At 45.1% G+C, this 72,089-nt stretch overlaps 1 protein-coding gene and 1 pseudogene across 1 annotated transcript; both read right to left on the reverse strand.

The window, feature by feature from the left end:
• Positions 1–15,681: 15,681 nt before the first annotated feature.
• LOC135913417 (BEN domain-containing protein 5-like) lies at positions 15,682–43,592 on the reverse strand. The gene is made up of 11 exons (XM_070528902.1): positions 43,400–43,592; positions 42,900–42,991; positions 40,748–41,108; positions 34,627–34,707; positions 32,519–32,566; positions 32,277–32,333; positions 29,507–29,614; positions 23,339–23,380; positions 21,164–21,252; positions 20,454–20,676; positions 15,682–16,505 (listed from the first exon to the last, which is right to left on the reverse strand). The coding sequence occupies exons 1-11, from the start codon at positions 43,581–43,583 to the stop codon at positions 16,396–16,398; spliced, it is 1,395 nt and encodes a 464-aa protein (XP_070385003.1). The 5' UTR covers positions 43,584–43,592; the 3' UTR covers positions 15,682–16,395.
• A 10,650-nt stretch (positions 43,593–54,242) lies between these two features.
• Positions 54,243–58,470, reverse strand: LOC135913427 (uncharacterized; annotated as a pseudogene).
• Between the last annotated feature and the right edge of the window lie 13,619 nt (positions 58,471–72,089).

Consider the following 72,089-nt stretch of genomic DNA (forward strand, 5'->3'; position numbering starts at 1 on the left):
CAATGCAAACACAACATTCTTACTCACCGCTTCTACACTCACTGTAATGATGCCTTCCACCGCATTCTGTACATTTAGCTGTCTTCGCTTCACACCATTGTTGAGTGTGGCCGTAGTTGGCACAATAGGTGCCTCTTGGGACGAAAGTATTATCGAAAAGTGGACATATCTTCCATCCAATGTTGATGTGACTTCTGCCTTTCAATTGCTCCCATGGTTGCAACTGCATTGATATTGTGGCTGTCTTGCCCTCTTTGCCTTTCCAAGTCCTAGTCACCTTTAATTTTTCCTCGGTACACTGAAGACCATTTTGCTCAATAATTTTCTTTACTATTTCTTCATTTGCCTGTTCCTCATCAATTCCAACAACTTTCATTTCCAATTTCTTTTCTTTGGGTTGTTCTGTGCTAAGTTCAGTACCCAACTCTGGATCGTTTGTGATGCAGTTTTTCAATATGTCAAGTCCTGTTTTTGAGGAAGACCTGATCACCACTTCTTCTTTTCCCGGTCGCATTTCGGGTTCCTGCACTGCCAACTCATGTGGGTCGACCTTCTTTTCGATGAGTTTTCCTATCTCATCTTTGTTCAACTTGTCTGTGCCAACATGGGTTTGTCTTTTTTGTCTTTGGTGGTTTCGTCAAAGAACTCGGGCGTTTCCATGCTCTGTCCCCCTGCTTTGTTTTGGCCTGTCACCACTGTTGAGTAGGTTGGCCTTTCAGTCTTTTGATTCTGTTGAGTTTCAATGGCTCCTTGGAGTCTTGCCACTTCGTGTGTGGCGTCCAGTGTCAGACTTTTTAGCTTTGTAAAGTCTGTCAGAAGCTTGTCAAGTAGTATTTCTTTTTCTTGTACGTCTGTTGCAAGCACTAGCAGAGTGTTCATAAACAACCGGTCTATTTTGGACAGTTTTTTCAATGTGTGGCTCAAACTTGTAGGTTCGGTTGTTGTCTCTTGATCATGCCTTTCATCTTGCCTGGACTCTGGCAGGTTCTGTGATCGCTGTTGTGACGGTTGTTTCACTGACAATCTTTGTCCCTGTTTCTTGCAGTTGTATTTCCACTGTCGGCTTCTTTCCTGATAATTTACTTGTTTCCTTCCTCATTGGCCGTTCCATGAATTCTGTTTCTTACCACGAGTAGGGGATGTCCTCCTCGGAAGTCCAGTCATCCTCAATATTGGAGTTGTGCTTCCATGGTGTCTGGAGCTTTCTTCAAGTTCTGCAGTGTCATTGGTTTCGAAGTGTTTTCATTCACTTTTATTTTCGTGCCTCCTACTCCTGGTCGTGCTTTCAATCCAAAGTTGGCTTGCTTGTCTTTGTCTCCCGGCTTTCGGAGTGTCCACCTGAACCGGGTGTTCTCATTTGGTTTTTTTCGTCACTCTTCTTTTTCCCCATTTTTTTGGCAGTGAGTCTGCTATTTATCTTTTCGAGATGCTCATGCTGTGAGTTGCATTCAGGTCACTTTCTACGATTTATTTGAGTTCTTTGTTGCTCAATTCTGATTTCTTTTTCTGAATTGTCCCTTTGAAAATGGGGATGCTTCACTGCCACGTTTTCTTGTTTATTGTTTCATCATTTACACTGACTTTGGTTGTATATGAACTCATAAAATATTCACAATTGCCCCTTTGCAAAATTGGAATGCTTCACTGCAATACCCAAAGTTGTCTTTAAAATGCACAGTCTTCTAGATTTAAGTTGTCCCTACTCTAGTGTCTTCTGCTGCTTTACAAACCATGGATACCTCACCACATGGTCCCGAAGTTGTCCGTGCTCTGAAGCTCTTGACGTTTGGCTCCTTTGGCCGCGCTCTTAGCAGACTGTGGCCCCCCAACATGGCAGCGCACACAAAGAGACAGCAAAAAACACTTTTTGCATGGAAATTCTAGCAATTAGGGAATTGATCTCGGCAAACTCATGCTTGGGAGTTGTTCCTGGGGGTTTACTAGATGTGTTGAAATAAATATTTTTCGTCCACTGCACTTATTAAGGACGGATGAAAAAGGATTAAACTGCTATATAATCCTTTGTTCGAAACAGCCTCGGTTTGTTTACCTAAATTTAAATGAAGAAATATGCAAAGCCCTTGAATTTTTACTCAAACTATTGTTGTAATTATGCGGCCTATCGTGCAACTAAGCTGTGATTGTAATTCTAGGTTTGTATGTTGAGTATTTAGTCAGATGTCATCGGATTTATCTCGGTTGTTTTCTGCAACCGGCAATTGCCTCTATGGGCTCCTACACGTGGGATTTAAAAACTTCTCGTTATTCACAAAATATGGATCCTATCTTTATAATTTTGCCATGTCTATGCTCCTGAGATGTTAGCGAAGCTTTGTCAATAGTTTAAAGTTATTGCAAAATGTTTTACTCACGTTTTTTGCCGAAAATCAGGAGCCTTGTGACCGCAGGTCCGTTCGCCTGGCCCCCTGGTGGCAGAACTACTAGATAGGGACAGTGGGAATCTCGTTAATCCATTCATGCGCGTCACTAATTAGATGACGAGGCATTTGGCTGGATACACTTTTATTCAGTTTCCCCAACTGGTAGTCGGGGGGTGTAGAGGAAGGCCTGGGCTGCCAAGATGACCAGCGGGGCAGCGTGGTCCGTGAAGGCGGCGGGGTTTCCCTTGGCTCCTTGATTGGTGATGAATTGGATTCGGTGTGGCGTAAATCCAGGCTTCCATGCTTGTCAGCCACTTGGTTAAAAAGAAGGAAAAACAAAAAAAGAGACGACAGAGAGGGAACACGAACAGGAGAAACACGATAGAAATACAAGATACAAGAATTAATTGCATGCAAAATGATGGTTACGGAATGATTCACCGTAGTGCTATTGAGGCTGGGTTTGGCTCCCACGCTAGTTTCGCTGGGAGCCTTAGAGTTGGGTTGCCCTGTTTCCCAAGCTGAGGCCATGTATGGACCGGAAGAATCGGTAGCATTGTGCTACAAAAAAAAGAAACAGGAGTGACGCGCAGAAAAGTAAGAACGATTAGAAAAGAGACACAAAGAAGAAAAAAACACAAATACAAGAGTAATAATAATAAAATAACATGATAAAGGAAAAAAGCAAGGTACAAGAGAAAAAAAATATCTGTGGCTTAGCTAAGGTTAGGCCCAGGATGCGAAGCATACTAGCCTTTATTTTAGTTGTTGAACCATTGTTTAGCCTGGTGAACTGCTGTTGCTTGGCTATATTTGGTTCGGCTAGACGAAGAAACAGCTCATGCAGGCGAGCGCACGAGCTGAGACCCGGCTATGTAGCTACGCGGCCACAAGCGAGCGCACGAGTTGAGCCTCCGCTTTTGCAGCTGTTATGACGTCATATGGTAGCTACGCGGCCGCGCGCGGCGCAGCAAGGAAGAGCGTGGTTGTGCGGCTAGTATGCTTCGCATAAAAAGAGAAAAAGAAAGCTGCTAGAGATGAGAGCTGGTGCAGGCATCAACCAGGTTGCCAATTTCCAGAGGTCAAGAGACCACTTGTTTCGAGAACCGGTTGAGGCAGATCAGACTGCCCACCATTGTTCTGGCCACAAGCCCGGCCAATTCCCCTTCCCGTAATCCAATTTCCTTGGCAGCATGTTTGGTGCTTGGACAGAGGAGACCGCGTGCACCGAACGCCAAGCCTAGGACCTTAACCTTGTGAGGATGGCGCTCGCTCAGAACGGACACAAGAGGTTCGTATTTGTCCCTCTAGTGCGTGCATATTTTCTCCATTTTATCTGTCGTGGCATCCCAAGCGATCGCCACATCCGGAATGAATGTTTTGTCCTTTAGGTCAAGTACGATATCAGGCCGAAGCCTGGTACCGCACTTGGCCACAAGGAGGCGCTCGCCTGAAATGTCAGCATCTGGATGACGCTTGTTAAGCTTGTTAATAATGGCATTGCTGATGAAGTTATGCCGTGAGCAACGCGGCTCGTGGACGGATTCGCACATCTGGAGGATGTGGTAGGTTGTTTCGTGTGCCTTGTGGCATCTTCTGCAAAGCTTGGCCGAATCGTCATTACTATGTCGATTGGAGAGTGTCCGAGTTGGGAACAGGTGGGAGCGCAGCCGCAAGGTTTTGATGCGGTCTCCATCACTCATGAACCTGGAGTCATGTCTGAGCTACCTATTCCCAAGTGGATCATTCTCAAAAGCGAATAGGATTTTGTTGTTGTACTTTGATCTTACATCCTCCACGTTTGGTGTGTTGCGCCACCACGTACCCGAGCACACGAGGGTTGGACCCTCCCGCATGTAGCCGTGCGCGGCTTAGCCGTGTCTGGGGAAAAGGTGATCCTGGGGGTTGAGCCAATGCTGGGTGTTTGGACCTTTAAGGCCCCCGGCAGAGGCAACACACCTCTTCGGCCTCTGCTTCACGTAGACGGCACCTCCTGGCTGACCCACCTGGGGGAAATCGGCAGTCGCCTTTTCCTGTCCTCCTCTCCAATCTTCGTCTTTCTCTCCCACTTTTACATCTTTCCTGTCTTCTCTTCACTTCTTATTACTTCTGTATTTCCTGGCGGCAAAGGTTAACCGTGTGTAATATATCCTGCCTTGGGTATATATATATTAGGTTATAGCGGCGATGCATGGCTGGCGTTGCAGGTATTCTTCCACCCATTTAGCGTCCCCTTGTTGGGCTCGGTGGTGGGATGCAGACGCCGTTGCCGAACGCACTTTTTTCCATGGGATCCTCCAACCCGTTTTCACCCGATCGTGCCTCGAAAAGGGTACGCACCGACGCAACCTCGCTGTTCTTACCCAGAAACAAAGAAATATTCCCGAAATTCCACGTTCTTCACTGTGAACAAACATCCACAAAAGCTAGAAAAATTTCCCCATTCCTTGTGGCCAAGTGCTTAAAAGAGACCATTGGAGCTGGCTATAAAGTAACAAAGATGGTAAGTGGGGATTTGCTCCTCGAACTAAAAGACAAAGAACAGTACAACAGACTCGCACATGTCGTAGCTTTTGGTAACATCTTTGTTTCTTTCAGCGCGCATCGAACTATGAACACAGTCAAAGGCATAGTATGAGATGAAGACTTAATGGCATTGAATGAAGAACTCCTGGATGGATGGAAGGACCAAGGCGTAATCCATGTTCAGCGCATCAAAATCAGACGAAATGACAATGAAATCGCAACAAAGCATTTAATACTCACTTTCAGTTCAACTACTTTACCCGAGACCCTTGAAACCGGCTATGTAAAACTTAATGTTCGACCCTACATTCCGAACCCGCGACGTTGCTTCAAATGTCGGAGATTCAGTCACGCATCCCAGAGCTGCCAAGGACAGCTTATGCGCGCAAAGTGTGGCACAACCGCTCACTCTGCTGATGACCGCACAACGTACCTCATCATTATTGCAAACTGCGACAGCAGTCACCCTGCATACTCCAGAGCTTGTCCAGCCTGGAATAAGGAAAACGAAATAATTACTGTGAAATTTAAAGAGAACATAACATTCCGTGAAGCACGACAAAGGGTATCCTCATTATTTACATTGAAAACATTTTTCGCTGAAGTGGTGCAACGGGGGGCGGCACCACAACGGCTTCTGGCGGCAGCCCGGACCACGCCTAGCGTGCCGAGGCTTGCGCCACCCACCCCTACGGTGGGAGCAGCCAACGCTGCCCTGCCATCTCTCAAAGTGTCCACACCAGTGGCCTCTTCAAACTCCGGCATTAGCCAGGGCACCGCAGAGGCCACAGGGGACCTGTCGACCTCCGGCCTGGTGGGGACGAAGACTTCGTCGCTTGAGAGGAAGTCTACGCGACGCACACATCGCTCTCTGGAGCGGGTGTCCAGTGCCTCGCAAGAGGCTATGGACACCAGTCCAAGCCAAACGGCGCAGGTAGCGTCGAAGGAGCGGCGAGGTTCTCTTGACCGCTCCAGAAAAGACAAACCACCAATTACAGGGCCTAACAAAAGCTCTCTAAGGTAACGTCATTCTGATCTCTCTGCATGCTCACTGCTCTCTCTGCATGCATAACATCATACAGTGGAATGTTTAGGACTATTAGGAAACCTAGATGATGTCCAAGAAATTCTCTCTAAGTTTAATCCTAAAGTGCTGTGTGTGCAAGAAACCCATCTAACTTCCAAGCACACCAACTTCCTCCGACATTACATGACTTTCCGAAGAGACTGCGAGGATTCTGTCGCATCATCTGGCGGTGTAGCCATCATTGCTGACAGAAGTATAGCATGTCAGCATTTCAAGCTCCAAACGGCCCTTGAGGCAGTGGCCATTCGAGCCGTACTTTCAAATAAACTCATAACCATCTGCTCTTTGTATATACCACCACATTATCACCTTCACAGACAAGACATAGAATCATTATTAGATGTGCTCCCGGAGCCCTATTTGATTCTTGGTGATTTTAATGCACACAGTAGTTTGTGGGGCGATTCACGCTGTGATGCGCGAGGTCGCGTCATTGAACAGCTGCTTTTTTCTTCTGGAGCATGTCTCTTGAATACAAAGGAGCCTGCGTATTTTAATCTGGCTAAGAAGTCATATTCTGCCATAGATCTTACCATTTCATCGCCGACACGTTTACCTTATTTTATATGGAGTGTGCTTAATAACCCGTATGGCAGTGACCACTTTCCAATAATCTTAAGTAAGACGGAACAAGATCAACTTCTCCCGCAGGTCCCCGGGTGGAAGGTTGAATCAGCCGATTGGGAACGGTACCAAGCCCTTACTCACATGACGCGGACTGAGATGTCCGGTATAGCCATAGATGATGCTGTCACATATTTTACAGCTTTTATACCAGATGCCGCCTCTAAGTTTATTACCCAAGCGAGCGGCACTGGTTCTAAGCGGCGTGTTCCCTGGTGGAACGATGCATGTAGGGAAGCTCGAAGGAACCAGAACAAAGCATGGGCGCTGCTTCGCGATTCGCTAACAGCAGAAAACCTGGAAAACATTAAGTATGTCAAATCACAGGCGAGGGGAACGCGCCGACAAGCAGGACGAGAGAGTTGGGCAAAGTTTACGTCAAGCATTAGCTCTTACACAGGTGAGAGAAAAGTCTGGAATAGAGTGAAGAAAGTTAATTGGCAACAAACGTATTCCTTACCTTTAGTAAAGAGCCACGGAGAAAGCCTGGAAGATCAAGCCAACTCTCTTGGTGCACATATTGAATACCTATCGAGCACCTCGCACTACTCCGACACCTTCCTAAAGTACAAAACGCGAATAGAACAGTAAAAGTTACAAAGAAAATGTGCTAAAAGTGTGGCGTACAACGAACCATTCTCCGTAGCAGAGCTGCAGGCAGCACTGAACTGTTGTAATACATCCGCCCCAGGTTGAGACCGCATAATATATGAGATGTTGAAACAACTACCCTCCGAAACACAAAAAAACCCTCCTTTACCTTTACTACATGATATGGTTTTCCGGTGAGATCCCCTCTGTTTGGAAGGAGGCTATTGTAATTCCAATTCTAAAGCACGGTAAAAAATTATGGGGTTTTACGTGCCAAAGCCACTTTCTGATTATGAGGCACGCCGTAGTGGAGGACTCCGGAAATTTCGACCAACTGGGTTTTTTTAACGTGCACCTAAATCTAAGTACACGGGTGATTTCGCATTTCGCCCCCATCGAAATGCGGCCGCCGTGGCCGGGATTCGATCCCGCGACCTCGTGCTCAGCAGCCCAACACCATAGCCACCCAGTCAAAAATTCCATCAAGCTACTGGCTTACATGTCTGATGGCTATACGTAATTTCGGACCTTGAAGGTCTACCAGTCTAACGGTCTACCGGTCTGATGGTCTACCGGTCTGATGGTCTACCGGTCTGATGGTCTACCGGTCTGATGGTCTACCAGTCTGATGGTCTACCGGTCTGATGGTCTACCAGTCTGATGGGCTACCAGTCTATTGGTCTCTGCCAGTCTACTGGTCTACCAGTCTATCGGTCCCTATTAGTTTGTCCGTTAATGGCACAAATGCATGACTGCATCAATTTCAAGACATTGGCACAGCTAGTCCTACGCAGGCTGAAGGAATAACATTCTTGTTGTGCGTCTCAACCAGCTTGTATGCCAGTCAGTAGGCAGGCATGGGCGCATTCCACACTCCATTTTTAACAGGACAAACAAAATTGAGGAAAATGAAGCTTTATTTGCACTCGACATGACCAGTTCGGTTTTGTCATTACATTGATGAAATCAGTGGTGCAAAAGAGCAACTGTCTTGAAGTCTGGAACAGCTGCCTCCCGTTTTGAAGCAGATGGGAAGAGAGAAAACATGAAATGCAGAATACTGTCTTAATGAAAAACATGCACCATTCATATTTTTCAGAAAGGGTACTTTTACAGAACTGTAAGGAAGAAAACATATTAGATGTGGGCAAGAATACAGGCTTACGGTATTAGAGATAATTAAAATGACAAAATTGTACTAAATGCTTCATCATAAAGTCGCAATCATTTAATAATAACAAAGTGACCTGAAAAACTGCCGCATTAACTGCATTTAAAGATGCTTCCTGTATTAACCGAAGATGGCATGAATGGAATGAAGCTTTCATTCATCAGTTGTGACCAGTTAGAAGAGATACAACAGTATCCTTTGGTAATAAATAAATAAACAAATAAATAAATAAAAATTAATAAATCCTTCCCACACTTGCATTGACCACACCTCTGGTTGGTGCAGCTTTAGCAGTCCGTTTTTTTTTTTGTAGAACGGATGTAACAGTTGGAACAAAACAGCACAGACAGAAGAGTAAAAGGGCAAGAACAAAACAAGTACATAATGGGTAACACACTTGTGCTTGAGTGTGTCCCATCCCATGTCATCTTGTTGGTGCTCTATTACTCTTTCTGGGCAACAAGCAACAGGAGGGTCAAAGGCAACAAAATTGCACATCACAGCCTTCGTGTTCAGCACTGTAGCGTCTGTCACACTCCCGAGACAATAGCTCAAGTATTTGTGTGTGCCCTCACTAAGCGGGCGAACGAAGAACACTTAAGTCTAGTGTTGACTGCTTGGACTATCGCCCCTTTTAGGAAGAAAAGATTCTGGGCATGTGGTGAAGAGTTGACTGTGCCCAATGTGCCATGAAGTCTCTTGAACTTTCTACATGAGACTGGTTTAGACGATTGCCTCTAGAACCTGCGAGACATGCAGACAGTGCAAAATGGGTTTGCATGATAACTTATTCTGTGGACAAGATTACTCTTGCGTGTATTGCGTCTACAGTGCGCCTCCGCATATTGGACGTGTATATATTAGCTCATTGTACCATAACATAATCACATATGCCACCTACCCTTCGCTGTATTTACTGTTTCCCCTTTCCCCAGGGAAGAGTAGCAGGCTAGAGGCAGGCTCTCCAGGCCGACCTCTCCTCCTTTCTCTTCATTAAATTGTACTCTTCCTCCATGACATGAGAGTATGCATTGCTGTGACATCTGGGAACCTGAAGGCTCTAATACATTTATTCAAGATGCTTTCATTCAACGCCGCTGCACATCGCCAAGCTTCTGCGACAGATGTTTGCGGACCATCTTCATTCGCTTGTCCGCCACCTCCTTTGGAACGTCGCCCATGTAGATGGCAAGCATCGCTGCATAAAAAGTGTACTATTAACCTCATAAAGGAAACACAGAACTAAGCACAGTTCTTTACTACTCCATGGGTACATTCAAGAAGTCACTGAAGCACAGTATGTAGGCAAAGACAAATTTAGTTTACAAAGGAAGCATGAATTAATTTCCTCAGAAAATATGTGCACTATAATTGTTATGCACGGTCATGTGTAATAGTGGTGTGCTTGATTACTTCATATTTAATATGAAGCTATGAAGCATCAATGCATCAAAGCTGTTACACTACTGCTAGTGAGGTACTATGGACATGAAATGAAATGCAAATGGAGCTCCTAACTGAAAGTAAAGTCTGCGCCCGTACAGTCGACACCATTGACATGCACATACTTCCGGTTTGACTGTCCTGTGCAATGATGTTCCCTCTGTACTGCAATATTTTAGTTTCTGTTCTGGTTCCCTTTTATTTGAAAGCGAAAGGTTCTGGCGGAGTAATGACGACAGTGCAAACTGTACCACTGCGTTTCATTTGACACCAATGGCATATACGGTTTCACCGCACTGGGCAATAATACTCGCCCTGTACTTTGATATTTTAGCTTCTGTTTTCTTCTATTTTTCTTCTGTCACATTCAAATAAAAGAGAGCCAGAACAGAAATGAAAAGGGGGGAGCATCATCATGCAGTATATTCAAACCGGATGCGCACGCCTGCCAATTGTGATGACCGGACGGTCACACAAACCTTCAGTTATGCTCTCCACTGTTCACGTTTTATTTGACGCCGATAGTACCATGTTTTGCTCCATATGACTTGCAATGCATGAGCACAGTTAAAGGGACCCTGAAACGCTTTTGACGATTTTCTACAAACGTACTGAGTCGTTAGAGTAGGTCCTTCTGATCATTAATTGACACATCTAAGTGCTCTGCGTAAAGCGTGTAATTTATTATAACGTTTTAAAAATGCACATCGCTGCCGATCGCAGCACACTGCTCGGCGGAATTTTAAGCCGCCCCTACCCATATGACCGAAATTACCCATATGACGCCAGTGGGGCGAGCCATCCGATTGGCTGACCAGGGCAGGTGATCAATAATTTTTACAACTTTATGGTAAAGCAATGATCTTTGTAATAGTTGGAATGTTAGTTAATTTGTTTTTATATAAAGAAAGTAGCATAAAGAGAATGCACAAGAACAATTTTTCAGTGCACTAAAGCACTTCCGGCACACAGCAAGTGTCGTCTGCTTGTGTTACAACGTACTCCATTTTGACGAGAGCTCCGCGGTCAGAGTTGGTCTCAGTCTTTTCGCGAGCACTATGATTCGACTTTGTTGCCTTGTGGACTGCAAACATAGCGACTAGCAATATGTCAAGCTGCGACATCGTGTCCCTCTGCAAGGCAGCGTACGAGCGAACTGGCTGCGGCGCATCGGACTGCCGCTATCCGATCCGCGCCAGGATTTACGCGTTTATGGTCGTCACTTTACACTGGAAGACTACTAACGCAATAGCGTTTCGCGAGTCCCGTATTAGGGCAAACGCAAGCGCAAGGGGACAGTCTGGCCGCTTGACTGTGCCGTAACGGGATGAGCCGAGATGAGCAGAAGGGCAAATGTGAATGGTCTGCACGGTGCAGCCACCTGGTGGCATAGAGCTCAACCATACACAGTAGCTGCAACGAAGCGTATTCTTTGCTGCTGGTGCGTATTTTTCGCAGGAGTGTAATCATCAACACGTTTTTATAAATGTTTAAAATGTTTTACACTTGGTTAGAGCAATATTAGCGCTTTGTTTGGCTGGTTAAGCGCTGCGCCAAGTGTCTGGACCGTGCAGACCAATCAGGCCGCTCATGTACGTCTACGCCAAAGTTCCTTCATCAGCTTGAGTTTATGACTCCAGTCATTTGCCGAAATGACCAGCTTGCCTGTGGTTAACGGGATACCAGACACGTTCGGCGCTACGACAGAATGCTCGCAACGCACGCTACTTCGATAGCTCTCGCTTGGGGTCGACAGCCAAGCGGCTAGCGGAGAGGTTTCGCGCGGGCGGGGACGGGCTCCAAAACCGGAAGTGGACGATGTGACATCGCATCGTGACGCAGGACCAGTGAAGGCGGAGCTTAGCCCCGCTCGCTCGGCAAACGAGTTGAGGAGGAAAAGCATGGCTGGGGAGGAGGGTAACTTCTAATTGCTTGTAGCTCCAGTAATACGTAACGCTTCACTTAAATTGTGGTGCGAATGTTCTACTTAAGCTGTACCCTACGCGTCTACAAAATTTGTCCGAACCGTTTCAGGGGCCCTTTAACACCTGACCATAATGAGCATCTTAATATACATACAGCGATGAGAAATAAAGATATGGCTAACTATGCGAGTGCAGCAAGTTTCTGCCCTAATTTCAGTAATTCACCGGTGATGGCAGCTTGCGTTCTTGTGCAAAATTGTGGTCAGAAATCTAGCGCAGTACAACCTCATTAAACCGTACCCATTTAAACAGTAGTTTCGTTTTAAAAGTAGTACAGTGAAATCGCCAGCTCAGTGCCCATTGAAAATAATGTTTTGTATCCGCATAAACCGTACCAGCTTATTGCGTGCATATCGGTTAACACGTAGCGTTTCCACTTTTCATCGCACAATCACAGCAGTGTGTCGTCTCCATCGAGCAGCCCAGCAGAGCAACAGGCCTCAGAAATCAGAACGGCCTCCAAGCATCCTGTGCGTTTGCGCATGAAGCCACATCAACATCATTTCGGTGCCATGCTAGAGAGCGTTGTGGCATCGTGCAAAGGACTTCCGTGATACCGAAGCTTGGATAAAAAAGACGCCGAGGGCTCAGCATAGAAGAAAAAATAGGCATCGTTCGTGCTATCGAACGTGATACGAAGAAGTCGGCACTGGCACACGACAAGCATTTACTGTTGGCTATGGTGTATGGCATTTAGAATGCGAAGTTGCTCAGCAGCGCTGCTGCGACCGCGAAGAGATGTCAGCTACAAGGTTCGACTTTTTGCCATCGTTGCCTCTGTTGTTTCCAAAGTGTCAACCAGCGACAGTGACGAGGACGACATGGAAAGCGACAGCACGGACGATTCAGGCCCGACAATGGCAGAAGCTACGCGTTACGTCAGCCTTACGAATGCAATTGCCGCGATGAAAACAGCACCCTGCAATGAAAAATGCGCCCCGTGACTTCTGCAGCGCTACCGCCTCCATGCACAGAGAACATGCAATGTCAATGAGAAGTTTGCCATGCGAGTGCTTGGCGAGAAAAGGGGGCTGGCTAAAAAGCTGGCTCGCAGCTTCAGTATACCAGTGAACACTTTTGATCACGATCAAGCCCGATGCTGATCAGAATTCTAGACTGTGATTGGCTGCCTCACGCATCTTGCGCAAATGAGCCAATTATAACTGAGCCAACGACAGGCTGCTGTTGTCGCTGCTAGTCCGCCACGGCATCAAATGAAAATAACACTTTTGTTGCGCGAAGTGAATAAATACTGCTTGTTCTTTCTCCCTTTAATCGCACTCTCTCAGAGTTCAGTTTTTGACAGGCAAGTGGGCGATCTCATGCTATTTCGGTTAAGCACTACTGCTGTTTAGTAAGTACTTTTCCCAAGCTCCGGCCAACTACGGTTTAACGAGGTTCCACTGTAATAGCAAAATATGGCAAACAGTTGCCAGACAAGTACTATCTGCGGAAAGACCATGGTAACAATAACTCAATTAAACAAGCCTTCAACTTTCTTTTTGCTGCAAAAATACTGAATTCGCCATCACATGCATAAATAACAGAGCTAAAATACTTTTTGTTACCATCATTCAATGGTAGAACATAACACAAGGCGATTAATCAAAATTGATGTGCCAGTTTTATGTAAAATAAACCACATTATAATAAAAATATAAAACATGCGCAACATCAACGTGTAAACTTTCTAAAGGCCACAAGAAAAAAATATATACCCTTTAGAGACGAGATTTTTTCTGGCGTGAGTGGTGGCTTTGCCTCGGTGTAGCCAAGGGAACGGGCTTTGTTTGAAAGGGTCCCCGTGACACTCCTCGTCTTCAATTGCTCTGCCGTCCACAACACGGTAGCAGCGCTTCTGCAGAACATCGAGTCTGTCGACGCACTAAACAAGCAGTCCCAGGCTTTCTGGTCCACCCAGAAGCCGCTGCCTGCATAAACCTGCATTACACAAAGAAGTAATCACTCACAAATTAGAAGCACTAACAGGTCCATATAACTTTTTTATTTAGTTTTGCTTTATCAGAGGGCTAGCTGTCAACTCCATAACTACAGTGTCATGCCAGATTTCCTTGAATGCACAAAAAATCACTTGTGCACACAGAATGGAGTGCGGCTTCTTGGCCATAGAGTTTCGTTATCTAACAAAAATTGAAAATTATGAAAATTGGACGTAGCGGTTGCAAACTGCTAGTGCATGTGCTAGCCTGGCTGACCAGCACACAGTTTACTGCATGGCTTGCAACCACTGAGCTAGGCAGTGCAGTAGTTGAAAATCGCCCAACAACTGTCTTACCGAGGCAGATACAGGTAGGACTTTCAAATGCATACCTGTGAGCTGTCACAGAATAATTTATCACTTTGTCAATTTATCACTTTGTGACAACATTCAGGCAATATCTGCAGCCAATAAATTTGGTGTGATTACCTTTCCGTCATCTCTTCTGGAGCCTATTACAAACTCCGAGTTGCCGTACTGAAAATCTGCATCGGCAACCTCCTCACAATGAAGATCGCCTGCACAACAAAATGAGGTTTCCAACGCACAAATTACAAACAGTGTAAGCTAGAACAAAGAAATTGGTATAATAGAATTCTTAGGACTAAATAATATATTGCATAGAACAAATAACTAGTACCCTGTTGTAGTAATACAAAGGATGGTAAGAAAATGGAAGCAGTCACAGTCAGCAGAGTAGTTACCCTACCAAGTGTGCATTTTTTTAATAAACATTAAACGAACTGAAGCTAAAAATTATTCAAGAAATAAGGAAGTGAAAATTTCACATCACTTCAGAGCCTAAAGGATAAATAAATAAAGACATGTAAGCTACTGGCTTACATGTCTGATGGCTATACGTAATTTCGGACCTTGAAGGTCTACCAGTCTAACGGTCTACCGGTCTGATGGTCTACCGGTCTGATGGTCTACCGGTCTGATGGTCTACCAGTCTGATGGTCTACCGGTCTGATGGTCTACCAGTCTGATGGGCTACCAGTCTATTGGTCTCTGCCAGTCTACTGGTCTACCAGTCTATCGGTCCCTATTAGTTTGTCCGTTAATGGCACAAATGCATGACTGCATCAATTTCAAGACATTGGCACAGCTAGTCCTACGCAGGCTGAAGGAATAACATTCTTGTTGTGCGTCTCAACCAGCTTGTATGCCAGTCAGTAGGCAGGCATGGGCGCATTCCACACTCCATTTTTAACAGGACAAACAAAATTGAGGAAAATGAAGCTTTATTTGCACTCGACATGACCAGTTCGGTTTTGTCATTACATTGATGAAATCAGTGGTGCAAAAGAGCAACTGTCTTGAAGTCTGGAACAGCTGCCTCCCGTTTTGAAGCAGATGGGAAGAGAGAAAACATGAAATGCAGAATACTGTCTTAATGAAAAACATGCACCATTCGTATTTTTCAGAAAGGGTACTTTTACAGAACTGTAAGGAAGAAAACATATTAGATGTGGGCAAGAATACAGGCTTACGGTATTAGAGATAATTAAAATGACAAAATTGTACTAAATGCTTCATCATAAAGTCGCAATCATTTAATAATAACAAAGTGACCTGAAAAACTGCCGCATTAACTGCATTTAAAGATGCTTCCTGTATTAACCGAAGATGGCATGAATGGAATGAAGCTTTCATTCATCAGTTGTGACCAGTTAGAAGAGATACAACAGTATCCTTTGGTAATAAATAAATAAACAAATAAATAAATAAAAATTAATAAATCCTTCCCACACTTGCATTGACCACACCTCTGGTTGGTGCAGCTTTAGCAGTCCGTTTTTTTTTTTTGTAGAACGGATGTAACAGTTGGAACAAAACAGCACAGACAGAAGAGTAAAAGGGCAAGAACAAAACAAGTACATAATGGGTAACACACTTGTGCTTGAGTGTGTCCCATCCCATGTCATCTTGTTGGTGCTCTATTACTCTTTCTGGGCAACAAGCAACAGGAGGGTCAAAGGCAACAAAATTGCACATCACAGCCTTCGTGTTCAGCACTGTAGCGTCTGTCACACTCCCGAGACAATAGCTCAAGTATTTGTGTGTGCCCTCACTAAGCGGGCGAACGAAGAACACTTAAGTCTAGTGTTGACTGCTTGGACTATCGCCCCTTTTAGGAAGAAAAGATTCTGGGCATGTGGTGAAGAGTTGACTGTGCCCAATGTGCCATGAAGTCTCTTGAACTTTCTACATGAGACTGGTTTAGACGATTGCCTCTAGAACCTGCGAGACATGCAGACAGTGCAAAATGGGTTTGCATGATAACTTATTCTGTGGACAAGATTACTCTTGCGTGTATTGCGTCTACAGTGCGCCTCCGCATATTGGACGTGTATATATTAGCTCATTGTACCATAACATAATCACATATGCCACCTACCCTTCGCTGTATTTACTGTTTCCCCTTTCCCCAGGGAAGAGTAGCAGGCTAGAGGCAGGCTCTCCAGGCCGACCTCTCCTCCTTTCTCTTCATTAAATTGTACTCTTCCTCCATGACATGAGAGTATGCATTGCTGTGACATCTGGGAACCTGAAGGCTCTAATACATTTATTCAAGATGCTTTCATTCAACGCCGCTGCACATCGCCAAGCTTCTGCGACAGATGTTTGCGGACCATCTTCATTCGCTTGTCCGCCACCTCCTTTGGAACGTCGCCCATGTAGATGGCAAGCATCGCTGCATAAAAAGTGTACTATTAACCTCATAAAGGAAACACAGAACTAAGCACAGTTCTTTACTACTCCATGGGTACATTCAAGAAGTCACTGAAGCACAGTATGTAGGCAAAGACAAATTTAGTTTACAAAGGAAGCATGAATTAATTTCCTCAGAAAATATGTGCACTATAATTGTTATGCACGGTCATGTGTAATAGTGGTGTGCTTGATTACTTCATATTTAATATGAAGCTATGAAGCATCAATGCATCAAAGCTGTTACACTACTGCTAGTGAGGTACTATGGACATGAAATGAAATGCAAATGGAGCTCCTAACTGAAAGTAAAGTCTGCGCCCGTACAGTCGACACCATTGACATGCACATACTTCCGGTTTGACTGTCCTGTGCAATGATGTTCCCTCTGTACTGCAATATTTTAGTTTCTGTTCTGGTTCCCTTTTATTTGAAAGCGAAAGGTTCTGGCGGAGTAATGACGACAGTGCAAACTGTACCACTGCGTTTCATTTGACACCAATGGCATATACGGTTTCACCGCACTGGGCAATAATACTCGCCCTGTACTTTGATATTTTAGCTTCTGTTTTCTTCTATTTTTCTTCTGTCACATTCAAATAAAAGAGAGCCAGAACAGAAATGAAAAGGGGGGAGCATCATCATGCAGTATATTCAAACCGGATGCGCACGCCTGCCAATTGTGATGACCGGACGGTCACACAAACCTTCAGTTATGCTCTCCACTGTTCACGTTTTATTTGACGCCGATAGTACCATGTTTTGCTCCATATGACTTGCAATGCATGAGCACAGTTAAAGGGACCCTGAAACGCTTTTGACGATTTTCTACAAACGTACTGAGTCGTTAGAGTAGGTCCTTCTGATCATTAATTGACACATCTAAGTGCTCTGCGTAAAGCGTGTAATTTATTATAACGTTTTAAAAATGCACATCGCTGCCGATCGCAGCACACTGCTCGGCGGAATTTTAAGCCGCCCCTACCCATATGACCGAAATTACCCATATGACGCCAGTGGGGCGAGCCATCCGATTGGCTGACCAGGGCAGGTGATCAATAATTTTTACAACTTTATGGTAAAGCAATGATCTTTGTAATAGTTGGAATGTTAGTTAATTTGTTTTTATATAAAGAAAGTAGCATAAAGAGAATGCACAAGAACAATTTTTCAGTGCACTAAAGCACTTCCGGCACACAGCAAGTGTCGTCTGCTTGTGTTACAACGTACTCCATTTTGACGAGAGCTCCGCGGTCAGAGTTGGTCTCAGTCTTTTCGCGAGCACTATGATTCGACTTTGTTGCCTTGTGGACTGCAAACATAGCGACTAGCAATATGTCAAGCTGCGACATCGTGTCCCTCTGCAAGGCAGCGTACGAGCGAACTGGCTGCGGCGCATCGGACTGCCGCTATCCGATCCGCGCCAGGATTTACGCGTTTATGGTCGTCACTTTACACTGGAAGACTACTAACGCAATAGCGTTTCGCGAGTCCCGTATTAGGGCAAACGCAAGCGCAAGGGGACAGTCTGGCCGCTTGACTGTGCCGTAACGGGATGAGCCGAGATGAGCAGAAGGGCAAATGTGAATGGTCTGCACGGTGCAGCCACCTGGTGGCATAGAGCTCAACCATACACAGTAGCTGCAACGAAGCGTATTCTTTGCTGCTGGTGCGTATTTTTCGCAGGAGTGTAATCATCAACACGTTTTTATAAATGTTTAAAATGTTTTACACTTGGTTAGAGCAATATTAGCGCTTTGTTTGGCTGGTTAAGCGCTGCGCCAAGTGTCTGGACCGTGCAGACCAATCAGGCCGCTCATGTACGTCTACGCCAAAGTTCCTTCATCAGCTTGAGTTTATGACTCCAGTCATTTGCCGAAATGACCAGCTTGCCTGTGGTTAACGGGATACCAGACACGTTCGGCGCTACGACAGAATGCTCGCAACGCACGCTACTTCGATAGCTCTCGCTTGGGGTCGACAGCCAAGCGGCTAGCGGAGAGGTTTCGCGCGGGCGGGGACGGGCTCCAAAACCGGAAGTGGACGATGTGACATCGCATCGTGACGCAGGACCAGTGAAGGCGGAGCTTAGCCCCGCTCGCTCGGCAAACGAGTTGAGGAGGAAAAGCATGGCTGGGGAGGAGGGTAACTTCTAATTGCTTGTAGCTCCAGTAATACGTAACGCTTCACTTAAATTGTGGTGCGAATGTTCTACTTAAGCTGTACCCTACGCGTCTACAAAATTTGTCCGAACCGTTTCAGGGGCCCTTTAACACCTGACCATAATGAGCATCTTAATATACATACAGCGATGAGAAATAAAGATATGGCTAACTATGCGAGTGCAGCAAGTTTCTGCCCTAATTTCAGTAATTCACCGGTGATGGCAGCTTGCGTTCTTGTGCAAAATTGTGGTCAGAAATCTAGCGCAGTACAACCTCATTAAACCGTACCCATTTAAACAGTAGTTTCGTTTTAAAAGTAGTACAGTGAAATCGCCAGCTCAGTGCCCATTGAAAATAATGTTTTGTATCCGCATAAACCGTACCAGCTTATTGCGTGCATATCGGTTAACACGTAGCGTTTCCACTTTTCATCGCACAATCACAGCAGTGTGTCGTCTCCATCGAGCAGCCCAGCAGAGCAACAGGCCTCAGAAATCAGAACGGCCTCCAAGCATCCTGTGCGTTTGCGCATGAAGCCACATCAACATCATTTCGGTGCCATGCTAGAGAGCGTTGTGGCATCGTGCAAAGGACTTCCGTGATACCGAAGCTTGGATAAAAAAGACGCCGAGGGCTCAGCATAGAAGAAAAAATAGGCATCGTTCGTGCTATCGAACGTGATACGAAGAAGTCGGCACTGGCACACGACAAGCATTTACTGTTGGCTATGGTGTATGGCATTTAGAATGCGAAGTTGCTCAGCAGCGCTGCTGCGACCGCGAAGAGATGTCAGCTACAAGGTTCGACTTTTTGCCATCGTTGCCTCTGTTGTTTCCAAAGTGTCAACCAGCGACAGTGACGAGGACGACATGGAAAGCGACAGCACGGACGATTCAGGCCCGACAATGGCAGAAGCTACGCGTTACGTCAGCCTTACGAATGCAATTGCCGCGATGAAAACAGCACCCTGCAATGAAAAATGCGCCCCGTGACTTCTGCAGCGCTACCGCCTCCATGCACAGAGAACATGCAATGTCAATGAGAAGTTTGCCATGCGAGTGCTTGGCGAGAAAAGGGGGCTGGCTAAAAAGCTGGCTCGCAGCTTCAGTATACCAGTGAACACTTTTGATCACGATCAAGCCCGATGCTGATCAGAATTCTAGACTGTGATTGGCTGCCTCACGCATCTTGCGCAAATGAGCCAATTATAACTGAGCCAACGACAGGCTGCTGTTGTCGCTGCTAGTCCGCCACGGCATCAAATGAAAATAACACTTTTGTTGCGCGAAGTGAATAAATACTGCTTGTTCTTTCTCCCTTTAATCGCACTCTCTCAGAGTTCAGTTTTTGACAGGCAAGTGGGCGATCTCATGCTATTTCGGTTAAGCACTACTGCTGTTTAGTAAGTACTTTTCCCAAGCTCCGGCCAACTACGGTTTAACGAGGTTCCACTGTAATAGCAAAATATGGCAAACAGTTGCCAGACAAGTACTATCTGCGGAAAGACCATGGTAACAATAACTCAATTAAACAAGCCTTCAACTTTCTTTTTGCTGCAAAAATACTGAATTCGCCATCACATGCATAAATAACAGAGCTAAAATACTTTTTGTTACCATCATTCAATGGTAGAACATAACACAAGGCGATTAATCAAAATTGATGTGCCAGTTTTATGTAAAATAAACCACATTATAATAAAAATATAAAACATGCGCAACATCAACGTGTAAACTTTCTAAAGGCCACAAGAAAAAAATATATACCCTTTAGAGACGAGATTTTTTCTGGCGTGAGTGGTGGCTTTGCCTCGGTGTAGCCAAGGGAACGGGCTTTGTTTGAAAGGGTCCCCGTGACACTCCTCGTCTTCAATTGCTCTGCCGTCCACAACACGGTAGCAGCGCTTCTGCAGAACATCGAGTCTGTCGACGCACTAAACAAGCAGTCCCAGGCTTTCTGGTCCACCCAGAAGCCGCTGCCTGCATAAACCTGCATTACACAAAGAAGTAATCACTCACAAATTAGAAGCACTAACAGGTCCATATAACTTTTTTATTTAGTTTTGCTTTATCAGAGGGCTAGCTGTCAACTCCATAACTACAGTGTCATGCCAGATTTCCTTGAATGCACAAAAAATCACTTGTGCACACAGAATGGAGTGCGGCTTCTTGGCCATAGAGTTTCGTTATCTAACAAAAATTGAAAATTATGAAAATTGGACGTAGCGGTTGCAAACTGCTAGTGCATGTGCTAGCCTGGCTGACCAGCACACAGTTTACTGCATGGCTTGCAACCACTGAGCTAGGCAGTGCAGTAGTTGAAAATCGCCCAACAACTGTCTTACCGAGGCAGATACAGGTAGGACTTTCAAATGCATACCTGTGAGCTGTCACAGAATAATTTATCACTTTGTCAATTTATCACTTTGTGACAACATTCAGGCAATATCTGCAGCCAATAAATTTGGTGTGATTACCTTTCCGTCATCTCTTCTGGAGCCTATTACAAACTCCGAGTTGCCGTACTGAAAATCTGCATCGGCAACCTCCTCACAATGAAGATCGCCTGCACAACAAAATGAGGTTTCCAACGCACAAATTACAAACAGTGTAAGCTAGAACAAAGAAATTGGTATAATAGAATTCTTAGGACTAAATAATATATTGCATAGAACAAATAACTAGTACCCTGTTGTAGTAATACAAAGGATGGTAAGAAAATGGAAGCAGTCACAGTCAGCAGAGTAGTTACCCTACCAAGTGTGCATTTTTTTAATAAACATTAAACGAACTGAAGCTAAAAATTATTCAAGAAATAAGGAAGTGAAAATTTCACATCACTTCAGAGCCTAAAGGATAAATAAATTCGTAAAGCTTGCCTTTAATAAAACCAAGGATGCTCAAGTATATAAACTTTCTGTCCTTTGTGTCCTAATCTTTATAGACCTCTGAGGCAGACAATTATGCAGATCCCACACATTGTGGGAATCAATGTTAGGCAAAGCATTACACAGCTAGGTAACTAGCCATCTAGCATACAGGGACACTAATGTAGTGCAAATAGAACAAAGAACACACTGGAGAGCATAGGCGCCACCCACAACCAATTCATCACAGCCCCTACAAGACTAGGAAAAACATGCCAGCAAGACTGCAATAAATGAGTAGCAAGTGTAGTGCCCATGCTGCCCCACCATATGTTCTCTGCGTTTTATTTGCCATGCAATGCCATGCCACCTTCCTCAAGTATAAAAGAAAATTAGGTTGTAGTGTTTTTACATGCCAAAACCACGATCGGATTATGAGGTACGCCATAGTGGAAGACTCTGGGTTCGTTTTGACTACCTGGGGTTCTTCAACATGCACCCAATGCTTGGTACATGGGTGTTTTTGCTTTTTGCCCTCATCAAGATGCAGCCTCCACTGCTGGGATTTGATCCCACAACCTCGGACTTTGCAGCACAACACCAAAGCCACAACGCCACCGTGGCAGGTTTCAAGTATCAACCAACTTGCCTAACAACTTTAGGGCCGCATAGCATCATTTGGGGTTCCATGAAAATGGTGCAAATGTCTGTATAGGGTGCGTGTGTGGCAACAGCAAAGGATTGCAAGGCAACTGATTTCTTGCTCTCTAGAGATGAAACATTCAACTTATTCCGGTACGACCAAGAATAACCTCACAGGTGGATGAACTGCGGCAATCACAAAAGTGATGCAATGTCACGGCATGCGTCAGCTTCGGCAAGAGAAGGACCAAGAAAAGTGGTGCATGCTTGCATGATGGAGCAAACTTGCTATGCAATGTGATGTATGCCAAGCACATTAAAGCAGTAGCTTGCACATGTGAGGAATTGTGGTAGGCGGCCATTCTCTAATGACCCGTCGTGGTTGCTCAGTGGCTATGGTGTTTGGCTGCTGAGCACAAGGCCGCGGAATTGAATCTCGGCCACAGCGGCCGCTTTCCGAAGGGGGCAAAATGCGAAAACGCCCGTGTACTTAGATTTAAGTGCCTGTTAAAGAACCCCAGGAGGTTTAAATTTCCGGAGTCCTCCACTACATTGTGCCTCATAATCAGAAAGTGGTTTTAGCACTTAAAACCCCATAATTATTCTCTAATGCCATGCATGCGCCTGTAGCATAATGGATATTCCATCAGGCTGTTGCACGGGGTAACCCTAGTGGGTAACCACCACTAGACAATTTTTGTGAAAGAGGCCCCACACAAGACAAGACAAACTTCCAGTAATGTACCTTGTAGAAGCACAGAATGGTTTGTATTGAAATGTGCTTTTAAGGTGACATATAATGCAATTTGGCCATTCCCTTATTGGTGGCAGGGTGTCCAGATCAGTGTTACTGCCTCATTTCTTATTCTCCCAATCATTGGAGCAATTATATTCGCAAATATTCAAGCATAACAAGGGTTTGGCTGAGGTGGGACAAGTGCGAACTGGGCACCAGTACGAAGGGTGGTCCAGGTGTACAACCTGAATAAGCTGATCATGACGATGATGACTAACATGTGTTTCCTATTCGCACGAGGAAGACCAAGCTGTTAAATCTTCTGCACTGAGCTAGGTTCTACACAAGATATAAAATTGAACAATGTTTTTGCTTTATAACATTATCAGTAGCACACTATTTCTTACCTATATTTTCCAATGGTACTGGCGCCAAGGTTTCCACAGACTCTGCAAAATAACCACAAATTTATCACACATTTTGAGTGACCTAAGCAGCTTCAGACATTAAAGGAGTACCGACACAAAATTTCGAAGTCTGGTTAACGTGCAAGATTCATTCATGTGGGCACACACACATCGTCTGCAAAATATCAACGGCGAATACAGCTTAGAACATATTTAAAACCAATTTTACAGTATGTGTGCGAAGCCAATTGCAAAACGCAGCACCTCACGACATCGACATCTAGGAAGGATCATAAACAACCGAGAAAATGCTATGTTACGAGTTTGCGATGCCATCGCGACGCCTCCAGCAAGCAAGTTTCTCGCCGCTCTGAACATCCCAGTGTCTTTTTTTTCCCCTGGTCGCGACATTGACATCTCTTGCCGCTGACAGCGGCACAAAAATCAGCTAAAATTTCTTTCTGCACAAAGTAACTCGTGCAGTAAAGTGGCTTCAGAAGTGTGCATGTTATAAAATGATGCGCAATAGAGTAAATCACTGGCGTGATTTTGACTCTCGAGCAGACAGCGCGGCCCCCACAGCAATCGTCTCTGTAAAGCGGCTCGCCTGACCAACGTGTTTTCTCATTGCTACCAATGGCATCGGGAAAACTAATAGTATTGTCACTTATGAGTGGCACAAATGTGCAGGCATTGATTCTGTTGAGGAATATAGCTGCTTTATTACAAGCTACGGAGGGGTCGAAAGGGCCATCGGCCTCGGATCCTACAGCCAGCGAGCTAGGCCTATATGCCGTTTGCCAGCGGTCGCCAGCTCGCCCGGCTTGCTCATTTGCTGTACCATTGGTGTGATAAGTCGCAGAAGTGGTCCAAGTTTGTGCATGCCACTGGACGCTTAGAATGTACCCCACTGAAGAGCAGCCAGATTTGCTCGTTTTATTTCGAACATGCCTGGTATAAACAAAACCAAAGCTGTTCAGTGATCTTCCACCAAGACTATGTTCCCAAGCCTGATGCTGTGCCAACTTTTATCCTGTCTTGTCTCGTGCTCCGGAATATGCTTCATTCCCAAAGCGCCCTCGACGAATGCTTCGTACTTATTGTAGCAGTGCGTATGCATAATGATAGCTGTTGCTAGCCACACTTTCCGAGTCGCTGCTTTGTAGTGGAGCCAATCAAAAGCGGTCGAAAAGCAGTCATCGCTGGACGACAATGAAAATGAGAACAACAACGATGGCGAGGACTTCGCAAAGCATGTGCAGGCGTAGCAGACCAACTAGCATCACGAATCTCGCACGCCTGCGAGCACGTCACAGTTTTGTGCGATCACGTGTCCAGCTGTTTTTACATTCCTTGTTTGGCCTATCTTGCAGCTCTCTGAAACCAAAAATTGGACTGGTCGCTACAGACAAGACTCCGAATAATTGCCTGTCGTGCTCTGAAGCCAATGATGTTTCGTGCCGTGATTACTGGGTCATTAGCTACTTATTGCACCAGAAAAAACAGGACAGAAAACTTTTGTGTCAGTACTCCTTTAAGGCTTCACAAAATTCCACCAGGCTGTAAACGTGCCACAAATTTTCATTCCTTTCACTCCACAGCCTGCATGTACAACAAAAGTTTGATCCATACTCTAATGACTGTCTCACTCATTCAAACAGATTTAAATAGTGGAGAGATTGCTGCGGTGGCGACATCTTCAGAAGAATGAATGAATGACTCAGTCACATTATGATCTCTATCAAATCAGCTGCTTCCAGTGCTATTTACTTATTTTTTTTTTAAAGGCTGGCAGTGAAACCACCTACTCGCAAGCACCTGTGACAGAAGGATGCAGCAGATTCACCACTACTGAGTGTGAGAGCTCTGTAAAATACAGGCAACGTACATGAAAATTACCTCAATTACATCCTAGAAAAAACAAGTCCCCATGAACCATGCTTGAAAAGCAGTGGCTTCTTTATTTCATACTGGTTAAAAGTTAAGTTATTCATTCAAGAGCCATATGCCAACTGCTTTATGCACGAGCATCTCTGCAACCCTGGTTAGATAAGCAAACATAGTACAGTAAAAGCTCGTTAATTCGAAATCGCTTAATTCGAACTGTCGGTTAATTGGAACTGATGCCCGGGTCCCTGCAAAGCCCTATGTATATCAATGGGCCGGAACGCCTGATAATTCGAACGTACCGGTACTCACGTCGGTTAATTCGAACTAGGAGCCGGCAGCCGACATTGCTTCTCGTAAATAGAAGTCGCCTCGTAACGAGTACAATGCATTGAAATTTTTTTTTTTAATATGCACAGCGACGAGAATAAATAAGCCAGCGCGCATTTTTGCACGCACGAGGCGAGCCGCCAATTTCCTTGCTGGAGCCTCCGGCGTTGTTGTTGTTGCGACTGAGGGAAGGATGAAAAGGAAAGTGCACGGGCCTGCCGATTGGCTCAGGCCGAGCCATCACCGCTGCCGCGTGCAGATAGAGGAGAGTTCAAAGATAAGAGGAAAGAAAGAAAAGACGCGCGTCGCAACAACCGCGTACGCCGCAGCGGACGCTGGCAGAAAAAACAGATAAGCGGCCGAAGCCGCGCTCGCTCATCGCTCGCTGCACACCACTCTCCGGCGCATGCCGTAGCAGGTTTTCTCTGACGCGCGGGCGCCGCCGCCGCCGATGCTCCGGAGCAAGCCGTTTCAGGTCTTCGTTGCGCTGCAGCGGCTGCGATCGGTGGAATGCACGAGTAGTCTTTTCTTGTCGCATTTTGCATGAGCTTGCTCGTTTGTGTGGTACTATCTCGCCGCTGACGTCTCATCGACTGTGCCGATCATGGCGAGCCGTGGACAGTACTCGGCAAAGGATTTAAAGACTAAAGTTGAAATATTGCAGGCGGTTGAATGCGGTCTCTTAAGGAAGACAGCGATTGCCGAGAAGTATGGCATCAAAAAAAGCACGTTGTCTATCTACAGCAACAACAAGGACTCTATCATCGATGCTTACCAAAAGGAGATTGAGCCCTCGTGGAAAAGACTACCCCGGCTCACCCCGAGATGGAGACTGCTGTCATTACGTGGATAAAGGATGTTCGCAGTAGGAATATTCCATTAAGTGGACCCATAATTGCTGCGAAGGCAGCGGACTTCGCCAACCAAATGGGCATCAGCGACTTCAATGCATCGGAAGGCTGGTTATCACGTTTTAAGGCCCGCCACGGGCTGACGTTTAAGAACGTCTGCGGAGAGGCAGCCGCAGTCGAGAAAGAAACCTGCGAAAATTGGGTCTCAGGTGAATTGAAGGAATATCTTGCCGATTACCCGCTCAGCGATGTTTTCAATGCTGATGAAACCGCACTTTATTTTAAGTTGCTCCCAAACAAGACTGTGAGCTATAAAGGTGATACGTGCTCGGGCGGAAAGCGCAGCAAGGAAAGAGTTACCGTGCTAGTGTGCGCGAATGTGACAGGCATGGAACGGTGCCGCTTGCTCGTGATAGGCAAAGCAGCGAAGCCTCGTTGCTTTAAAGGCGTGAAGACTCTCCCTGTTGAGTACACTTCGAACAAGAAGTCGTGGATGACGCGAGCAATCTTCACGGACTGGTTGCGCACACTAGACAGAAAGTTCGCGGCACAGAATAGAAATATTCTTTTGTTCGTCGACAACTGTTCGGCGCATTGTGACATCAATGGACTGAAGGCGATCCGTCTGGCATTTTTGCCAAAAAACACTACTGCTGTGCTGCAGCCTATGGACCTCGGGATTATTAAAAATCTAAAGACTCTGTACAGGCGCCACCTCCTAGAACGGATTCTTGTATGCATGGAAAGCGGGAAGCCGTATGATGTCAACCTGCTCGGAGCTTGCCACATGCTGGCAACATCGTGGAACGCCGTCAAGGCAGACACTATCGCTAACTGTTTCCGCAAGTGTGGCTTCAGTGAAACCACAGAAGCCTGCTGCACAGCCGACTTTGATGTTCAAGTGGATCAAGATGATGGCTCCATCGTGCTGGACCCTGCCTACGCTGTTTTATCGGAGGGTGTGGACTTCGAGAGCTTTGTCGACGTAGACAAAGGCATGGAGACAACGGGGCCTTTAACTGACGCCGAGATTATCGAGGCTGCGTCCAGTCAGCAGCACGACTCACGCGCGGCGAGCACGCCTGACAGCGACGACGAGTTCGACAAAGAGGACGATCCGTTGCCTCCTCCGAGCGCATGTGAAGCAGCATCGGGACTCGATCTGGCTGCGCGCTATTTCTCCACCGATGAGAATTCGGATGCTGCGCTGGAGATGTTGGGCAAGTTGCAGACAATGCTTCTCGAGTCGCGGCGAAGAAAGCGCAAACAAATGCAAATCACCGATTATTTTTCATGTTGATATGCTTCGATTATTATTCTTTTGTTAATGAACATGTTTTTGAAGCATAAATAGTGTCATATTTCATCATTAAGCCTGACGCTCACGTGGGTACATTTATCATTAGTTCCAGGCGCATAAATTGATTGGATATCTTTATTTCCTTTGGTGTTTGGACTCGCATGATTTTAATACCCGCAATCGCCGACCTCAAAGAGTAGTAGTGCGTATTCCTCGATGACGATCCCAGATATGGCTATTTTGGCTTCGGCCCTAGCAGCCAAATGCAATGGCCATTTTTTTTTTGCCGCCCGCTCGTTAATTCAAACTCCGCTTAATTCGAACAATTTTTCAGTCCCCCACGAGTTCGAATTAACGAGCTTTTACTGTAAAGCTAAGCCAAAGACAAGACCAATGCATGGCAGCACGGATTGTAATATCGCTAGCACCTCATACACAATTGCCTTACATGAACATGCTACTGGAAGCATGTAACGTACATGAAAGCTGTTTAGAACCTTTTTTAGAGCGCAGCTCTTTGGCGTCCGTTCCTGGGTTTCGCGTCGTCGTCGGCGTCGTCGTCGACGGCGTCGGCCTCGTAACCAGCTCGCCTCCGCCGCCGTGCTCCGCCGCCGTGCATGCGCCGCTGCTCCGCCGCCGCGCATGCGCGCTGTCGGCTCTCCGGGCGAGGGAGGATGATGGAAGGGAGGAGGAGAGACTGTGGAGGAGGGCTGGCTACACAAATGGCTCTTTGGCGTCCGTTCCTGGGTTTCGCGTTGTCGTCGGCCTCATAACCAGCTCCGCCCCCCTTTCATCCCCCCAGCGCTAGCAGCGACCGACTGATACCGCTTTCGTGAGTCCGCTACCGCACTCACGAAAGACGTCGTGCACTTCCTGCAACTCGCATTAACCGTCCATCGATCCACACCGATGTTAGTAGTGGGGGACTTTAATGTTGACATAAAGACAAACAGCAATTTCCTAACACTTATGCGGGAGAACATCCCGTTCCTCTCGCTCGTAACGCGTCCCACGGCTGTGACAACCTCTCGAGGCACTTGTATAGATCTCGTCTTTGAGAATCAAGCATTGGTGTACCAAGTCGAACATATATCAGTCTATTTCTCCGACCACAAAGCTTCCTTCATGACTGTCAAGAACTGTTAATGGAGTCTTTGTTAAAGGAATACGTGTGAAAAATAAAAAAAAATTCTGTGATAGCGCATACATGTGTTGCTCGATTTCTTTGCCTCAATCTATCGAAAAGGTGAAACAGCTTATTTGCTGCGCTCAAATTTCGCATTAGGAAGTAACGTAATCGTCGGTAATTTTTTTTTCAAAAAGCTAGCAGTTGCATGAGTGTTTTTTCGGCGTAGTGCAACTAGTGCACAGACAACAAAAAGAACCCACAAACAGTCAGTCTTGTTCTTCCTCTACATCCATGTACCAATTGCACTACATCAAAAAACCTTCATGATGACATACCAATAAGCCCATATCTCAGCACTAATCAACTTAAATGAGTAAAACCTACAAAAGGGATAAAGAATTTGAATTCCAGCTTTCTAGGAGAAATAAATGAATGTGAATATTTATCTTAGTACCCTTTATCCTTTGCTTCCCTTCATGAACCTAAGCTACCAATAAATCTTGATAAACACCTTGCAACTCCCTTCTACAAGTTCACACTGTTTGTAAAATTTGCCCTAACCAATATGATGACAATGCCACAAACACCAAATTTCATCAAACAAAAAGGTACCCATACACCAAAGACAGATCAAGTAGAAACAAATCATTTAACGTATACATATTCCTTACCCAACTCTCCTGATCTGTCAAAGTTTGATGCTGCAGCATCATTGTTGTGAGGAGTTCCACATTCTGGAGAATCATCAGCAGCAGCATCCTGTTGGACAGTTGCAGACTCTGAGGAATAAAAATATTCACATAATTACTGCACTTACATTCAACTACACACACCTGCCATTTAGCTGATGGTTGCCTATTTTCCTTAGTTTCTCTACTTACCTGACATTAAACATATCACCGAATTTCTTGATGGCTTTTACTTGCCTATTCACACTAAGCTACCTCTACTACATTTACTTTCTTAGCTGGGAAAGTTAGGCACTGAATATGGGAAATTTCAAGCACTTTCTTGGTGTACCTCACAGATGTTTCTAATTACAAGGTTATTAGACATTTTTGCCATGATCAATTATGGTTTGACTTGCAAAAGTGAAAGAGTGCATTGAAAGTGAAATTGCGGCGCTTTAAATAAGCAAGCACCTCTTACAAACATCATCAAGCATGCAAAACATCAATGCACAAGTGCATCAGTGTTTCAGACTGCCAACAGTTTCCTTCAGGTTTGGCAATGGTGCTGCTGTTGAGCTCAGCTGTAACATGACGTGGCATATGCTGCCAAACTTATTTCAGAAACACCTAGCACCATTACAGGTATAAATGTAAAAAGAATATGTACTGCACTGTAGTTTTCTTTTCACACAAGAGAATGTTGAATTTTCAGCCATAGCTTCATCACTACTGCTTGTGTGAAATATATTCCTGATATTTATATTTTGTACAGTACAGCTAAACCATGCAGCTTGATCTTAGTTGAAGGAAAAAAAAGTAACAAAGCACAAAGGACAAGAAGAGACGTTCATACCACAATGGCTGGACTATCAACTGAGCTTTATTAGAAATGGCATAGTCCCAGTAAGGCCAGCAGGGCATGCACAACAACACGAGCACTAATCACAGAGCATGAAAAGTCAAGTTCGCGCCACTAGCGTAACCAACCCAAAAAGGCACATTCTTTTTCAAGTAAGCGCACCGAGGTTGTACTAATGCAGCCATCATTAGTACAACGTCGGTGCGCTTACTTGAAAAAGAATTAGCCTTCTTAGGTCGGTCACAATAGATGCGATAACTTGACTTTTCATGCTCTGTGATTAGTGATCCTGTTGTGCATGCCCTGCTGGCCTTAGTGGGACTACGCAATTTCTAATAAAGCTCAGTTTATAGTCCAGCCATTATGGTGTGAACCTCTCTTCTTGTCCTTCATGTTTTCTGACTGTTTCTTTCCTTCAACTATGTACCAACTGACCCGAATTTCAACCCTTCTGCATCTTAGTAAAAGCCCTACGAGGAAAGTACAGAACAGAACTTATGAAATTTAGAGCTGAAAAGCAAAGTTATAATAAAGGGGAAGCCTTTGTTACAATAATCATCTCCTTAAAAAAAGAACGAAATGAAAGTCGAAAAACTTGCCACCAATGGAAGAAAAACACACAACCTGAGCATCACTTGTACAAGGCTATACAAATTGAAGTTGTGCATGGCAGCTGTCCTTTATAGAAAATTGGGCAGAGTTGGCAGGTAGGCATCCACAGTTCTTTCAAGTGCCCCGAATTGCAAGTACTATATGTGTCCCTCCAGGGAAGGAAAAGTAACCACTGAAAACTAACATATAGCACACTACAGTGCAAACTTGCTGCAAATAGCATGTGCCCCTCATTCCTCCTTCCTCAACTGCCTCCCACTCGGATTGCTCCTTTGTGCTCGCAGTCAGGAAAATCAAGTAACCTTACACAAGAGCAGAACAGTAACGGATGCACAAAAAAAATTACCGACGATTACGTTACTTCCTAATGCGAAATTTGAGCGCAGCAAATAAGCTGTTTCACCTTTTCGATAGATTGAGGCAAAGAAATCGAGCAACACATGTATGCGCTATCACAGAATTTTTTTTTTATTTTTCACACGTATTCCTTTAACAAAGACTCCATTAACAGTTCTTGACAGTCATGAAGGAAGCTTTGTGGTCGGAGAAATAGACTGATATATGTTCGACTTGGTACACCAATGCTTGATTCTCAAAGACGAGATCTATACAAGTGCCTCGCGAGGTTGTCACAGCCGTGGGACGCGTTACGAGCGAGAGGAACGGGATGTTCTCCCGCATAAGTGTTAGGAAATTGCTGTTTGTCTTTATGTCAACATTAAAGTCCCCCACTACTAACATCGGTGTGGATCGATGGACGGTTAATGCGAGTTGCAGGAAGTGCACGACGTCTTTCGTGAGTGCGGTAGCGGACTCACGAAAGCGGTATCAGTCGGTCGCTGCTAGCGCTGGGGGGATGAAAGGGGGGCGGAGCTGGTTATGAGGCCGACGACAACGCGAAACCCAGGAACGGACGCCAAAGAGCCATTTGTGTAGCCAGCCCTCCTCCACAGTCTCTCCTCCTCCCTTCCATCATCCTCCCTCGCCCGGAGAGCCGACAGCGCGCATGCGCGGCGGCGGAGCAGCGGCGCATGCGCGGCGGCGGAGCGCGGCGGCGGAGGCGAGCTGGTTACGAGGCCGACGCCGTCGACGACGACGCCGACGACGACGCGAAACCCAGGAACGGACGCCAAAGAGCTGCGCTCTAAAAAGAATAAATGTGCACAAGTTGAGACTGCGACACACAAAAGTTGGAAAAAAGTAGTAAACAGCTGCCTGTTTGGTCTGCCATGTTGACCTACCACTTCAGCATTGCATAATACAATGTAAGCTCCAAGCTAAAACATGGACATTACTTACCTCTGTGGGCCAACTCCTCTGGGACGGTGGTCCTGTGAAGTGGGAGTCTTGCACGTCCTACAGAAAGGGAATACTTGTGAGTTACGTCAAGAAATTAGACGCCAGTGGGAAAAAAAAAAACCTTCCTCTACAGTAGCTTAGGTACCATCAGTGTGCTGGGCATGCATGGCTTGAGTGAACACTACATAACAGGATGAGTACTGCATAATGCAAATCGCCTGTATTATTAGACAATGACTTACCTGTCTGACAGTGCACCCTTGGTGCAGGCACAACACTGGTTGTGGACCCTAGAATATCAAAATACCACAAACTGCTGAAAGACCATATAGGAACAAACACTGTTATTACAAATACATTCCTGCAATGCGAAGTCATTACTCAAGTGATCACAAAGCAAGTGCCTTTATTGCATTTAACATTACAGTGCTTGCGAAGATAAAGTGCAGATTAATAAATACCTTACACAAGCTACCCAAATGTTTGCAGAAGGGGTTTGTATGGTTCACAGCAGACACAATTTCAGCAAACCAATACATAGTTAACCAAAGTTTGTAAACTTTTTTTATTTTGCAACTGTGTTACATACTTATGTTAGAAATTTCAAGGCAATTGTATGTGAAGGGAACTTCACTTTGATTCTACTAAAGCACTTGTGTTCCCGGATATCAATTTCATACTCAGTATGCTAATCTTACCTTCAGGGGCAGAGATAATCTTAATAGATAGGGAAAAGACTGCATATGTTGTAGCTTGACGCAAAAACCTCTTTTGCATTCTGGGACCAGGAGCACAGCTGTTATCAGCTTTTACACTGGCATGATATACGCAATATGCTATGTCACATGATGGGTTTGCCTTGTGTCGACTCCTCCCTCTCCTTTAAATGTGAAATTCACACAAAGAGAGCCAAATTTTATTATAAATATAACGGAACAGAAGTACTTTATAAGAACCAAACAAAATGTAGTTGTCCTCAAATATGACCGTCTTCAAATTTCCAACGTAAATGTACATAACGAACGTGACAAAAAAATCTAATCAACAAATTTTCGTTAATTATGCATCTCCAGACTCTGTTGCAAATACAGTTGCCGACTGATTTGCCGGACTCCAAAAATTCGGACATGCTCGATTATTCGGTCTGCTTCGCGGCACTACCATTCTCCCCATAGACCATAATGTATAACAATTGCCAAAAGTTTGGACACCTTGCAACCTCTCGTCTGATTTTTCGGACACTCCTTGAGCACATCAGTGTCGTAGCCGCTGAGTCTCATTGCTTTCATCTTCACAAAAAAACAGCATGAAAAAGACATGGACAAGCAAAGAAACAACAAACACAGGACTGTTTTGGAACTCTTGTTTCTTTGCTTGTCTGCATCTTTCACGTACAGGTTTTTTTGTTCAAATGAAACCATACCAAGTCACCCAGCTATTAGTTTTTGATGAAGAAACCCATTACTCTCAATTTGTTTTCAATATTGAACTAGCCTTGGACCATATTAAACTTAGGGTCAGACGCCACGTACGTTTGCCAGCGCATGCTCACTCCTGGCCGCTCCTGGCTAGATGCCTTGGCAGACATCGCTTCCTACTGAGCTATTGATAGTGCTCAATTAAAAATGCACAAGTTCGATGTGGTACTATTATTCGGTCAAGCTGTTTCAGGACAAAGCCAGTCCGCGCGATATTGCGCAGCCAGATTGGAGAACATGAGCACAAGTGCACATTCCAGCCAGTGTTGTACATGCAGCAAATGCTGCATATATGCATTATAGTTACATGTTGCTGCGTCTACTACATAGCGTAGATACTGCAGCTGCCCCAGGGTACTGCAATGAGCCCACTAGCTGAGCTCACTGCAGCTCGCTGAGCACAAGTGTGCTTGGCATAGCCTTAGCAGTGAATGGCATTGAAGGAGCACAAGGACCACGAAGGGGATTAATGGTGATTTTTGAATGCCGATAGATCTGCTTCTACTGAACGCATTGAAGCACTCTTTCAATGCAAAGTATTCATGAAATAGACTATATTAATTTCAAGTGCATTTCCCGAGTTCTATACAAAGTTTTTCGCAGTCTCTTTAATAGTACATACGCACAGGGTATAAAATAAGGCTGAATGATGCTTTGAAGATGTAATAATTGCATGCTACACAAGCACTCCAGTTGGAATGTTATAGTCCAATATAATGATACCTAATGGCCCTTATGCTACATCAAATACAGAAAAAAAATACTTTCTTGAGTCATTCTTTGTTCTTTTTTCAATACACTTTACTGTGGAAAACAAAATAGTGCTTGTAATGAAGATTAAACTAGATCGCACAGCAAAAGATAGAACTTGCCTCCAATGTTCAAAGGGGTGACAGGGTCCGGCTGCGCCCGTACCGACACATCAAATGATGTGGCGTAGACAACTCTGCTTTCTGAAAGGTTTTTGAAGGAGGCATCTGAGCTGTCAACAATTTACCAGTACCTAAATATCAACTTATGACTGGCACCAGTAAATGACAAATGATAACTTCTGTATGAAATAGTATGTATCCCACAAAGACATATAATGTTTAATTAACCCATTTACAAGAAAGCACAAGTCAAAAACAGAGAATGGAGTAGAAAACTAAGACAACATAGCAACACATGCTGCCAGCTGTTCCTGCTTGTCGTTTCGCCAATGCTAGCAATGAACACAAATATTTCTCCTGCTGCAACTTTTGCGTTCGGGAAGCACAGTTGATCCCTTATGTTTCTTTGCTTAAGCAGTATTGACATGAGTCACGGAAATAACATATCTGCAGAGCAATAACCTCCAATAAGTGACTGTGCTTGCGCAACAGTGTCAAAACCCATTAGAAGTTCTTATACTGAAGTGGTGGCAACACAAACATTTCTAGCATTTGTAGCAATCAGCATTAAAGGTCAAAACAACTTCACTTTTTCTCTTAGCATACTTTGTTTCATGGAGGTAAAGTTTCTGGTCAGAAAATATTAATCCTTCATAATTCAAATAAATTAGCCCCTACGGTGCCTTTTTGGTGTAAGTGCAATGCTTTGAAAAGTACATTCTTAACTGAAGCACTTATTTATTGCAGTTCATCTGTATGCTTTTTCTCTGCAAAGGCACCAACTCTACATGATATATTTTTACAACCACTTGCAATTGCCTTTATGAGACACCAAGAAAACTGAAGAGAACGACCTGTACTTTTCTTTTTGTTCAGATTTTCATTTGGGGAACAAACAATGAAACAAATTAGACTTGAAAAGGCAATGAACACTGCAAATGCCAACAAGCTCGACTTCTGTGTACAGAGCATGGCTGGTGCAACATGTGTATAGCAGATGCACCAAATTTCACAGCTATACCACAAATCTGCTGCATTTAGCTTCTTTGTAGAAGGCATATCGCCTTACCATTGTGCTCTGTATTGTTCATCTATCTAGCACTCTAAACAAGAGAGAGGTTCACAGAAAGATTAAGTTGTAAGAAGAAACTTTAGCTTGTGGCCAACACCAAGTTCTTTATTGAAATACATGCAAAATGCAAATATGTTTTGATGACACATCTGCTCGGCTAATTTTAATACAATTCGCTGCACTTAAGAGAGTTAAAATTCTAATGATTATAGGAAACAAATTTTGATTTAGGAATATAATGTTTGACAAATATTGCCAACAACAGAAGCACGAACATTACAAATCCATAACTCGGCACCAAAAGCAGACCATCACAGTTCTGTAAACTTCATCCATTAGAGCCATCTAAATCAGAAAATTTATTAAGATTTTACAGCCTACATGAATTGGTTAAATGTTTACAGGGGTTCTGCAAAAGTCCAACCCATAAATTAAAGGCACATCATACATCAACTTTGTCCCATTTATATGTCAAAAGGTGAAATTGACAGAATTGTGAAGTTGTTGTTTTTGTTGTCGAGTTAAAAAGTTGTAAGCTTGATAGTCTCATCTTCTGAAATTCTGCAATTTTTAACAATTCATGTGAAAAAGTGATGGCGTAATAAAAATACCCTCCCTGCAGTCCCTAGACAAACCTTTCTTATTAAATGCAGTAAACCTAATCAAACTTGGAGCAATGGTTACCGAGAAAAACGATTTTTCTGTTTCTATGCATTTTGAAGCCACATACATAAACTTCCATTAGTCATTAACAGCATTTAAACAACAGATGTCTCAGGCTGGAGACAATGCTTCAAGAATGGATTAGAGCTTTTGTCCGACTTGTGTTGATCACATAGCAAAAGGATCTCAAGCATTTCCTACGTGTTTCCACTTGACCAAAATTCCAAACATTGCTTCAGTGCTTCTTGCTGCATTAGCGTGATCAGATGTCAGTTCCGAGAATTCGCAGGACTGTCCCGAATATCAATTACAATTCCTGTGTTCCAACTTTCCCTCAGGAGTAAGTACTAGGTCCACATTGAAGTTTGATGATACTGCTTGGAGGCTGTGGGGGTGGGGGTATTCTCTAAGTGTCCACCTAGAGATGTCCGTTGTGTCTGCTGTTGAAGTTCTGATTGGCTGGGCTGGGCTATGCATCAAAAGGAGACAGGCGCCCCCTGGCCAATCAGAACTTCAGCAGCAGAAGAAATGGACATGTCCAATAGGTGGACACTTGCAGAATATCTCCTCCCAGGTCACACTACACACTATGCACAATGAAAGTGCTCCAAATTACTCAAGCTTGCCTTTCTTTAAGTATTTTTCAGGAATTTCGCAATGGAAAGAATATTTCATAGAAAAGTCAAATGAGTGCAAAACTACCAATGGCAGAGTCTGTCATGACTAATTTCCACCTAAAATGCAACATTTTACACTTTAAAGCATGGTCCAGTCTTAAAAGCAGTAACGTTGGTGCAATGTCACGTACTGCTACAAAACTCCCAACCTAAATATTCATCCCTAAGCCATGTCTGCCATCCTGAGCTGCCCATACTACTCACACCCAACACCACGCTTAACTAAGTGAAGTAGCCTAGTCGATACGCCTTTTGTAGTACACTCAACCCTGGGCACATGGCAGACCGACATTGCTCAGGGTGATATGCCACCAGACAGCTGCAAACAGTAAAGCATGAAAAACAATAATACAGGGAAAATATAACTGAAGTGAACCAGGCAACACAGACAGGAACCAATAGCCTCAACTATGGTGTTCTAGAAGGGGGTAGTGGGCTCAGGAGCCGGAGCGCCCTATGCATTGCAGCGAGGCGGCGAGTGTGGACGGGACGCGGATTTCGGTGGCGGCGCTGTAGTCGCGTGGGCTGGTCCCTCCGCTGCTTCGCCATAGAATAAAGTGCTTCGCGCGCTTGTTCATGCGGGCTTGATACGCGACGTTGACTTTTTTTTGGTGTTTCAACCTACCGTTCGAGTCCGTTTCGCGCGCAGTCGGCCGAACACGTGAGAAGTAGGAAGGTCGAAACGGCAACGACACTGCTTCGCTCCCGGATGTGAAACAGGATATAAGTGGAAAAAAGGAAAGCAGTCATCGTTCACCGCGCCGAAAGAAGAATAAACACGGCAAATTTGGGAACACAACTTGCACCGTCAAGACAAAAAACTCGACGAAACGTGCGGTTTGTGTGCGAAACACGCTAGAAGAGTAGGTGGATTTTTAAGCGATTCAACTGCAGATGGCCTAAGGGTGTCGCTATCCAGCACATTATCACTGCTGGATTATCTTGTCAGCCAGGGATTTAGGTATGTTATGACATCCAGGTTAAGCCAGGATTCGCTGGAAAACTTTTTCGGTATAGTCAGGCAATCATGTGGGTCTAATGACCACCCAACACCAACGCAGTTTCTAATTGTCGTTAATTGCCTATATCCTTTTATAACCTTGCGAAAATAGTATGCTCAGGCAATGCTGACCTTAATGGAGCTAGTGGAGAAATGAGTTCTCTCCTGAGCGTGCAAGATGCTCCAGCTCAATAAGCCAGGGCTGCTGCAATCGACCATCTCATTGAGGAAGGAAACCTAGCTTCAGCCGAGCGCATGATCCGTAGTATTGCTGCTGAGCACAGAGAGTTGGTGGATCAGAAGAGCGACGACCGTTTAATACATGGCAGGGTATGTTGCTTGAAAGTTTCTGAAGTGTTATGACTGCATGTCTAGCAAGGCCTTTCTTTTGGAAACCCCCAATACGGAAAGCAGAAACTCTGAGTTCGCTGTGACATGCGACAAGGGAGGGTTGTTATATCCTTCGCTGGGCATTGAAGAAGTTGGAGGACATCTTAACTGTGTTCTTCAGCCGAGAGAAACTCTGCAGTGACAGCATAGTGGATGTAATGTTGCTAGTGAAGGAGAACTTCGGCTATGCCTTAGGCTGCAGCCAGCACAAAGATGTGCTCACAACAGAGTTGAAAAAGTTCTATGTGCTTACCAGGCTTCACTTCTATGTAAAAGGGATCAACCAATCGCGACAAGAATGGCGTAAAAAGAAATTGCACGCGAAGATGAGCCGTTCTTCATAGTGCCTCTCTCGTAGCAGCCATGCACTTTGAGAAGGGAGTAGCTGCCCATCTTTTGTACCAATAAAGATTGTTTGTGGCCACCACGAGTTTTCTTTATTTTGCTGTGTTATGGAACTACGCTATCCCTGGTAACCACTACGACCGCATAATAGTGGCATCACCATAGGATTACAGTCGCCGACCGATTTTCCGGACTCCAAAAATTCGGTCAGCTTCGCGGCACCGCCATTCTCCCCATAGACCATAATTTTTAACAACTGCCAAAAGTTCGGACACCTTGCAACCTCTCGTCCGATTTTTCGGACACTCCTTGAGCCAACTCGGTCGAGAGCACCATGCACCGACTCTGACCGGTGCATGGTTCGACTCACTGAATGCCATTTTTGTTTTGAACGGAGCTTCCTTGCTGCCCCACGAAGTGGCGCTACTGGAAATCCCCGCTCATCATCATTGTTTCTGCTGGGTTCGATAGAGTGGCTCTGCAGCAGTTCCGGTTTCAGCTTAGTAAGCCATGTCAAGACAATCCAGCAGTTGATTTGTTTGTTAGCGCAAGACGCTGCGAGGGCGGCGTTTTTCGTTTGAGCGACTGGTGTTGGCACGGTGGTGTTTGCTTTGTGTGCTGTGTCGAGGTTTCGGTAATCCAACGCGGCATACGTAAACATCGCGTCAAGTGTCTAATGGCGCCGACAGTGCCCGCACAGACTTCGCTGGGGAATGCCGGCAAGCGGGTACCAGGAGGCCTAAGATTTGTCGCCTTCCGATGTGCTCCCTACTGACGCACAAAATGTTCTGCCGAGACCTGCGCAGTGGTTGCATTGCGATTCCGGACACTGTCTCATTTGACAGTTTCATAGGTACTGACACTGCTGTATTGACATGCGCAGAACTCGACGACGGCAAGATCATTCGTCAGGTTTCTGCTGCACCGCCGGACGATGACTGAGTCGGAAGATGACGCACCATGTGCTACGCTGCTGTCGCATGCGGAGCGTGTACAAGCAGTGACCGAGTTTTCCGCCGCTAATAGTGACCGTACGACCCCCTCCGAGATTCAGGCTTATCTGATTGTGCGTAAACAGAACAGCGTGCAACGGCGCATTCACGATTTCTTCCAAGCCTACTGCCGAGCCCGAATAAGTGCGTGGAGATAAAGGATTTCATTTTTTTTTCTTAATCTGCTTTTTCGGACACCTGTTTATTCGGACATTTTCGCAGTCCCCGTGAGGTCCGAATAAACGGTCGGCGACTGTAACTCCCTAGCTTTCAGTGGATATATGCTTTCGTAAACAAAATCGCAGTTAAAGTAATAAAAGCTCATCATATCTGGCCTCTGTTCCGAATGTGTTAGTACACGTGCCGCAATTGTTTGGCTCACTTGAACTTGTGAATGCGATTGGGTCCTGACCTGTATAAATATTGTTAATCACAAATGAATTAAGCAATTTACCCATTCACATATTTACCTCTTCTACGGTGTACGCGAGCTTTTAGTTTAGAAATTAGTCACATCGTTGTGCGGCCGTTAGTCTGCACTCGTTGGGTCGGCTTTATTTTCACGCAAGCTTGAAGAACGTCCGTCTTTCCACCTTTCTCTGCGCCTTGTCTTAATTTCAGAGGAATTTTTCAGAAAACATGCTACGGAGCTGCGCGCTTTCTTTTCTCGGCGTGACACCAAGTGCACACGGCTTTCTCTACGTTGAAAATGCTCAGTTTCACGTGCCGTACAGCCCATGCTCTAGTGGCGCCATCTGGCGGCGTCAATGAGATGCCACACCCGCAGGCTCTCCCTGACCCCACTACCCCCTTCTAGTTCACTATACCTCAACTAAACCACAATTATGAAATATCCTGCATTTGTTTATGCTGGATGTCACATGGGGCACTAAACATTTTCATGGGATCAACTTCATCCTTGGTGTGGGAACTTCCCAACAGTACATTAATGATCCAAAATGCAAGAAATGAAAACACTCGCCACTCTGAAAAAGCTTGTACGACAGTGTCTTCTGCAGCTCCATGTTCATGCCACGAAGCTGCCGAACTTCCTCCTTTAGCTCCTTATAGTGCTCCTCGGCACATATGCAAGTGCCTCTTAGCAAGGCACTGCTTTGATCTTGAGGAACCTGCTGTGCCGAGGAGACTGCATGAGTATTTTGCCTCAATTGTTCTCGCAAGCTGTCAAGCTCACTTTGCACAGCTTGCAGCTCCAGCTGCAAAGCTGTATAAACACTTCTGGGGACGAAGTCGGACTCGTCGTCCTGCAGGACTTCGTCCACCAGCTCCAGCTCAGACTTCTTGCGTGCGTCCGTCCTCAACTTTTTTTGGGACTGCTCCACCTGCAGTTCAATAAGGCACAATAGATGCCCTGGCAAAATGAACGCACACCACTTTCTGCACAGAATGTAACAGTTAACTGTAATGCAGCACATGACTTTATTTACCTTCATACTACAGAATAGAATTAAAACACAAGCAAAGCTATACACAAAAATCAACTCAATGTGAAAAGCAATAAAAACAAAGCTGGAACAATATTTCTGTAGATGTGGTGCAGATGTTACACTCACAAACAGAAGAAAGCAAGAATTTGCACTCCATATTTCTGCTGCATGCTCGTTAAAGATGCTCATATTATTATGATGACGATTTGGGATTTCAATGGCACACTCATAACACCAATAATAACTAACCAATTCACATACACCAGGTGTTTCCATTACTATACAAGAACTTTATTTAAACCGTGCGTGGCAGGTAGCAAAGTTGTAGCCCACGAACCCGATTGCTCGCAACGACTGCCAAAATGGGCACAACACAAAATAATTTCTGCAAATCATTGAGGGCTAACGGTAGATTTGGAATAAACAGAGTGAGCATGCTACCGGGTGATGACTTCGAAAAGGCACTTACTTCATATTATATTTATCGGTTATCTAATATATCCCGGTTATCTGCCCTACGCATTACATTGCCAGCCCAGCTACACCTATTTTTACAGCACAACCTTAGACCAGCGAGATGTAGATGACTTGGAGGTAATAAATGAGACCGTAACTAGGCTGGCTTCAGAAGCAGCAATTGAAGTGGGAGGCAACGCACTAAGGCAATCAATAGGTAAGCTCTCCCAAGCAACGAAGCAAGTAATAAAAGAATGACAAAAAATGAAACAGTCCAACTCAAGAGATCAGATAGAATTTGCGGAATTGTCAAGACTGATCAACAAGGAAAAGCATATTCGAAATTATAACGTAAGAAAGGGTGAAGAAGCAGGAATAAATGGACTCAGCTGGAAATCAGTGAGAAGAAAACTCGGCATAGGACAAGCCAAGATGTATGCACTGAGAGATAAGCAGGGTAATATCATCAGCAATATCGAAGATATAGTAAATGCAGCGGAATAATTCTATGCCGACCTATACAATACCCAGAGCAGCCAAGATACTCCCATTGAAAGTAGTAATGATCAGGTTACGGAGGCTCCTTCTATAACTTGCGAGGAAGTTAGAAGGGCCTTGCAAGACATGGAACGGGGGAAAGTGGCAGTAAAAGTTGGAATAACAGTTCATTTAATCAAAGATGGAGGAGACATGCTTGAAAAGTTTTTGGCCCTTTATTGTGTTTGCATTCTGTTCTTTCTCTTGAAGACGTCACAATTAAGATATTGAATCAGTTATAAGTTCAGAGTGGGCATCCCACCCTGTCGCTTTCATCGCATTTGTCTCTTCTAGCTGTTTCTTTTGTCACCATGTAAACTTGCCCAACTGTCTGCTTTTGCCTAATCAGTACACTGTTGTCTTAGAGGTGATGTGAAGCTTTTGAAATTGGCTTGCAGTACATCTACAGGGTGTTATGAAGGTGGAAAGTGCTTGGTTTAAGTGAATGGTGGTGCATCACTTACTGACTCATTCCACTATCACTAATTAGCACACGGAATGCTTGCAGGTGTTCCTAAATTCTTTTATCATTCTTTTCACTGTAGTATGTGTGATGCAATCACATTGGCTTCCGTGCAGGTTGGACATCACTGTCATTACTTTTTGGAGACGTAAGGCAGTTCAGCACATAACATAAAGTGCTCTAGCCTTCTGCCTTGCATGCAGCAAATGCAATTATCAACAAGGCATTACCTTTTCTTTGTTCCTCTTTCGTCCTTTTGGTAAATCCACCACAACCTTCCTGGGGCGCTTTTCCATATATGCTTTCATCTCCTCCATCGATTCTGCAGATAACAAAACGATGTGGGATGCAACCCAAGCACACGCAGACACCAATATCCTACAAGGCCTATTGCATAATGTTCCTGCAAGCACGACAACGCCGTTACAATCCAAGAAAAGACGCCGCCTTTTGGAGACTCTACAGCCGTTGTGAAGCACGCCTACATGAAATGCTCATGATGCAATTATTGTGCGATAGCGTATATTGAAAATTAAAGGCTCCAAGTGAATGCACATACAGGTAATGCTACCGCCATTTTCGAGGCGTAACACACTATGTGAAAAGGTATAGATAAGCTGCTTCCCGACTTAAATTATGTCGCTACGGCCGCTGCCTATACACAACGCACGCTCTTTGACCCATGACATCATGGTGAAAGGGTACGAATGGAGCTTGACGTGTCACTTACCAGTGAGATGCAGGATCCGCGCTTCATAGAAGTCGCCGTCTGTGCTGTCATCTCCAGCCCAGTAAACGCTGTAAGATTTGGTAGGCTGGAAATCTGCGACGTTCTTGGGCTTGAAGTCTGTGATTGCGCTGTGCTTCACGACAGCCGTCTTGCCATCGATTAGGTATTGCACGTACGCAAACATCGTCACGCAGTGGCGGCTAGCTAGGCGGCACGAGCGAACCAAGCGAACCGTCACTGAGAAACCCACGTGTTCACGTTATACCACGTGCTTGAGATGTGACGTCGACGACATTACCCAATGTCATGTGATCTGAGGCGCGAACATACGAAAGTGCCACACTGCTTTCGTGCTAGTGTAACTGTTTGCAGGACGCACAATAGAGCCTTTTCATTCAAAACGCGTGCTAAATAAAGTGAAACAGGTGCCCCCACTAAATGAGCCACCATGATGCCGTTATAAGGTTAGGAAATGTTGGCTGCACTTTTTTTATCTTTTTCTTAATGCAGATTTTCATTACATCTGCGTCAAAAGTTAGTTTTGCATAACGAACGGGAAGTTTCCGAGCCTTACATGCAAGATAGATTAAAAAGGCAAGTTGAGTGGGTGTAATAAATGCGAGATGAAATTTTTTTTTCTACATTCTGTATTCGTATCATATTGCATAACAGGTCACTTTCTTATGACATTGTATATATCCAATGATTTTTTTATACTTTTCAGTTTATCTCAACTGACAACAGCGACAATAGCTAATAATAATAGGGAAAATGCAATTATTCTGTGGAAGTGGAATTGCCACGTCGTGAAATTACTCCTTTGAAAGCTGGCAGTGAACACTTTAGGACGCTGCGCGTGTACACTGATGCAGCTGGACACAAAAGTGAAGGCAACTTTTATGCTTGGCACACATTTGCAGTCACAACTTGCTTGCTTTTTTTTCTGCATTATTTCACCTTTGGTAAGCTGCATGGTGTTTCGATCGTGAATCGTCGAAATATTTTAATTGTGAAGCGTGCAGCGCTTGAAGCACGATTGACTGTCGACCTACGCCGCATTGGATGCGCCCAGTTACCATCCACAAACACATCTTTTCTTCCTGCTTCCCTTCCTTTCTTTCATTGTTCCTGCGTTTTTTTTCTTAATTTTTTTTTAATTTCCTTAATTGGTATTGCGGCCTTCTAGTTCGTTGTCCTCCCGAAAAAACACTGGCTTAATTCGCAGTCCCGCGGTTGTATTACATAGCGCACGGGCTAGTCTATAGCTTCGGGGTTTTGACGGTTGTTATAATCTATAACTTTTCCAATATATGGTCCTGCACAAGCTTCTAGAGCGATTCCTTAAAACTGATGGTAGCGCTAAAGAGGGCGGACACAAGGTGAAAAGCCGACACGACGACGAGGACACGCTACTGACAACTGGTTTATTTTTTGAAAAGGGTTCAATATTTAAGAGATATTCAATATTCTAGAGCGAACAACTAACATTTCAAAACATGAACCAAGTTTAATTCTTGCAAGCCAAGAGCAATAATGCATAGTGCTTTATGCTTGAGTACTTGCACAAAACATGCGAATACTTATGTGTGATAATGAGGTATATGTACCTACGACTTATAGAAGTGGACTTTCAGGAAGCTGTTTATACAGCGGGGTATAGCAATGCATATGCTGCTGTGCCGGTCCCGACTCCCCCTATTTTTTTAATGATTGAACTTGTGTTGGGGAGAATTGCTTATACGAGTGTGCGCTGTTGTTATATATGTATGTATTAGAGTGCTGCAACTTATGACGATCGGCAAAAGTGGTGGAAAGCGTTTAGAGTACCCTGCACATGTATCTTCACTTCTGGGATTTCCGCCAACATCGTATAATCTACAGAACGCAGATCAAAAGTCATGTAAAAAACTATAAAGGATGACTTATAATTTCGGTATAGTGTGGATAATTACACTGATATCCACAAGTGTGCTGAATCGGGCTGGTTCATCCCACGCACACTGTGGGAATCAATGGCATGCGAAACATTTGCATGTAGCGGGCTCGTTTGGGATCACGCAAAGCGTTACCAGGTACATATTTGTGTTATACGAATAGCTCTGTGTCTGACAGGAGCGTGCGTATTACGGCATCAGCAAGACGACGGTGACGACCATCGCGTGCCGACAACGGCATGATTTCTATTCCGGCTGTTCATTCGACGTGAGCTTATACGACATGCCGATTGTTGGTTTCAACACAGGTATACTGGACGAGCGTAAGAGAGAGAAACGCCTATTTTAAGTGGCCTCATCAGCCTAAGTACAGGGTCCTGAATATTTCGCTGCGCGTGTTCTCAAAAAGGTTTTGCGCTCACCCTTGCACTCATGGTTATATTGCGCTCAGTTTTACAAAGACGATACTAAGAAAGGACAGGACGTGGACGGACGTAGCGCAAACTACCAACTGTTGGTAGTTTGCGCTACGTCCGTCCACGTCCTGTCCTTTCTTAATATCGTCTTTGTAAAACTGAGCGCAATATAACCATGAACGTTCACCAACTAGCCCCCTTCATTGCTTTACTAAACCCTTGCACTGTTCTTGCTCAAATTTTGCAGAGCGATCGCATTTTTTGCATCGAATTCATTTAGTATAACACTTCGCAGATTTACTTATTTTGTTTTTATGAAAAAAGTGCAAATATACTGCGCATATGAGAATGCAAGCTGCTGACGTGACTGTGCAAGCATAAACTTGTGTCCCCGCCTGCCGTCAGCTGCAGAAAACAGCTTTTCAAGGAGGGCATTCGCCTGTTCTAGAAGCGGGCAACATGCGGAAGCCCTCCCTGAAACGCTGCTTTCTAGAGCTGACGGCAGGCGGCGAAACATGTTTATGTTTAACATCAAAGAAAAAAAAAAGCAGCGGCCAGGTGGCGACTACCGATGTTTTCCATCTGACAAGACACAATATATATCCATTGCTCACGCATAGCTCCATGAGCTTGGATAGTCGGCCGCGCGATTTGCATTGTTCAGGCCTCCTTTTGGGGTTTCGACTAAGGTTTGTGGTATTCCCAAGGTGGAACCTAGCTATTAGTAATATAATACTTGGATTCTTGTGTTTGCCCGCAAGTATTTGCAGCAGCATTAATAAGCGTGCTTCAGGCCCAGCCTGCTCTCTGCTACTGTTTGCGCGCTCAGCATGTCGCAGAAGACGCGAGGCCGCTACAGGCGGTACTTAGAACCGAACTCAACTGATCAAGTACCAAAGCAGACCCTCAGCAGCATTTCCAAGCGAACGAAAACACGGAGCGCTAGCAAGGTACGTACAATGCTGATAATTCGGTGATTATAACAAGTTCTTTTTTTGGTGGGGGGTGCAGTTTTTGACATGCCACTTTGGTTTAGTGGCTGTGGCGTTCTGCAGCCGAGCACAAGATCGAGTTCTGTGCAGAGAAATATAAACATCTTAGTAATAATTGACTAGTCCGAGGACTGTTGGAGGTGCCCCTAATCCAGGCCTCCCATGACGATTGCCGCGGCGCCGCTTTACGATGCAGGCAGAAAGTAAAAACCGTCCTGTGTAGTTTTTCGTACAGAGCTCGATCAAGGCTCTAGTCTAGAACGGTGAAAGCAACTGCGAGAGCATCAGACGACCACCAGGGTCAAAAGAGAGAATGCGTCACTTAAAAGCACGACGTAGCTGAGCCGCAGCGAATTTCGTCGCTTTTTCTCAGCTCTATTAAACAAAAGACTGGGCGTGAACGCGTTGAACTACCGCAGAAGAATTACTGCTGTGCCTTGTATTCAGGTAACAAATCTAGAATGGACAACGCAGTTGCAAAAGTTATCCCTGGCCAAAAGTTATTTCGATTGCTTGTGCAGGCAAATGAACATAAACAATAACTGAGCATGTGACAATATAGGTAATTGTTGCCCTCAAATATAATACATTTCTTTCACATGCTACTGTCACATCGACCCAAGAGGCCAGTGTATCAATTCCATTTTTCAGGACTGTGCCAACTCACTGGATTCTTTCCCTTGCTGTCGGATCCTTGCATTTCTAAGCACTCGTGCACTCCTTGATTTAACAAATAAGCACACAATTGTGATGGAATATAATCAATTGTATTATGTTAGCTTGATAGCTTAGGGGAGCTTTCTGTATCCTTGGCATTGATATTTGTCAGCAGCCATTTGTATTATTGGGAAACAGGATTAGTTGTCTAAAAAACTAATCCACATGATGCAACAAAACAGCATCACTGTGTTGCTTCCAATGACCGTATGTTTTCTCTGTTTTGTCATAATTTCATCCTTTGCTCATGTCGCTGTCAACTTCAGCGCAACAATTAAAATTAATCCAGGTTATTTTAAGTGTCATGTTCTCATACAATTCTGTGTACAGTGCACTTAAAATATTCTGCTTCTAAGATGCCTTACGAACCACCTGAATTGAGTATTTTGCAACTGATTATATGGCAGGCACGTTGTAATATACACATATTGTAATATCAATTATTTATAATGGCTGAACAAGGGAGGCCTCAGCACGGAGCGAGCCTTTCATTGTGTGACCCCTTTTTAATGTTTTGGATATCAATTATATTACTTTATGTTGTTTATTACCAGTTGTGATACTTCTGTTTATTACACATCACTGCCACAGTAATTTATCTGCCCAGTGTGCAGTAAAACTTATTACCACTTAATTAAAACTAGAAGGCCTTTTTTCCCAGGTTGTTGCACCAAACAAGCAGGCAGCGACCATTGTGTGCGCGAAGGACTCTCCAGATCATCGAGCAGCCAGTGTTTCTGAAGATGCATCTCGGGATGGCAACCTGAGCATGTCACCAGACATGACTTCTAGTTGCCTTGATGATGAACCGCCGATGCCTTATGCCAGCAACACATGTGAAAGAGATGAGAGAGATGAAGATGAATGCTCTGTTCCTGCTCCCAGTGTTGCTATGCAGGATGTCAGCTCTGAAACTGAAGAAGAGGCCGACCATAGACAGGTTCAACATGACAGTGAAGGTGACAGTGCGGCCGAAGAAGATTGTGATGCAGAACAGTTCGGTTTGGATGATGCCCCTGAGCAGTACTTCTTGAAGCTCTCAAAGGAAACGCTCCCTTCGCAGTCGACGACAAAGGCAGAGGCACTGTTGCTCATCTTAGCTTATGTTGTCAGTGCTGGACTGACGTGGGCTCAAATTAGAGGTCTGCTAATTTTGATAAATGCCCTGTTAGGAAGCAATGTACTGCCTGGAAGCACATATTTCTTCCGAAAGCTCTGGAAAGACAAAAAAGAGCTGATAAGGCTACATTTTTTTTGTCACACTTGTCATGAATATTTGGGGAAGTTCTCAAAATCTGAAGAAAATGTATCGGTGACTTGTCAGTCATGTGGCACAGAGAAGACGCTTCAGAGCCTGAAGCATTCTGGGAGTTTCTTCTTGATGTTTGATATGAGGCAGCGGATGCTGGATATATTGAAGAATGTTGGTGGTGCACTGCTTCAAAACTTGCAGTTGCTGGCATCGCGACGCTGCATACCAGGAACATACAGTGACATCACCGATGGTGATTTGTATAGAAGCATAAGGAAACAGTTTAATATGAGTTGGTCAGATTTGACGCTGTGCTTCAATACAGATGGTGCACCAGTTTTTGAATCGAGTAAATATTCAATTTGGCCAATTCAAATTCTTTTGAACGAGCTTCCTGCTCAAGTCCGGTGGCAAAATATAGCAATTGGCGCTTTATGGTTTTCAAAAGTTCACCCTCCAATGCATCTTTTCATTGGCAAATTTGTTGAAGAGCTTGCCAATATCGGAACTCTTACATGGTCCCATGGTGGAAGACGAATTAAATCAGCGGTCCATGCAGTTGCTTGCTGTGTTGATTCGCCAGCTAGAGCTGCAGTTCTGAACATGAAGCAATTCAACGGCTACTTTGGCTGCAGTTGGTGTTTGGAGAGAGGCACAGCCGTAGAAGGTGAGTGCATGCATGGTACTTAGTGCCCACACCTACAAAGCACTTTGAATTGCTTTTGTCAAACTCTTAATGGCAACAGAAGCAAAAATATTAAGTGAGTACTATGAACCAGCAAGTGGAGGGCAAATTGAGTGCAAGCTTAAGTTTACACATCTATCCTAGAAAGTGTATTTATTTGTCCAGCGCTAATGCTAGAGCTGGAGAGCTGTCTTGACAGATGGAAAAGCTGGGTGGGTGAAGTTTTGTTGCGTATGTTCCCATCTACTAAATGGTCTGGATAGTTGCGATGTTTTTATGCCACATTGGGACATTTTTGACTAGTTTTTCTCAAAGCAGTGTATATATTGTTTTTTACAGGACATTTTCTATAGAAAATTTCTTTTAGAGAACTGGTAGCAGAATTTAACATAACTTATCTCTGTATGAGGAAGGTATTTGTGGCTTAGAAGTATGGTTCTTTGGGCTAATTGGTTAGATACATCAATGGGGGTCATAGCGCTATAGGACACGGACTAGAGTGAAACAACAGGACAAGCGCTCATGCTATTGCCTCCGTCTTCTCTGTGTGCTATTGCACTATGATCCCCATGGATTATGTTGTGGCGTCAGCCAGACCATGTACAACTTTATAACTTGCAGAATATACAGTTCAGCTGAACCCATCAGGGATGGCAATATGACAGCATGCTATGAAGCCACAGGAACATTAGCATTCCTGAGCCAATTGCCATTTGCATTTTTTTCAGAAGGTACTTGAAAGCCCTTTTTAGGACTAGTGTGCAGGTCAGTAGAAAAGATAAGTGCTTTTGCCTGTGCATGGAACAGGAGTTTAAGCAGTGCTGCTTGCAATATTGATGCATCTGAGCACCTGTGCTGCTGCAATCACAAGCTCAATGGTCTTGGTAAGCTGACAATAATTCTAGATGCATTGCAAAAAGTGTGGCGAAACTCGCATGTAATTTTAGGTCTTGTTGCCCTCGTTTATGGAGCAAATCGCAATGGTTGCTCTCCGATGTGGCTTTGGATGGCATGGTGCAAAGCGTGGAGTAGGCGTGCTTAGCTCGGAGATCAGAAAGGGCATGCATAGAGGAGCTGCTGCTTTACAAGTTGCAGATGCTTTCTGTTCAGGAAGGGCTCGTCTTCATCGCAGAGTGCAGCTCTTAGGCGCTTGTTCTGCGGCGAGTGTCGGCGTTGGCGTAACTGAGCAAATGACCGCAGTGAAGGATGAAAGAGTGTTTGCCGACTGCAGCAGGGGATGAGATGTGAGGAGGAAGTCTGTGGAGGAGGGTACAGCAAAGGCATGAGAAGAAAAGTGTTAAACGTTGCCAGGTTCATATTGCCAGGTTCATTGCCAGGTGTTTCAGTTATTCACCGTGAATTGTTTTCGCGACTTCGAAAAGTTACGACCCCCTATGATGGACCTACATTACTCGCTGCTCAAGGGGCCGCCATGTGCACTGCTCGTATTTCCATTGATAGACTTCTTCATTACGTACAATTTGCAGTGCTAAGTTCGTGTGCCCAGCAGCTCATATTGGGATGGGATTTTCTTTCTACGGCCTCCGCCTCCATCTGCTGCGGGCAACACGTTGTCCATACGACCAACACGGTCTATTCACTTCATGCAGATGATGCTCCACTTCACTTGCTTGCTGCAGAAGATACCGCACTACCTCTTCGCCATCAAAGCATTGTAACTATTGCTTCTGATGTCATTGACTGCGGCGACGTGCTCATATTACCATCTGCAAGCGGTCTCGCAAGAGGGATAGCCTTCGGTTTTGTCATGGCTCTGCACTTCTCTACGCTACAAACATGACATCCGAAAAGATTCTCATCCCTAAAGGCACTACATTGGCTTGCGCCACTGAATCGAAGTCTATCTCTGTTGTTTCCTTTAACAGTTTTTTACTGCAGATTTAGCCGCCACATGTATGCGACTAAAGTGGGAATGCACTGAAGGGTAATGTTTTAAATGATTTAAATGTAGATGAAAAATTAGTGGTTAATTACTTGGGCATGGTAGCTTTCTGCCTAAAAAGCACACATAAATTTATATGTGCATGCTTGTCTTTTTGAGCTAGTGTGCTAAACCACTTATAGAAACATAAAAGTTATTCTGGTTTAAACAGTGGTGGATTAACTGCAGAGTGCATCAAGCATTCATTTAACCCCCTTATTTACATCGCTGATCATTTTCCAACTGTACTGCCAAAAGCACCATTGCTGCAATGCTCTGTGCTGCCACCAGTAGTAGTGGTATCATATCATATCTGTTTAGGTGGCATGCTCTGCATGCTTTACCGATTTTAATAGCTGAAATCAGAATATTTTATCTGGTTTAGTTATGCTATATGGACAAAGGCCGATTGCTGAGCCACCTTTTTTGCAGGAATACTTCTCAGTGTATGTGAGGAGACTTACTAAATCTGAATGCTGATACTGCCATATGATGCAATTCATAGCTTATTCTGATGCGTTCAGGAGATGACCTTTGCATTTGTGCGCTTATATTTGCAGGAACACTGAAGTACTTGTGCCATGCGGAGCCAGCCCCAGAAAGAACGCATGAAGGTGTTTTCAAGGCGATGCTTCAAGCTGTGCACCAGAGAACTACAGTCACCGGTATTAAGGGGCCATCTCCTTTGATGAAGCTAAAAAGTCTAGACCTTGTGTGGGGCTTGCCCCCAGACTATATGCATTGTGTTTTAGAAGGTGTAACAAAACAGCTGACTGAGTTGTGGCTTTCATCTGTAGGATCTGCCTACTACATTGGCAGAGAGCTGAAACTGCTGGATGGGAGGTTGTGTAGCATCAAGCCACCAATAACATTCGGTCGAACACCACGTCCACTCTCGGAGCGTTCTTTTTGGAAGGCTGTTGAATGGCGGCATTGGCTTTTATTTTACAGTATTCCATGCCTTTCAGGTGTACTTGCACAAAGTTTCCTGGCCCATTTTTCTCTGCTTTCGAAAGCGATTTTTTTATTGCTTAAAGATATTGTTACTGCGAGCGGCATAAATGAGGCAGAAGAGCTGTTGCTGAGATTTGTTGCTCATATGTCAAGACTTTATGGAGAATCTTCAATGACATTTAATGTCCACCAACTGCTACACTTGCCGAAGTCAACACGCATGTTTGGTCCACTTTGGGCAACATCGACATTTCCCTTCGAAGATGGCAATGGCTTTGTATTGCGTCTTATTTCTGCGGCAAAGTTTGTGCCAATGCAGGTAGCTGAGAGGTGCATTATGCGAGAGATGTATCGTAACTTGGAAAGAACAGTGACTATGTCTGCTCGCATAGCAACCGCGAAAGCGAAGATGGAAATTCAATACAAGGCATGCTTTCAGACATGCGTTCTTGGTGTGCCCCAGCCATTTTCAGGGATGTCAGAAACTCTGCAGGAATTGTTTATTTCTAAATTTGAGAGAGTGCCTGAAGTTTCAAGGTACTTCCGAGCACAGGTTGGCACAGTAGTCGTACATGCTGCAGACTACTTAGTTCCTCGAAAAACCTCTTCATATTATGTCAGTATGAAGGATGGGAAGTACGTGTATGTCTTGGGAATTTATGCAGACACAAGCTCCATATACTTTCATTGTCAGCACATGCTCATTGGTGCTTGTGCTTTTGATGTACCTCACATTATGCTCTGCCAACACCCACCACCCTCAGAAAATAACTGCCTGTACAGCAGTGATGACTTGCAGGCACAGTGTGTATTCTTCACTGTAGGCAGCTCATCCTACATCTGTGATGTTGGGAACTCTGTAGAGAAGTTTTGATTCCACCTGTAGATGTACAAGGCCTACAGGGAGTGACTACTGATCTTCTAAAGGAATCCTTTGTAGTGAAATGGCGAGTTTACGAAATGTGTACAGCTAGCTGAAAGTATTCATGCCTGCAGTAGTTAATCGTATGGACTCTCTTGGTGTGCATCAACACTAGCAATGTTTGAACTGAGAGAGCAGTGGGGACTTCATTCTGCATAATTTACGCCATAGTCTCTTGTATAGTTTCTGTGCCCCCTCGTATTTCAATCCAGGCTTGCAGCGCTCTCTCTGTCGAAGCACCTATGAGTCATGTCGAAGCACCTATGCAGAAAAATCGCAATCGCAGTGTATGCACTTCTGGAAGTCTTAAAATGTGACAAAACCTGTTTGCCTTACTAAAACAGTGCCTTGGGATAAAGGATATAGGAATAAAGCAGTGACTGCTGTCTGTGAAGTAAAGCACGGGCATATCCCTCGCAGTAAAAGTACATTAGCCTGTCATAGCAAATTTGATGTTTTGCATTCAAGAGCCCCTCACTTTGGTGTAGAATTTCAGTGGCTTGCTTTTATACAAAGAACTTGCTGCATTGGCCGAGAGCCCCAGTCCTGTGCCACATGCAAAAAAAAAAACGAGAAATTTATCAGTTAATGTTCTTGTTTTGCACATTGTCAACAAGTCGCAAGGTTAATGTGCTTGGGTTCCAACATGTAATGGAGTCGCCGTTGACTGTGTACCGGATTTGAAAGCTTAGATTTCTAATTATTCTTGCTGTTAGATGCCATTTTGGTATCAATGCAGCATCATAAGCTTTGGTGTGGGATATTGACAAAAATGTTGCTGAAGTGCTGCGACAGCAATAAGTCTTAATTATTCAGGCCCCAGCGATCACGAGAAGTTGTTCAAGACGACTGTGACTAAGTTTTTACCCTCTATGCTAACCTTGCCCTGGAGGTCGTAGACAAGAATGACATTGCCAGAATGTTTGCACAGAAGCTCCTGTCATGAATGGTCTAGAAGCTGTAGATGCAAATGACAGCAATACTTTTGTTTGTGTCGCACTTCATATTGACTTTTTGCTAGGCTAGCTTGTAATACTGCTTTCATGTGAAACTGTATCGAGCGTAATGCAAACGGTCGTGGCTACAAGAAGAATGCTTTATTGATAAGAAGGGAACGTATTTATAGCTGCGCTGCTCTCTTCGTTTGCACAGTGTTGCTATCTTGGTTGGCCGTTGCATCCTCCTTTCTTCGAAGAATGGAAACACTGAAACCACGGAAAGCACTCAACATCGAAGAGTAGCAGACAACACTCCTAGGTTGTTTCAGTCTGCCGGAATCCGTGCGTGTAGGCCAGGCGATCTGGTGGTCTTCGCGGTCTGGTAGATCGCCTTAGTGAATCTGGGATGTTAGGTGGGCCAGGTGTGCCTGCTGGTGGTCGATCCGGTGCGGCCTGCGAAGGTTCAGGCGGCTGCTGCGAGGCTGCGCTCCAAGATGCGTCAGGGGTGTCGTCGCAGTCGTCCGCCTGGTAATGGATGGCTTGATGGAACGCTTCTGATGTTTTGCGAAGGGGCTGTCTATTTCGACGGAAAACCCGGCCATCCTCTGTGAGAACGGTGTACGACCTTGGGGCCACGAGATCTTGGACTTGCGCCTTGATTTCCCATCTACCATTTCCGAGGATGCGGACGACGTCTCCCTTCTGTAGTGGAGTTAGTGTTCTTCCTGTGGTCCTTGCTTGGATATGTTTTTGGACGGGACCTGATGATGACGCTGAAAAATCTGGAAGCAGCGTTCTGAGACTTCGTCCCATTAGCAGTTCCGATGGTGATCGGCCATCCTCGAGAGGACACACCCTGTAATTGAGAAGGCCCAAATAGAAGTCCTCTTTCTTGCTCTCAGTCTTGCCAAGCAGCTGCTTGACTACTTGTACGCCCTTCTCGGCGAGTCTATTGGACCTGGGAAAATAGGGACTGGAAATCGTATGCACAAAGTCATAACGAGCCGCAAAATCATCAAACTCTTTTGACGTGAACTGCGGGCCGCCATCACTGCAAACTTCTTGTGGTAATCCATGCCTTGCAAAGATCTGACGTAGTTTGTGGATGACAGTCGTTGCAGAGGTATCCTTGAGATGCTCGACTTCTGGAAAATTAGAGTAGGCGTCATAGACAACTAAATAATGCTTTCCGGCGTGTTGAAAAAGATCTGTACCAACCCTCGCCCATGGCATGTCTGGAACGGTGCGTTGGCACAGGGGCTCGTCAGGCTGTCGATACGCAAACTTCTTGCAAACTTCACACCTGTCAGTGAAGTGGGCAATATCTGTTGACATTCCTGGCCAATACATCAACTGGCGAGCCCTCGATTTGCATTTTCCTAAGCCGAGATGCCCTTGGTGCACTCGTCGCAGCATCTCGCATGCTTGCAGGTACGACTACTTTAGTTCCTTTGAGGAGTACTCCGTTGACTACAGAAAGTTCTTGTGCAAAGGACTTTAGCTCACCTTCTACAGGTATTGACGACTGCAGGCCGGAAATGACGTCTTGCGCTATTGCATCACTGGCCGTTGCTGCCTGCAGACGAGATAGGGTGGCTGGTCCAACAACGGCAGTCAGAACGCCCACGGCATGAACTTCAACATCCGTTGAGCCTTTTTCTGGTTGTTTCTGCGATGGGATTCGTGACAGGGTGTCGGCAACAACCAATTTGCTGCCTGGAACATACTGCAACTCAAACTCATACTTCAGCAGTCGAAGAAATAGTCGCTGCAGACGGGGTGGCATGTCGCCTATTTCTTTCTTTGAAATAGCCAATAATGGGTTGTGGTCGGTTTCGATAACGACATGTCTTCCAATAACATAATCATTAAACATTTCACAGCCGAATGTTATGCCCAGGGCCTCTTTATCTATTTGGGCGTACTTTCGCTCAGTTTCTGTGAGTGCTCGCGATGCGTAGCCTACCGGGCGCCAGTCTTTTCCATGTTGTTGGAAAAGCACTGCTCCGAGTGCAAATGCTGACGCATCCGTCGACAGTTTTGTGGAAAGCTCGGGATTAAAGATAGCCAGGACGGGTGCTTCCGTCAGCATCTTTTTGAGCAGCACCCACTCACGCTAGTGAACATGCGTCCACTTGAAAAGTGTGTCGTTTCTAATCAGGCTGCGCAGGGCCTCAGTGTGGGCTGACAACAGTGGCAAGTATTTCCCGAAATAGTTCACGGTGCCAGGCAAGCGTTCAACGTCTTTCTTGGTCGTTGGCGGAGGGTGGTTTAAAAGGCACGTTATCAGGTCGGGATTCTGCTCAATACCTTTGGAACTAATCTTATCACCCAAGAAGCTGATTTCAGTACGTCCAAAAATGCACTTTTCTGCATTCAAAGTCAGGCCCTCTGCCTGTGCCCTTTCCAGCGCTTTGTACAGGCGTTCATTGTGCTCCTTTCGCGTAGAACCCCACACTAGCACATCGTCAATGTACACACGTGTTCCCGGGAAGTCGTCGAATATCTGGCTCATTGTACGCTGGAAAACTTCGGGTGCAGATGCAATACCGAATGGCAGTCTGAGATACCGATACCGACCAAACGGTGAACTGAATGTGCAGATTTCTGATGTTTTTTTTGTCGAGGGGGATTTGATGGAACCCACTGTTTGCATCGAGTCTGCTGAAATACTTTGCATGCGCTAGATCACCTTCGATTTCTTCCCGGCATGGCAACTGGAAGCGCTCTCTCTTCACCGCCTTATTTATTGCCCGCGGGTCCATGCATACTCTTAAGTCTCCATTTTTCTTCCTCACGATAACCAAGGGACTTACCCAGTCTGACGGTTCTTCCACCTTCTCGATGATGTTCGCAGCATTCATCCGGTCAAGTTCTTTCTTAAGCGGCTTCTTGAGGGCGTAAGGCACACGCCGTGTTGGCTGAACCACAGGGACAGCGTCCTTCCTATGCCCGTGAATAGCCTTGGGAATGCCTGCTTTAGGCTTTCGTATGTCTCGCTGCTGTCCACCAAGTTCACTCTGTTGACCAGACCAAGTTGCTCACTTGCCCCGAGGCCGAGAATAGCTTGCTTCTTCTTTACTATGAAGAACTCAAGCAGTACACGCCGTTTGCCTAACTGCACGGTGAGGCAAACGTTTCCACTGTCCGGTATTTCGCCGCCCCCGTAATGGCGCAGGATGCTCCTCGTTGGGTACGGCTGCTGTCTAGTTCCGAGCCTTTTGAACAGCGAACGCGGCAACAAGTTAGCCTGTGCTCCCGTGTCGACTTTAAGCTGCACATCAGTTCCTTCAATGCTCGTTGTTACAATCCAGTCACGACTCTCGGGACCACGCTTGCTTTCCGTCGTCCTGATCTCCAGAACGTCGAAGTCATTGTCACTCTCCGCTCCTTCGACCACGTCATCAACGGCTGCTCGCTTGCTCGTACAGCAGGCAGCAAAGTGATTAGGCTTCGTGCACTTGTTGCATGTTTTGCCGTACGCCGGACACTTCCTTGGCGCATGTAAGAAGTTGCAATACCGGCATTTTTGGCGTCCGTGTTTAGCTTGCGTTCGTAATACAGGTTCAATCTTGTTTTCCTCCATCCACGCCCTATTTTGCGATTCGGCAAGTTCCTCAGCTTTGCAGCATTCCACCGCTGTGGCTAGGGTCAGGTCTTTCTTTCGAAGAAGCTTTTCTCGCAGGGAAGAGCTGCAAATGCCATAGACAATTTGATCCCACAGCATGGAATTTCGTAAATCCCCGAAATTGCACGTTCTTGCTTTTAGATGCAGATCCCGAAAGAACTGTTCAAATGGCTCTCCGTGTGCCTGACGACGCGAGCGAAATACATATCGCTCATAAGTTTCATTACACTTAGGCAAGCAGTAGTTTTCAAATGCTTTAACCAAAACATTGTAGTCTTTAGCTTCCTCTGGTGATAGGTTCAGTGTATTAAACACGTCAATTGCTTCTTGACCCGCAACATGCAAAAAATTGCAGCTTACTGCATGGCTTCGTGGGCTCAGTTGCTATCAGGTACAGCTCGATGCGTTGCTTGAATGTCTGCCAGGACGCTGCAGCGTTGTCGCCTACTCGCAGTGGCTCAGGCAGGCGCAGGTCGGTCATGGTCCCGTGAGCGATCCCACTTCTGACACCATGTATCGAGCGTAATGCACACGGTCATGGCTACAAGAAGAATGCTTTATTGATAAGAAGGGAACGTATTTATAGCTGCGCTGCTCTCTTCGTTTGCACAGTGTTGCTATATTGGTTGGCTGTTGCAGAAACCAAAGCACAACGAACCATCTTATGATAAATGAGGACAATCTCTTACGTTTGTTCCTGCACACATATTTTTTGCTGCAGATACAATTTTTATTTGTGGCAATCTGTTTGTTCTTGCCCATTGTGGGCATTACAGGCACGTAGATTGAGTGAAGTGAACCTGTTCAAAAAAATAGAACGCAAACTATTAGGCGTCTGCTCTACTCTTAGCTTTTATTGCTGAGTGGTATAATTGAAGCATATATTTGTTTTGGACATGGTGAAAAGGTTAACATCGCGACATATGAAAATTGAAAATTGCCTTTATTTTTCCCTTGTAACAAAAATTGGGAGAGCACCACAGACTAAAAGCTGCAAAAGCGTTTTCAGCTTTTGTTAGGAATGTTTTCCGCTGATGCTGCATGCATGTTGGCCACTTATCTGTCAGGGGTGCTGTTTTCTGTCATTGTGGGTGAATTACAGTTTGTTTATTTTGACTGGCAGTGGCAAGCAGGCAGGCTGTCATGGCTATTGGCTAGCGCTATGTGCAATGCTCAGTTGCGCAGTTCCTTTAGCATGGCCAAAGTTTAGCCGCCCTTTCTAGTTCTAAGGAATCTTTTCAATTTCACCGTGCAGCCATGGATTGCTTGAAAACTGTGCCCAGTATACTATTGATGTTGGTGACTTTAGAGGCGGGCATGTCGTCCTTTTGGCATCTGCACATCCATGTTCTTGTAGGAATCTAATTGCAATGGTTCTGTGCCAAGTCTTTTAGACTGCTGCTGAGAAGTTACGTGCATGTGCTCTGGTCATAAATTTTAGTTTTTCTACCTCATTGATAGCTTTGAATTGGGGCTTGTTGGACTGGCCGCAAGCTTAAGTAAAGTGAGGGTATAATTAATTTTTCCCCCTTTCTCGATCACTGATGTGGCATTTTTATTTATTTTTATTTTGCATCTGGTCATCAACATGCTGCAAAACTGAACAATAGTCATGTCTGCTGACATTGTTTGCGAAGTGTCTATAGTAGAACACTTTGCACAAACCGTTGGACTGTTTATTTTAGTATGTATTTCTCACCGTTATTGTGTGCGAGTAATGACATGTGAAAGCTGTCGTTGGTGAAGTGTGTCTGTCATGGTATGCTTTGTCCAAACTGTTGTAATGCTGCTTTTTCCCAGTGCCTTGCACTGCTGTATTGCTACTTCGTTTCTATGCGGCATTGCATGGTGTGTCCTGAGCTTTTGCAGACTAGCTAGTTTTCTATTGCTGTTTTTTGTTTATTGTATCATTTACTTCTAGTTGTCCTTTTATAAAATGAGAATCGATCAATATGTAATGTATATTAACCGATATTCCACAAGTTGTATTTCTTTTCTGCACCTGTATGAAGAAAGGCTCTTTTCATGCATTGAATTATCTAGATATGTACAGTGCTCATGGATTGAAACACGACACTGTGAGAGTGTGGCTGCCAGTACATGCAGCACTGCTCGTGGAAGCAAGGTGTTGCATTGTGGTATTGCATTGTTTTGAGCGTATGCTTACTGCTTCTGGCTGCCTATAATGGGACTGCGGTTCTCTGCAGTGCCAGAGGGGTGCTGCAAGCCTGGTGTGCTGGAGCGTGCTTGCGTGCCGACGGGTTCACGACATTATTTGCTCACGCACTCTTGTTATACGTGCCCTTCCTATGCGGCACACATGTTGTCCATGTAAGGCACATTTACGTTCATCTGAATAGAACGAACGTCTGCACAAAGAAATAGCAAACTTTATTCCAGAATGTAACCTTCTAGAAAAAAAAGAAAGAATAACATTTGCTCTTCCTTCGTGCAGACATTCATTTTATTAAGATGAACATAAATGTGCCTTATGTGCACAGAATATCTGCCGTATTGGAAGGGCATGTGTAACAAGAGCATGCGAGCAGACAGTGTCACGAAATTGGCAGCACACTCTAGCGCGCCAGGCATGCAGCATCAGTGGGGCGCTGCGGGGAACCAGTCTCATTCATTGGCAGCTGAAGCAGTAAGCCTAGGCACAAAACGCTCTCACCCTCGCGGTATACCACACTGCAACACCCTGCTCCCACGTGTCATTGCATATACCGGCGGCCACACGCTTGCAGTGTTGAGTTTCAACCTGTGAGCACCATACATCATGCTTGCCATGTAATAGGGCGTGCAGACCTCGTCAAGCCTTTGTTGCTTTTTGTCTGTGTCCTCGTCAGTCTGTGTCCTCGTCAGCCGACACACGATATGGACGCTGGCGCAATGGTGTTTGTTGGAGCGCGGGAGGAGCAGCCTGGGACGGTCCCGGTTCATCCATTGAAAGAGCTGGTCGTAGCGTCTGACTGCGGAGTTCCAGGATGTCGAAGAGAAACCCAGCAGCTCCTCCAAATACCACAGGGGTGTTTGCCTAGCAGCACTTCTAGGTTGTAGCGGTAGGCTTAAGCAGGTCGGTACTATGGCGAAACGGGGAAGCCAGCAATTCTCGTTGTCTTCACTTTCACAAGCACTATACCCACTGCTCAGTGCCTTCAGTACAATACATCTGTTTTTCCAGTGTGAGGGATCTTGGAATCGGAGCTGAGGTGCACCGGGCAGGTGTATGCTGAGGGCAAGGGTCCAGCAAGGGCTGATATTGAGAACCGTGTCGTCCATTGGTGCTTTGATGGCACTGGTGTAGTACAGCAAAAGCTGGTGTCTGCACGATCAGTCGCAGCTGATTCATGCTATTTCACAAGCTTAGGTGCAGGTACAATGCGAAGGACAGGTGGAGGTGGCTGGTGCGAGAAGCCGTCGGGAGTGGTGTCTTGTTGTGGTAATCTCGGTGTATCTGCAGTATCCATGTCTCGTGAGGGATTCAGATAGCTGTCATTGCCCAATTTATCAAGAGCAGGTTTACTTGCTGCTGATGACATGAATATAGAGATATATGAATTTGGCGGCAGCAGTGATACCAACAAAAAAGCGGCAGTTGGGTAGGGCTTGCAGCTGCAGCATGGTGGCGTGGTGCCTTACTCGTGCTGAGGTAGAATTGACACTCAAGCTGAATGAATACATGGCAAGGCTACATCTGTGAAACTGTTGCAGTTCAGGCGTCTGTGGGGATCAAGAGCACTGCTCTTCAGAAGACAGTCTACTTGCTACTGCTTGCTAGGAGAATTCCTATGTCAACAAAGTTTGGGCGATGGTGGTGGTTGCTCAAAGTGGTCCTTGCACTATCGTGTAGAGAAAGTGTGCCTAGTAGGGCGAGTAAGCCTCTGAAATGGTTGTGAGAGGTCGCCAGATACGACAGGTTGGGATGAGAGCCCGTGGCAGTGTGTAAGGAAGAACTTGTGGTTGGCTCAGTTTCCTTTTGTGGGAACATCAGGTGTGCAGACTTATCTGAGCTGGTGCGACGACTCATGGGATGAAGAGAGGTTCGAGGTCTGGACTGGCATGTGATAACAACCAGCATGGGTGAACATGGGCAAGCATTGTGAAGATATTCAATGAGGCCACTGGTCATGGGGTGAAAGTGGTCATGACAGCGTGCTGGGAGGAAGACGAAGTGTAGTAGCCGATTATGCTGTGCCGCAGGTCCTTACAGATGTTTGGCACAGGAGGTGCCAGTCACAGTTCCACAATCTGGCCCTCTGAAAGCTCCCGTAATGCATGGTGGTAGTGCAGCAGTAAGTCAGTCACATTGTTAGTGAAATGGCTGTCCAGCTGGCTAAACCAGAAGGCTCGTTAGGCGATGCAGAACTCCTGGAGGCCGTGGAGCTGTGGGAAGTCGGCTGGTACAGAAAGACTGCCGTCACGCTCACTGTGACTGAGTGGCTATACTTGTGCTTGCATGGTTGGCTCGGTTGCCTGAAGTCGCCATTCCGTGAAGGTGGTTTAGGAGAGGTAGCAGTCAGGTGCAACTGTTCATTGAATTGACCAGCCATGGCACCAATAGTTTGTGAGAGTGGTTGATAAACTCTGCTGCCTAGGCTGAATGTGCTAAGGTGTTCTATTCATGTGCAAATCTGCATGTGGCATTCTCCTTCCTCAGTAGGGCTGTAGCCCATTGCTGCACCACTGTGATCCAAACCCAAGCTTGTGCATTTATTTGGTTTCGTGAAGTGCCTAATAAAATGAATGCCCTTCAACATGCTCTGCAGCAACTTTTGTACATTGAGGCATCCATAATTATAGCCACAGGTACTTGAGAACCATGAGTGACACTTGGGATTTTGATGTAAAAAAAGTGCTTACTTAGAGACAAGCATGGTGAGAAAATTTAACAGTGATATCACTACATGCACAGTATCTGACAGAGGCTAAGTGACATTTACCTACACTTTGGTGCATTTTTTGTAGGCTTAACTGTTGGATCGCACAGTTATGCAAGTTTGTTTATTCACGTTACCCCTAAAGGCCCTCCAGGAGAGGGTATTACATAGGGGGCAGGGCTACCCTTGCAAGTACTCTTGTATCCCCATTTATGACAATGTACCACTGAGTGCTAGCTTACATGTTGTATTATCTGCGGTGTTTGTTTGCATAGTGCTTGGTCTGACTGATGTGCATTTTAAATAGGCTATGTTGCTCATTTTTTAGATGTTCTTAAGAAAATTGCTTTGTCACCTCTAAGCAACTATTTTATCAATGTATCTTGTCACCTCATGGCAATTGTTTAGCCCATGCTTTGTTGATGTACATCTGTGCATAATTTTTGTTCACCAATAAAAAGTACAATTGTCTGAACATATTGTCTTTTTTTAAATGAAGCGTGTGAGACACGGACAAATGAGGAAAGAAACACAGTGCTGTGTCTTCATTTGTCTCTGTCTCTTGTGGTGTTCTTATTTTGAACATGTACTACCAACATGCCCAAGTCGACCTTTGATATTTTCTTTTAGCTCTCTGTAAGCCTGTAGGATAGTTGTAGACCTGTCGAGACGAGAGGAACGGTACGAGCTTCGGCTGGGCAGGCAGCGAACGAAGTGCCTTGTGCTGTTTATTGACACAATATATACACAAATGCCCAGAACCACTATAGTGGTGCATTCTATTAGATGGGTAAGCCGCATTAGTGTTGTCAGTGGTGCTCGTGGCACCCCGTGGATTAAATGCAATGATGCACTAGGTCTTACTTTCCGTGATCGGATTTGTTAGTTCAGTCTCTTCGGTGGCACCACGCACTTTCCGGACCTTGTAACCTTTTCGGGAATGCCACTCAATACAGATGGAATATTTGATTTAAGCTGATTCTAACTTGGAGGTGCAAGTTGGAATTAGCTAGCCCAAGACAGGTATTTGGATATAGCAGGGAGAGGCCTTCTTCCTGCAGTGGACATCAAAATAGGCTGATGATGACAAGAATGAACATATATGCAAAGAATCCACTGTAAGAGTCCAGTGTACTTCCTGTAAAATATTTCACGTAAGATGTTTAACAAACTATACAGTTAGAGGATATTTCTTGTAGGCCATTGGGAATTAGCGGACTATTGGGATAAGCTTCATGTAAGATCAACAGATCTTCAAGTGAGACCATATGTTTTATGAGCTGGTTCAAGACCAACAACTACAGACTGTGCTAGCAGAATGGGGATGTAAGGATAAATGTGCTAAACTTGCAGCAAGTAGTCTAAAAGAATCGGTTTGACAATTGGTGAAGCATCCTTCATCAAACATGTGACAAGGAAGATGAAAAAAATAAAAAAAAATGATATTTTCCCTGAAGAAACAAAAGCAGCTTGAAGTGATCACAGAAATGAAAGATGAATCTAAACAAAAAAGAGAGGCAGTTGAATAAGCTGCCAGAAGCAAGTGTTTGTGAAATATTTTTGTTCAAAGACTATCAGGTACAACAAAAGTTCTTGCAGTTAACAAGGAGAAAGACTGATGCAAAATGAGGCTTGATGCAAATGAGGTGTGCAATGGAATGATTCTAATTTAGCAGAACCACAGCTGTATAGAGACACGAGTTTCCTGATAAACACATCCAGGGGGTCACTTATGCGTAATAGTTAACAGCCCTTGAGTAAGCATGTCTTGCTTTAGGCTGTCTATAATTTCACTGTCTCGATTTAAACACCAATTTATTATTTGGAAAATCTTGCCACATTTGGAGTCCTTCAAAATGATGCATGCTGCTTTATATTTCCCTTAGCTCTCAACGAGAACTACACACTAATAACTATATATGCATCCGGCATGTGCTGTTCCTTTTTCCTTGACTAATGGGACTACCTGTATAAAGTAATGTGAACAGGCCATTTATTCCTGCACGGACTCCATGGAACTTTTAAGTTTTGTTTATACATTGGGCCTCTCTGATACTTGAAGGTGGTTTTTCTTGAATATTTGTATCCAATACAATGATATAATATTGCTCTTTGTACACTATTAGTTAAAATGAAAAGCATGAAGCCAAAGGGAAAGCTCATACAGTATATTGCACATGCTGCAGTGACAGAGCTGAAGCTATCTAGTGTTTGAGGCATGCCTGCCTAATAGCAATCCTGTTTATATCTGCTGCTGAATTCAAACATGAAGCCTGTTTTTCATGCACTTATCACCTTCCCAAAGTACTGTGGGGCAAAGCTGTTGCTACATTAAGCACCGATTGACATTGAAGCAGCACTTGTAACATCTATGTTAAATTTATTTAAAAAGCATGAATTGCTGAAATTCTGCAGGCAATCCGATCAGGCATGTTGGTAAAGTGCCGTGGTATCAGGCAGCATGAAATTGATGAGTACACGGGGTAAATGTACATGCAAGCGAGCACCGACTTCAACCAATTTTAATGCACAATACTAAAATGCTGAGATCTTGTTCACCTTACTGATGATCTATATACAATTTCTGACATACAACACTGCTACAACTACCAGCAAAAAGAGTTTGTCGCAGTCGTTGCTTAAACATTGAACACATTTAACATTATGCATTAATTGTTTTGGTGCACTTTTTTTGGTGGCATTGACATGGTCACTCACAAATAATACACTTGATAATAATGAAGCAGCCTGCACAGGTTGCTAAAATTTACCAGGAGATATAATTGTGGGCTGCATGCATAGATAACAGCCTTTGTTATGGAAAAAATAAGTCAGCTAGCTGTTACAGCATTTGCCAGTGTATGTGGCATATGGCATATTCTTCACGCTCACATATGCATCTTGGGGGCTATAGAGCATATTTTCACTGGCTGGCTATGTGTTATATGTTAACCTTGCAGTTTACACATTTTGTGACAGTTGCATTTCATGGATGTGCTCCATGTCTACCAATAATCAATTGATGCACTGACTCAAAGCTAGACTTAAACACACAATGTCTGCAGGAACATTGAGCCTTCTGCCTGAAGATAGTTCGGTGCACCCACAGCAAGGATATGAGAACAGTATCCAATTGCTGTATATCCTAATGAAAATTTGTTAGCTGTTAAATTAATTGCTGTGCTGATAAAAATTTTGTTAACTCGCTTCAGAATGAAAGGCGTGCAATGGAATTCTGTTCATGCAGCATTTAACGCGCATGCATGCAGAGCTATCGCATACGCTGTAGTAATGATCGGCGATAGCATATATAGCCCAGTTAAGTACATGCAGACATTAGATTTCCCGTTTGCAATCGAATTGGGCCGCACGCAACATACGGCAGTGTGTATACATTGGGAAAGCTCTTCGTTTTCCTAGCGGACGTATGTTTGGTGCATGAGGTATACATCACAAAACTGCACAATCGCTCGCGCTCAGGGAGGTCGCGTTTCGACCGCGATTCTACTTGTGAAATGCGCGCTGCAGCTGTCGCAGTACTGCATTCAAATGGTGCGTTCATACACTCGATTCGCTGTGAGACCTAGACAGCCGTTTACGCCAGTTCTGGACAGTTTCTTCACTAAATGATGCCTTGCCGATATACCGTTCTTTGCCGTCACGGAAATGCTTTGATCCTTTACTGAAGACGTGTTTGATTAGCTGCCAAAGCTATAGGAACGCGCCGCCGCGGCCTTATTGCACTGTGTATATATTGCGCAGTGACGTTGTAAGAGCGGACGGTTCGGAAAGACGCGCACACGGAGAAAACAAGCGAGAAGCGCAGGCACAACGCATAGATGCATGGTGTATTGCTCGGCAGCCACAAAAATAGAGTACGAGATCTTAATCACCCGCTGAGCTTATGAGTTGATGACAAGTCACCGAAAAAAATTGTAGCGCAGCCTTCATTCCGCTTCTAACTGGCCCAAGTTTGTGATGTCGCTTATATATACTATATATACATAATATACTCACGCGGTAACTGTGCTAAAATAGCGGCAATTAGTTTCTGCTCTCCTCGACACTCTTAAGGTAGCGCAACTCATGTTATTGTGTAACCGTAATTAACATGAGGTGAAGAAATATCCTTCACCGATGTAGTGCGGAAAGCCACTCGGTTGCTAGTTGCCTCATGCATCTGCCGATTTCGGCACCACAAAGGCTAAATAAAAGTAAAAGCACTAAACAAAGACTGATCGCGGTTTTGATTACTGCAGATTTTTCATGAGGTTTTACACGTTCAACTCGGTTAGTCGGCTGCACGGACGTTTTCGTTTCGGGCGGTCATGATGCCCGTAGAAATCTATCTAACCAAGCGCCCTACTGGTGTAGGAAAGCTACATGTAAAGGATCTCCAATAAACGACAAGAGTCTTAGTGGCATTAGAGGGTTGCCTGTAAGAGTTTTTACATGACTTTTAAGAGCCCTGTTTGTATTGGGAGGGTGCATATAGACACTCTTGACTGAACTTTAAGAACCCTATTGGTATTGGGAGAGTACCTGTAGGAATCGCTGACTGACCTTTAAGAATCCTATTGCTATTGGGAGAGTGCCTGTAGGAATTCCTGACTGACCTTTAAGAATCCTATTGGTATTGGGAGAGTGCCTGTAGGAATCCCTGACTGACCTTTAAGAATCCTACTGCTATTGGGAGAGTGCCTGTAGAAATTCCTGACTGACCTTTAAGAATCCTATTGGTATTGGGAGAGTACCTGTAAGAATTCCTGACTGACCGTCAAGAATTCTACAAGTCCATCAAGATAGCCCTGACGGATTTTTTGACCGGGCACTGAGCAACCACGGCGGGTAAAGCACGGAAAGGATCCTTCCTCTGTATCAAGTTACAGACCCACAGCATTAACAAGTTGCCTTTGCAAAGTTTTCGAAAAGATGATTAACTGTCGCCTACTACACTTCCTCGCATCAAAAAAATTGCTCGACCCATACCAGTGCGGGTTTCGGGAGGGTCGATCCACCAGTGACCATCTCATACGTATCGAGGCACGTATCCGTGAATCTTTTGTTCATAAACAGTTTTTCGTATCAGTATTCCTAGATATGGAGAAAGCATATGATACTACGTGGCGGTTTGGGATACTGAGAGACCTCTCACAGTTAGGTATACACGATAATATGTTCAATGTTATCGAAAGTTATCTGTCTGATCGCACATTCTGTGTTCGAGTGGGCAACGTTCTGTCACGGAAATTTTTACAGGAAACTGGAGTGCCGCAGGGCGGAATGCTCAGCTGCACGCTCTATAGTAAAAATGAATTCTCTTCGTCTACACATACCACATAACATAGTTTATTCAACATATGTTGACGATGTGCAGATAAGATTTCAATCAAGTTCTCTCGCAATCTGTGAGCGACAGGTCCCGCTTGGTCTTAACAATGTCTCCAAATGGGCTGAACCCACAAAAAGCACATGTGTCGTTTTCTCTAGAAAAAGAGGCCTGCACCCTGATCCTGAAATTGTGTTGCATGGTGAGCATCTGCCTGTAAATAGGGAACATACAATTTTAGGCATAATCTTAGACGCGAAATTAACCTTTATACAGCACATAAAGTATCTTAAAAACAAATGTATGAAAACAATGAATATCTTAAAGGTGCTGTCACGCACAACCTGGGGCAGTGATAGAAAATGTCTGATGAACTTATATAAAAGCCTCATACGCACACGACTAGACTATGGAGCCATAGTTTACCAGTCGGCTACTCAAACTGCTCTGAAGATGCTAGACCCTGTCCACCACTTAGAAATTCGCCTATCAACAGGGGCCTTTAGAACAAGCCCAGTGGAAAGCCTTTACGTTGAATCGGATGAGTGGTTACTTCATCTGCAGAGAACATATTCGTTGTTCATGTATTTTCTGAGAGTGAACGCAAACAGTGAGCACCCCGCGTATTCCACTATAAATGATTTGTTCAGTTCTCAACTTTTCCGCAACCGGCCCGCAGTGGCAAAGTCATTCTCACTGCGTCTTAGAGACATAGCTGAAGAAACAAGGGTTTCACTGCTTGAATACCACCTTATACCCCCTGTTATAGGGCCACCGCCCTGGCAGTGGCAACCTATACACCGTGATACATCTTTCGTAGCTGTTACAAAGCGCGCGCCTGTCGCGTATATCCGAATGCACTTCCCCGAATTACAGCACAAACACTCCTCTCCTGAATTTTTTGCAGACGCATCGAAGTTGTATTCTGGCGTGTCTTACGCAGCGGTTGGTCCATCCTTTTCGGATTCCGGTGTTATGCATCCTAGCACAAGTATTTTCACAGCGGAGGCCTACGCGATATTGGCCGCCGTTAAACACATTAAAGAACTTAATATCCAAAAGGCAGTTATATACACATATTCTTTGAGCGTCGTAAACGCTTTGAAAACTGTCAAAAAATATCAAAACCCTATCATTGTGTCTCTTTACTCAGCATTACTAACCACCTATGCGTCCAAGCAGCATATCGTGGTAAGCTGGGCGCCGGGGCACCGAGAGATAGAGGGAAATGTGTTGGCTGACCAGCTAGCCACATCCGTCCACGCGAATGCTTCCAACACTTCCACGACTGTCCCTGTAATGGACCCCAAGCCCTCAATAAGGAAAAAGCTAAGGGCTTTCTGGCAGCGCTTGTGGGACAAACAAACAGAAAATAAACTACATGTTATCAAGCCGTATCTTGGTAACTGGCCGCCGGTATCAAAGAACCGCCATACAGAACTAACACTTTGCAGACTAAGGATAGGACACACATACAGCACACACACATACCTCTTGTCCGGTGGCGATCCACCCATGTGTAATAAATGTGGTAAGCCACTTACCGTGCTTCGCATCCTGCTGCAATGCACTGAATTAGACGCTAATAGGAAAAAGCATTTTCCATTACCACACCGGCAACAATTTCCACTTCATCCTCTAATGATCATTGTATAAAACCACTCTTTAAATATCAATCCTTGTTCGAATTTTTAAAAGATGTACACAATTTTCACGTTCTATCATTAGGAAGTCCGTAGCAGGCCTCTTAACTGATGTCTATGCTGCGGTAACTGCATTAAGAGAAAGCACCTGCCTCCCAGCCTTTGGGCTCAAAGGCCTCCCGGAGGCATAGGTGCTATTTCCATATTCTTGCATTTTAGTTCCATGTTCATTTATCATGCGTACTATATCCACAGGCAACTACATGTATCACTATAATAATTTTATTCTATATATTATTTTACGCTTCTATGATAAGGATTGATTTTAGGCCACTTTACAGCCATGTTACATCCCACCATCGCAACTCACAAATCAGCGCTTAACATTATAGGTCATGGCGCTCTTTGGCCATACCTGGCCCTTGCGCCACTAAACAACACACATTCCATGACTTCCTCAAGGTCTGTTTTCCGAGCGGTCCGTAGGGCTTTATCCAGGAATGAACTTTCGAGGATTCCCGCCGGGACCCCGATCCTCTCCTGTAGGGTTCGTCGGGAACCGTCGAGTGCGCCCTCTAGGACCGCGTCCACGACTGGCGAGCCTAGACGCTGAAGCCTCGCGAAGGACTTTATTTGATATTCGGGCGACGCGCGAGAAAGCTCCAAGACGCCCAGGCCCCCTGCTCGATGAGGGGCATGAACAAGTAAGTCAGGGAAAAAGTGCGGTAGGTGGAGGATGCGTTTAACCTCCTTCCTAATGCTTCTGTCTAGTGCAGAAGCAACAGGCAGTACTGAGAGGGAGCTGGAGGTAGCATGTAGTAAGTTTGGCACCAGTAAAGAAGAGGTGCAGTGTAATTTTTGAAAGGGCTTCAAGTTGGCCAAATTGATTAGGTCCAGTTCCTTCTGAAAACGTTAATTGAAGTCCTTGGTGGCTTGTTGACAAAGCAGTCAACGCCGAGATATCTAGTGGGCTCGTTCCGGCTCTTTAGGATGACCACGGCGTCTCCCAGCCGAAGCTGGGGGATGTTATTATCAAACCATTTGAGCCGGTGAGCCTTATATCCCCATCCAAAGTACTGCGTCTTTTTTGGGTTGTTGTCTAATCCAATTTTCTTGAAATGATGCTGAGCTACCTCCAGGTTCCTTGTCAGTTTCTCGAGGCTTGAGGCGACTAGAATAATATTATCGGCATATGCCATTGCGGCAGGAGTCGAACCCTCTATGTTATATCCAAACCCTGATGAGTTGAGCTCGTGCGGAAGAGGATCAAGCGTTAGGTTGAACAAAAACAGAGAGAGGGGGTCGCCCTGCTTGATCCCCCTCCGCACGAGGACTCGCGTCCCATCCGTGCGGCCCCTGTAGGAACAAGTAAACTGATCAGCGTACTGATCTGCGATTGACTTCACGTAGTCATCATGTGCCCCGCCCTCCCTTAAGGTGCGCTCACACCAGCGGGAAAGCGCGCAACGCAGAACGTTTCCCGCACGCCACTTCCCGCACAAACCGGTTTTTCTCCCGCAGACAGGCTGCTCTGCCGTCCCGCAGAGCGATGGGTCGGGTACCTATTTTTGCCGTGCCGCTGCCGAGAACAGCCAATGGGGGCCGACCGTGAACCGTGACGTCGGTCCCAGTTCAGTGACCCCATCGGCGGAGGCAGGAGGCTGCGCGCGTGCTGCGGGACACTCGGCGGTTGCTCGGCGCGCTGTCCTGTGTGTTCCCGCCTTCTGTCATCGTCTTTTTTCGCTGCCCCTTCAAGATGAACATGCGACTTGGGGATTTTTAGCGGTTCCTGGAGTGTATTCGGTCATATCCTTTTCTTTATGACAAGATGCATTGCGACTATAAAGACACGGATGCCAAGATGAACCGATGGGAGTTAATAGGACTGGAGTTCGGCCTGACTGGTAAGTTTATTTTGTTGTGGAGTGTCTAGTATACGGTGTCGACCCCGGTGTCGGTCAGCATGAGGAAAATTTTTTTCTGCAGCTTCCGAAGCATCATCAAAATTTAGAAATGCCAGGGATCGCTGGCTTAAGATCGTCAGCGGCACTGACTCCACGTGTCGGAGTGCGGCACCAAAGTGGGCGCTCTTCCCCATAATCGACGGCATGCTGCGAAGCACGCCGCACTACGCCCTCAGGTTAGTATACCCACACCTTTGCCGGCATGTTTTACCGCTTCAGTTTGAATCTTCTGACTTGGTGCGTAGCCACAGTGCTCCAAAAGTGCCTCCGCTACCCTCTTCGCAGTGGGAAGCAGAAGCAGCGGTGTATGTTCCCTTCTTTGCTTGCCATACGCGAACTTTTTCAGTGCCATAGTTCTTTCTCAACGTCCCGTACCGCTTATTTCCATGCGCACATTTTCGTCTGCACTTTCGCAAAGCGTGCTTAGCCCCAATATATCATTGAAAGGCTAGCTAGAATTGGGCGCTACTGAGCACCGCCTCCGGGTCCCTTTG

The sequence above is a fragment of the Dermacentor albipictus genome, unplaced genomic scaffold, assembly GCF_038994185.2.
Source record: "Dermacentor albipictus isolate Rhodes 1998 colony unplaced genomic scaffold, USDA_Dalb.pri_finalv2 scaffold_15, whole genome shotgun sequence".
NCBI classification, from domain to species: domain Eukaryota; kingdom Metazoa; phylum Arthropoda; class Arachnida; order Ixodida; family Ixodidae; genus Dermacentor; species Dermacentor albipictus.

Coding starts and splice junctions, on each gene's coding strand:
- LOC135913417 (XM_070528902.1), bottom strand. CDS start 43,583: ATGTTTGCGTACGTGCAATACCTAATCGATGGCAAGACGGCTGTCGTG. Junction 32,334..32,518: donor AAGGGTGCACTGTCAGACAG/GTAAGTCATTGT, acceptor CCCTTTCTGTAG/GACGTGCAAGACTCCCACTT. Junction 16,506..20,453: donor AAAAATCTCGTCTCTAAAGG/GTATATATTTTT, acceptor CTTTTTATGCAG/CGATGCTTGCCATCTACATG.